The sequence below is a fragment of the Triticum aestivum genome, chromosome 1B, assembly GCF_018294505.1.
Source record: "Triticum aestivum cultivar Chinese Spring chromosome 1B, IWGSC CS RefSeq v2.1, whole genome shotgun sequence".
In the NCBI taxonomy this organism is placed as follows: Eukaryota; Viridiplantae; Streptophyta; class Magnoliopsida; order Poales; family Poaceae; genus Triticum; species Triticum aestivum.
This window is the reverse complement of record NC_057795.1, coordinates 661,132,009-661,195,849: the sequence shown is the minus strand read 5'-3', so window position 1 is coordinate 661,195,849 and position 63,841 is coordinate 661,132,009. Positions and strand designations below refer to the sequence as shown.

Sequence of the window (63,841 nt, the reverse complement as noted above, 5' to 3'; positions counted from 1 at the left end):
AAAACAATGCTTTAGAATATCACACAGATGAATCTAAAAACAAACTATTGAAACAAGTGCTTACCCATCGGTTTGTATTGCCTCCTGAATTTGCTCTACAACTGTCCATTTTGTAACATTGATATCAGGCCACTTATGACCTTTGATAAACTCCGGACTATGCTCTGCAAGTTTCAGCCATTTCTCGAGCCCTAATAACTTTTACATATATATGAGGAATGTTAAGGATGAAGTCAAACAAAATAAATGCTAAGATGAGAAAAGAAATATATAGTTACCGTAGTAGCAAGGTCATTGCGTTTGACATTCTCACCAAGTGAGTCCAATGCTTGGACCTCTCGTTTTTTGGCGTTGGCAACTGCTAGATACCAATGGTAGCCCGGCATGTTAATCGGAATGAATAACTGGTTTAACAAAGATACAATTCACAGTCACAATTAGATACAGTTATTAATAAATCATTAAACATATGAACTAAATAAAAACAATCCATAATTATATGCATGGATTACGAGACAAAAACTAACCATATCTTGTTGTAGATAACTATTAACATGACGCACGATGCGACGATATTTTGATGGGTCTATATCTCTTTCACCGTTTTCTTTTATCTGGCCCGATACAAATGTGCTAATAATGTGTACCTTTTCACCCGCCCTGTCTTGTAGATGCTCGTGAGCAAGCATGCAATATATGTAAGCATTTATCTGTTGGAAATATGCCCTAGAGGCAATAATAAATTAGTTATTATTATATTTCCTTGTTCATGATAATCGTTTATTATCCATGCTATAATTGTATTGAAAGGAAACTCAGATACATGTGTGGGTACATAGACAACACCATGTCCCTAGTAAGCCTCTAGTTGACTAGCTCGTTGATCAATAGATGGTTACGGTTTCCTGACCATGGACATTGGATGTCGTTGATAACGGGATCACATCATTAGGAGAATGATGTGATGGACAAGACCCAATCCTAAGCCTAGCACAAAGATCGTAGTTCGTATGCTAAAGCTTTTCTAATGTCAAGTATCATTTCCTTAGACCATGAGATTGTGCAACTCCCGGATACCGTAGGAATGCTTTGGGTGTACCAAACGTCACAACGTAACTGGGTGGCTATAAAGGTGCATTACAGGTATCTCTGAAAGTGTTTGTTGGGTTGGCACGAATCGAGACTGGGATTTGTCACTCTGATTGACGGAGAGGTATCTCTGGGCCCACTCGGTAGGACATCATCATAATGTGCACAATGTGACCAAGGGGTTGATCACGGGATGATGTGTTACGGAATGAGTAAAGAGACTTGTCGGTAACGAGATTGAACAAGGTATCGGGATACCGACGATCGAATCTCGGGCAAGTACAATACCGTTAGACAAAGGGAATTGTATACGAGATCGATTGAGTCCTTGACATCGTGGTTCATCCGATGAGATCATCGTGGAACATGTGGGAGCCAACATGGGTATCCAGATCCCGCTGTTGGTTATTGACCGGAGAACGTCTCGGTCATGTCTGCATGGTTCCCGAACCCGTAGGGTCTACACACTTAAGGTTCGGTGACGCTAGGGTTATAGGGAATAGATATACGTGGTTACCGAATGTTGTTCGAAGTCCTGGATGAGATCCCAGACGTCACGAGGAGTTCCGGAATGGTCCGGAGGTAAAGATTGATATATTGGACGAAGGGTTTTGGAGTCCAGAAGTGTTCCGGAGGTACCGGGTGATGACCAGCATGACCGAAAGGTGTTTCGGGAGCCCCGGCAAGTGTTGAGGGGCTTCATGGGCCAAGGGAAGGGGGCAAACCAGCCCACTAAGGGGCTGTGCACCCCCCTCACCTATTCCCACGTGACCAGGGGTTTGGGGCGCCCCATCTAGGGTTCCCACCTCCTGGCTTGGGGACCAAGTCACCCAAGGGGGAGATCCCATCTGCCCTGGCCGCCGCCCCCCCTAGGGGAAACCCTAGGGCGCCTCCCCTCCCCTTTGCCCCTATATATAGTGGAGGTTTTGGGGCTGCCTAACACACGAGAACATCTCCCTCTTGGCGCAGCCCTACCTCTCTCCCTCCTCGTCTCTCGTAGTGCTTGGCGAAGCCCTGCTGGAGTACCGCGCTCCTCCACCACCACCACGCCGTCGTGCTACTGCTGGACGGAGTCTTCCCCAACCTCTCCCTCTCTCCTTGCTGGATCAAGGCATGGGAGACGTCACCGGGCTGCATGTGTGTTGAACGCGGAGGTGCCGTCCGTTCGGCACTAGAATCATCGGTGATTTGAATCACGACGAGTACGACTCCATCAACCCCGTTCACTTGAACGCTTCCGCTTAGCGATCTACAAGGGTATGTAGATGCACTCCCCTTTCCTCGTTGCTAGATTACTCCATAGATTGATCTTGGTGATGCGTACAAAATTTTGAATTTCTGCTACGTTCCCCAACAGTGGCATCATGAGCTAGGTCTATTGCGTAGATTCTTTGCACGAGTAGAACACAAAGTAGTTGTGGGCGTTGATTTTGTTCAATATGCTTACCGTTACTAGTGCAATCTTGTTTCGACGGTATTGTGGGATGAAGCGGCCCGGACCGACCTTACACGTACACTTACGTGAGACAGGTTCCACCGACTGACATGCACTTGGTGCATAAAGTGGCTAGCGGGTGCCAGTCTCTCCCACTTTAGTCGGAACGGATTCGATGAAAAGGGTCCTTATGAAGGGTAAATAGCAATTGGCATATCACGTTGTGGTTTTGCGTAGGTAAGAAACGTTCTTGCTAGAAACCCATAGCAGCCATGTAAAAACATGCAAACAACAATTAGAGGACGTCTAACTTGTTTTTGCAGGGTATGCTATGTGATGTGATATGGCCAAGAAGAATGTGATGAATGATATGTGATGTATGAGATTGATCATGTTCTTGTAATAGGAATCACGACTTGCATGTCGATGAGTATGACAACCGGCAGGAGCCATAGGAGTTGTCTTTATTTATTGTATGACCTGCGTGTCATTAAAACAACGCCATGTAATTACTTTACTTTATTGCTAACCGGTAGCCATAGTAGTAGAAGTAATAGTTGGCGAGACAACTTCATGGAGACACGATGATGGAGATCATGGTGTCATGCCGGTGACGATGATGATCATGGAGCCCCGAAGATGGAGATCAAAAGGAGCAAAATGATATTGGCCATATCATGTCACTATTTGATTGCATGTGATGTTTATCATGTTTATGCATCTTATTTGCTTAGAACGACGGTAGTAAATAAGATGATCCCTCATTAAAATTTCAAGAAAGTGTTCCCCCTAACTGTGCACCGTTGCGAAAGTTCGTCGTTTCGAAGCACCACGTGATGATCGGGTGTGATAGATTCTTACGTTCACATACAACGGGTGTAAGCCAGATTTACACACGCGAAACACTTAGGTTGACTTGACAAGCCTAGCATGTACAGACATGGCCTCGGAACACAAGAGACCGAAAGGTCGAGCATGAGTCGTATGGTAGATACGATCAACATGAAGATGTTCACCGATGATGACTAGTCCGTCTCACGTGATGATCGGACACGGCCTAGTTGACTCGGATCGTGTAATCACTTAGATGACTAGAGGGATGTCTATCTGAGTGGGAGTTCATAAGATGAACTTAATTATCCTGAACATAGTCAAAAACCCTTTGCAAATTATGTCATAGCTCGCGCTTTAGTTCTACTGTTTAGATATGTTCCTAGAGAAAATTTAGTTGAAAGTTGATAGTAGCGATTATGCGGACTAGGTCCGTAAACTGAGGATTGTCCTCATTGCTTCGCAGAAGGCTTATGTCCTTAATGCACCGCTCGGTGTGCTGGACCTCGAACATGGTCTATGGATGTTGCGAACATCTGACACACACGTTTTGATGACTACGTGATAGTTCGGTATTGTTAAACGGCTTAGAATTGAGGCACCAAAGACGTTTTTGAAACATCGCGGAACATATGAGATGTTCTGAGGGCTGAAATTGGGATTTCAGGCTCGTGCCCATGTCAAGAGGTATGAGACCTCCGACGAGTTCTCTAGCCTACAAACTAAGGGAGAAGATCTCAATCGTTGAGCTTGTACTCAGATTGTCTGGGTACAACAATCACTTGGATCGAGTGGGAGTTAATCTTCCAGATGAGATAGTGATGGTTCTCCAAAGACATTGCCACCAAGCTACTAGAGCTTCGTGATGAACTATAACATATCAGGGATAGATATCATCCTTGAAGTGTTCGCGATGTTTGACACCGCGAAAGTAGAAGTCAAGTAGGAGCATCAATTGTTGATGGTTGGTAAAACCACTAGTTTCAAGAAGGGCAAGGGCAACAAGGGATACTTCATGAAACGGCAAAACAGTTGCTGCTCTAATGAAGAAACCCAAGGTTGAACCCAAACCCGAGACTAAGTGCTTCTGTAATGAGAGGAACGGACACTGAAGCGGAACCACCCTAGATACTTGGTAGATGAGAAGGCTGGCAAGGTCGATAGAAGTATATTGGATATACATTATGTTAATGTGTACTTTACTAGTACTCCTAGTAGCACCAGGGTATTAGATACCGGTTCGGTTGCTAAGTGTTAGTAACTCGACATAAAAGCTACGGAATAAACGGAGACTAGCTAAAGGTGAGCCGACGATATGTGTTGGAAGTGTTTCCAAGGTTGATGTGATCAAGCATCGCACGCTCCTTCTACCATCAAGATTGGAGTAAAACCTAAAATTGTTATTTGGTGTTTGCGTTGAGCATAGACATGATTGGATTATGTCTATCGCAATACGGTTATTCATTTAAGGAGAATAATGGTTACTCTATTTATTTGAATAAATACCTTCAATGGTCTTGCACCTAAAAGAATGGTTTATTGAATCTCGATCGTAGTGATACACATTTTCATGCCAAAAGATATAAGATAGTAATGATAGTACCACTTACTTGTGGCACTGCCATGTAAGTCATATTGGTGTAAAACGCATGAAGAAGCTCCATGTTGATGGATCTTTGGACTCACTCGTTTTTGAAAAGTTTGAGACATGCGAACCACGTCTATTGGTGTATACGCATGAAGAAACTCCATGGGGATGGATCGTTTGGACTCACTTGATTTTGAATCACTTGAGATATGCAAATCATACCACATGGGCAAGATGACTGAAAAGCCTCGGTTTCAGTAAGATGGAACAAGATAGCAACTTGTTGGAAGTAACACATTTTGATGTGTGCAGTCCAATGAGTGCTGAGGCATGCAGTGAATATCGTTATGTTCTTACTTCACGGATGATTTAAGTAGATACTGAGTGTATTTACTTGATGAAACACAAGTCTGAATTATTGAATGGTTCAAGTAATTTCAGAGTGAAGTTAAAGATCATCGTGACAAGAGGATAAAATGTCTATGATATGATCATAGAGATGAGTATCTGAGTTACGAGCTTTGGCACGCTATTAAGACATTGTGGAAATTGTTTCACAATTAATACCGCCTGGAACACCATAGTGTGATGGTGTGTCCGAACATCATAGTTGCACCCTATTAGATATGGTGCGTACCATGATGTCTCTTATCGAATTACCATTATCGTTCATGGGTTAGGCATTAGAGACAACCACATTCACTTTAATAGGGCACCACGTAATTCCGTTGAGACGACCCTGTTTGAACTATGGTTTGGAGAAACCTAAGTTGTCGTTTCTTAAAAGTTTGGGGCTGCGACGCTTATGTGAAAAAGTTTCATCGTGATAAGCTCGAACCCAAAACGAATAAATACATCTTCATAGGACACCCAAAACAGTTGGGTATACCTCCTATCTCAGATCCGGAAGCAAAAGTAATTGTTTCTAGAAACGGGTCCTTTCTCGAGGAAAAGTTTCTCTCGAAAGAATTGAGTGGGAGGATGGTGGAGACTTGATGAGGTTATTGAACCATCACTTCAACTAGTGTGCAGCAGGGCACAGGAAGTTGTTCCTGTGGCGCCTACACCAATTGAAGTAGAAGCTTATGATAGTGATCGTGAAGTTTCGGATCAAGTCACTACCGTACCTCGTAGGGTGACAAGGATGCGTACTACTTCAGAGTGGTACAGTAATCATGTCTTGAAGGTCATGTTGCTAGACAACAATGAACCTACGAGCTATGGAGAAGCGATGGTGGGCCCGTATTCCGACAAATGGTTAGAAGCCATGAAATCCGAGATAGGATCCATGTATCAGAACAAATCATGGACTTTGGTGGACTTGCCCGATGATAGGCAAGCCATTGAGGTAAATGGATCTTTAAGAAAAAGACGGACGTGGACGGTAATGTTACCATCTATGAAGCTCAACTTGTGGCGAAGAGTTTTTCACAAGTTCAAGGAGTTGACTACGATGAGATTTTCTCACCCGTAGCGATGCTTAAGTCCGTCGGAATCATGTTAGCATTAGCTGCATTTATGAAATCTTGAAGATAGGATGTCAAAACATTGTTTCCTCGACGATATCCTTGAGGAAAGGTTGTATGTGATACAACCAGAAGGTTTTGTCAATCCTGAAAGACGCTAACAAGTATGCAAAGCTCCAGCAACCCTTCTAAGGACTGAAGTAAGCATCTCGGAGATGGAATATACGCTTTGATGAGATGATCAAAGATTTTGGGTTTATACAAAGTTTATGAGAAACTTGTATTTCCAAAGAAGTGAGTGGGAGCACTATAGAATTTCTGATGAGTATATGTTGTTGACATATTGTTGATCAGAAATGATGTAGAATTTCTGGAAAGCATATAGGGTTATTTGAAAAGTGTTTTTCAATAGAAAACCTGGAATAAGCTGCTTAAACATTGAGCATCAAGATCTATGAGGATAGATCGAAAACGCTAAATGATACTTTCAAATGAGCACATACCTTGACATGATCTTGAAGGTTTCAAGATGGATCAGTCAAAGAGGGAGTTCTTGCCTGAGTTGTAAGGTATGAAGTTAAGAGTTAAAGCTCGACCACGGCAGAAGAGAGAGAAAGGACGAAGGTCGTCCCCTGTGCCTTAGACATAGGCTCTACAGTATGCTATGCTGTGTACCGCACCTGATGTGTGCCTTGCTACATATCTGGCAAGAGGGTACAAAGGTGATCAAGGAGTGATCAAGGAGTGGATCACCAGATAGTGGTCAAAATTATCCTTAGAGGAATAAGGATATGTTTCTCGGTTATGGAGGTGATAAAGAGTTTGACGTAAAGAGTTGCGTCGATGCAAGCTTAACACCTATCCGGATAGCTCTGAGTAGAGATACCGGATACGTATAATGGAGAAACAATTTGGAATAGCTCCAAGTGGAACGTGGTAGCAGCATCTATGATATGACATAAAGTTTTGCGAAATACATAGGGATCTGAATATTGCAGACCCGTTGACTACAACCTCTCTCACAAGCATAAACATGATCAAACCCAGAACTCATTGAGTGTTAATCACATAGTGATGTGAACTAGATTATTGATTCTAGTAAACTCTTTGGATGTTGGTCACATGGCGATGTGACCTGTGAGTGTTAATCACATGGCGATGTGAACTAGATTATTGACTCTAGTGCAAGTGGGAGACCGTTGGAAATATGCCCTAGAGGCAATAATAAATTAGTTATTATTATATTTCCTTGTTCATGATAATCGTTTATTATCCATGCTATAATTGTATTGAAAGGAAACTCAGATACATGTGTGGGTACATAGACAACACCATGTCCCTAGTAAGCCTCTAGTTGACTAGCTCGTTGATCAATAGATGGTTACGGTTTCCTGACCATGGACATTGGATGTCGTTGATAACGGGATCACATCATTAGGAGAATGATGTGATGGACAAGAGCCAATCCTAAGCCTAGCACAAAGATCGTAGTTCGTATGCTAAAGCTTTTCTGATGTCAAGTATCATTTCCTTAGACCATGAGATTGTGCAACTCCCGGATACCGTAGGAATGCTTTGGGTGTACCAAACGTCACAACGTAACTGGGTGGCTATAAAGGTGCATTACAGGTATCTCTGAAAGTGTCTGTTGGGTTGGCACGAATCGAGACTGGGATTTGTCACTCCGGTTGACGGAGAGGTATCTCTAGGCCCACTCGGTAGGACATCATCATAATGTGCACAGTGTGACCAAGGGGTTGATCACGGGATGATGTGTTACGGAACAAGTAAAGAGACTTGCCGGTAACGAGATTGAACAAGGTATCGGGATACCGACGATCGAATCTCGGGCAAGTACAATACCGTTAGACAAAGGGAATTGTATACGGGATCGATTGAGTCCTTGACATCGTGGTTCATCCGATGAGATCATCGTGGAACATGTGGGAGCCAACATGGGTATCCAGATCCCGCTGTTGGTTATTGACCGGAGAGCGTCTCGGTCATGTCTGCATGGTTCCCGAACCCGCAGGGTCTACACACTTAAGGTTCGGTGACGCTAGGGTTATAGGGAATAGATATACATGGTTACCGAATGTTGTTCGGAGTCCCGGATGAGATCCCGGACGTCACGAGGAGTTCTGGAATGGTCCGGAGGTAAAGATTGATATATTGGATGAAGGGTTTTGGAGTCCGGAAGTGTTCCGGAGGTACCGGGTGATGACCAGCATGACCGAAAGGTGTTTCGGGAGCCCCGGCAAGTGTTGGGGGGCTTCATGGGCCAAGGGAAGGGGGCAAACCAGCCCACTAAGGGGCTGTGCGCCCTCCTCACCTATTCCCACGTGACCAGGGGGTTTGGGGCGCCCCATCTAGGGTTCCCACCTCCTGGCTTGGGGGCCAAGTCACCCAAGGGGGAGATCCCATCTGCCCTGGCCGCCGCCCCTCCTAGGGGAAACCCTAGGGCACTTCCCCTCCCCTTTGCCCCTATATATAGTGGAGGTTTTGGGGCTGCCTAACACACGAGAACATCTCCCTCTTGGCGCAGCCCTACCTCTCTCCCTCCTCGTCTCTCGTAGTGCTTGGCGAAGTCCTGCTGGAGTACCGCGCTCCTCCACCACCACCACGCCATCGTGCTGCTGCTGGACCGAGTCTTCCCCAACCTCTCCCTCTCTCCTTGCTGGATCAAGGCATGGGAGACGTCACCGGGCTGCATGTGTGTTGAACGCGAAGGTGCCGTCCATTCGGCACTAGAATCATCAGTGATTTGAATCACGACGAGTACGACTCCATCAACCCCGTTCACTTGAACGCTTCCGCTTAGCGATCTAGCTACAAGGGTATGTAGATGCACCCCCCTTTCCTCGTTGCTAGATTACTCCATAGATTGATCTTGGTGATGCGTAGAAAATTTTGAATTTCTGCTACGTTCCCCAACATTATCACCTGCAAACAATATTTAGATTATATTTATAAATTATGGTATTATTGTTGGGGAACGTTGCAGAAAATTAAAATTTTTTCCTACGATTTCACCAAGATCCATCTATGAGTTCATCTAGCAACGAGTCATGGGAGAGTGATTGCATCTACATACCACTTGTAGATCGCGTGCGGAAGTGTTCAATGGAACGGGGATGATGGAGTCGTACTCGCCGTGATTCAGATCACCGATGACCTAGTGCTGAACGGACAGCACCTCCGCGTTCAACACACGTACGGAGCGGATGACGTCTCCTCCTGCTTGATCCAGCAAAGGGGGAGGAGAGGTTGATGATGATCCAGCAGCACGACGGCGTGGTGGTGGATGCAGCAGAACTCCGGCAGGGCTTCGCTAAGCAACTACGGGAGGAGGAGGAGGTGTAGCAGGGAGAGGGAGGTGCCCGGCCTTCAGGGTGCGGCCACCCCTCCCTCCCCTCCCTTTATATAGGTGCAAGAGAGAGGGGGGAGGGCGCAGCCTTGCCCCTTCCTCCAAGGAAGGGTGCGGCCAATGGGGGGGAGGAGTCCATCCTCCCCAAGGCACCTCGGAGGTGCCTTCCCCCTTTAGGACTACCACTTGGCTCCTCAGCATAATTGGATCCTAGAATCAATGAAACAAATTCACCATCAAACGCTGAAGTGGTTGGATTATAAATGGCACATTAAAACTCGTCGTAAAGATAATTACTGTAGTGTTCATCCAGGTCATGCTACGCAAAGAACCTAGCTGTTGGGCCATCTCTTGTAGAACTAAGAAACCCGAGTCTTTGCTGTGACAAACAGAATAAAAACTTGAGATTTCTACATACTGCATCTTATTCATCTGAAAAATTTATTAAATTACCGCCGAAAATTAAAAGTCATGTTGTCTTGTCGCCAATCCATGAGCTCGGTGTTCCATCCAATCACCCTAGCCTGCAACACTTCATTGAGTTCTTGCTTCAAAATAGTGATCTCCTTCATCATCTCTTTGTTGTGAGTGATATTTCCCACTTGTCGTACGTCTAGTGATGGATTATATACGATAACCCTTTTCCTCATCCGATTTACCACAAGTAGACCATACGAGGAGTCCGGGATAGACAACGGAAGTAGATACTACAGAAGGTCAACACAGGTTAAATGATATCAGGAAAGGAAAAATAAATTAGGAATAAAAAAGTCTTACAATTGTGGAGTTGAACACATCATATCTAGGAAAGGGCTGTAGAACAGCATTGTTGATCAGCGTCGAGGTGCGCTGCCCTTGCGGCATCCAGGAATACCTTAGAGCTCGTGATTGAGCATGAAACTGCAAGTCAAAATAATGTTTTCCTCCAACCATGTTGGTGCCCGCATGCCTCTCTAGTTCAACGCTCGCAAGCTTATGAACAACGAGATTGAAGCATTCGGGATGTAGGCTTGCTGAAGTATGAAATAGTGTGTCCTTCAGCTTTCCGAGGCTGATTTCGATCCGGTACGGTGTATCGCTTCTTATCCAGATTGAGCTGCACGTAAAAACACATAAAAATGGTTAGCACTATGAGTGGTACTTTAAAACATAAATTGTTCATATGGTAATATTTTCTAGATAATCTAACAGCTATGAGCGGAACATAATATTTTGATAACTATAGAGCATGAAAATTTTTGCAGCACCTTCTAGCAAAAGCTAAAATTCAATAAAAATTTCTCTATAAGAAAAAAAATAATTTGTTAGAAATTAAGAGGAAAATTTAGGTAACACCCATTATACCAAGTTTGCTGGCTGTTCAAAAACAATATTAAATTGTTGTACAATATAGTAAGGACATTAAGCTTTTCAACATTTGTACTGCAAATAATTTTAGCAGATTGTTATTCATTACACACGGTTGATGTGCAACAGAACTACTGCCAAATCATTTTCCATACTTTTTTTCTACTGATGCACTCAAAAAGTAAGATTTAATCTAAAGAAAAACAAATCAAGAATATAATACACCTATATTCAACAGAGTATGCTGTGTACGACCTAGTTCTAATGAGATTTATTTCGATAAAATAAACTTACAATACCATAACTTACTCTAGTGTTTGCTCATCATGAACGCCGTTCATAAAGCCGAATATATATTCGAGTGCATCTTCCACAAAATGCCTTGGTGGGGGCAGAAGATGCAGGGGCACGGGCAAATCCTCCTGGGGGTCGGCCACAGCATCGTGGAGCTGGAGGGCAGCCTCATTGGGGTCGGGGGCAGCGGCATCCAGGGGCCTGAGCACAGAAACGCCCTGGTAAGTGCGCGCTGCCACAACCTGAATCGCCGGCGCATTGTTTCCAATGATGGGCTCCATCGCTGATCGATACACGTGAGTGATCGTTCACCGAGGTGTCCTGGCAATTAGGATGTGGATGCAGCAAAAATATAAACATATATATTTTTAATTGTTGTGATGGCCGAAGGAAGAGCAAGGAGAGGGAGGACGGATGGCAGAGGAGAATAACACATATACGTAGGCCACGCGGGGAATAACTGGGTAGCAAATCATGGCTGAATATAGTTCTACCATATATACCATTGTTTTCTACCATATATACCATTGTATTCTACCATATATACCATTGTGGATCGTGCAGATCTATTTCCTTTTTCCATCAAATGCACACCTGTTAAAAAATTAGAAAATATGTAAAAAAATCATAAGTTAGTAAAAAGAATATAGTTCTACCATATATACCAGTATGAATTAAATAAAAATCTTTTCATTGCTTGCATGCCAAGTTTAGCTACAGCAAAGTTAAATTCACGGCAATTAGGATCTCCATGCAGCATATATATAAACGTACTATACTTGAAATACAACTTACATTCACTGCTATAAATCAGCATTTGGTGTGAGCCTAAGACAACAAACAACAACATAATATCGAAGAATTTTGAGAACTTTTGGCCTGCCTAGAAAGCTATAAATATTTGCAACAAAAAGGCACCAAAAAACTATGTTCTGCCACATAGAAATCCCCAAATTCCTTACAGTTTTCCTGCTCATCACTAATTCCTAGCGTGGCAGAGGTGAGAGCAGCGGGCGAGGGAGAGGAAGTGATAGCGGGTTTTGAGCTGGATGCGGGCATTGAGAGAAGTGACGATTTCCGCTTTGTACCTCTTAGAGGAAAATGACAGTAGGTGCAGAAACAGTTGGAGGAACAATGCTGCCTTCGAAGGATGTAAATATCATGTGCACACACATGCATTTGCCTAGTTTAGGAAAACCATGAAACCATGGCGACTCATCTCATCTAGCGTCAAGCCCTACTACAGAATGCCTCCGGTTCACCTGGGGCAACAAACTTGCTCCTGACCGCACGTTTTGAAAGCTGATTCTCATTTTGAAAGCTGATAATATCCTCATTTCGTTTAATCCGATAAGCAGCACGTTTCCTTGCATTGTACTGCTCCCTTGCATTTTCGGCGTATATTTTGCATTCATTATTTAATGATACAGTTTTATGATGTTCGGAAGCTGTGTCCTCTGCATTTAAAAATACAAATAATGGGAAGGTGGATATCATGCCTATGGATACCTTGAGTACTATCTCGTAGCTGCATCTTATGAATAGCATGATCGAGTGTTAGGTTGGCCGTAGCTGCAAATGTTTGACCATCATCATGGTACCCAGGCCTTACACATTCTGATCCATCTGTACAGTTTAGTAAGCATGAATACAAATTCAATATTTGTCTGGTATGCACGCAATCAATCATGTACCTGTCTCCGTCGTGTAATAAGGGCCAACATTTGCAGCTATGGTTACGATGCTTGGATTACCATCCTTCAGTTCTGTCTCGCTCGTAGGTGCTGCAAGACATTAAGCATGGTACAAGTCATGGTTACACTTGCACATCAGGCATCACATCACAGTATTTTTCGCACTTTATATACCGGGTACAGTCGCGCATATAGCTTCTACTTTTTCATCAACGGGTATCAAGTTTGCATTGTATTCTTCAGCATTTTTTACGGTCGTATGATCTGCAACACATTATGCAAAAAGCTCAATATTAGCATAAAAGCAAGTATTCCTAGTACAGTGAACACTACCTGTAGCTACAACGTCTTCTTGTTGATGTTCACGGGATTTGCTTCTTGCATTACCCATTCGCAAATGAAATGACCGCTATCTTTGATGTTTCTGTGGCTGTGGTGTTTTTGAGGCCTGGAAAAAACATAAAAGCTACAATGATTGGACGGATAGAATAGATGCAAGATGAAAGCAAGAGAGAAGGGGAACTTGAAGGCATGAATAAGAAGGTACATACAGTACATGTTTATGCTCATTGCATTCAAATATATAGTGTAATTGTTATTCAATGATCAACAGTGTTTTCATTCCTTGCAATGCCAATTGGTGCTGGTTTTATTTCTTATTGGTCCTTTCTTAATTTTCTTAATAATGCATCTTGGCCAGGCCAGCCCTCCACCTTTCTTGGTGCTCACACTGGTCACCTTTCGGTTACGCCAACAAGGTGATAGTACAATTTCTGATTCTGTAATCTAACCTCACAAACAAGTTAATCAAGATATATGCTAAAATTGATGTACCTCTCTAATTCAAATGAAATGATCCATGCTATAGATGTAAAGTGCTTTTCTTGATGATCCGCCACCGTAAATGCATCAACAAGGTGATAGTACAGTTTCTGATTCTGTACTCTAACCTCACAAACAAGTTAATCAAGATATATGTGATGATCATTGTTGTAACAGTTAATCAAATTAGTTTTCCTACGCAACAGCTAGGCAACAACTATAGTTGTGCAACAACTATTGTATGGTGCTTTCTCATTGAGACAATATGATGTTTTATGCACCTTCTCATCTGTAGGGTGACACGATAGATATTCTGTACAATTCGTGACCTGCAGTCTTGATCTATAGGGTGACACGATATATATTTTTCATGCCTGTGTGTATGTGATGGCTATGTGTATGCGATTGATGTAAATTTCTGATCTGTTTTGTACGTAGACATCTCTGTCTTTGTGTATGAAATACGGTGGCGATCTGTGATACCTGGAAGGCGTCTGGCGGCGGATCTTGTACGCCGCAGGCGCTGGCTCGTGAAAGGGATAGTCGGCGCCACGTCCTGGAACTGTCCAGTGTCAGGTCTTCTGATCTGTTTTGTATGTAGACATCTCTGTCTTTGTGTATGAAATACGGTGGCGGATCTGTGATACCTGGAAGGCGTCTGGCGGCGGATCTTGTACACCGCAGGCGCTGGCTCGTGAAAGGGATAGCCGGCGCCACGTCCTGGACCTGTCCAGCGTCAGGTCCTGAAGGGGATCCGCGCCGGAGCAATGGATATCGGCGGCCTTGATCCGCGCCGGATCCTCGAAGCGCTCAGCGGAGGGTCCTGCACAGGACCAGCGCCGGAGCGGTTTTGATCCGAGATGAGCGCGCAGGGATGGCGGAGAAGGACCGATGGGCGGCGGCGGGCGAAGGAGGGCACTGTCGTCGTCTGTTCCTCGGAAGAAGAACACGAGACCTGAATAGTTTTCGCACACTATTCCGGTTTTTTTTCGCTGGTTAATTTTCGCCGGTCCGTGGTCAGTGGTTTTTTTTCGTTCATCTCAGTTAATAAAGACGGGATGACGTGCGTGTGCGGGACTCTATCGCGGGGTTTTATCTGGTTTTCCGCGGCTGAGAGGAAGGTGGGAAGAAGTACCATAGAAGTACCAAAAAAGGTCGGGTGAGGTGGGACGAAAATAAAACCCGGAACGCGACCGCCGCCACCCACCCACCCACCCACCGGAGCCTATCCTCTCCTCTCCCTCTCTCCCTCCAGCGCGGATCCTCGTCGAACTCCATACCGTCGAGCTCGCCGTCGCGGATCCTCGTCGAACTCCGACCTGCCCTGGTGACGGCCGGCCCAAGTCCTCCGTCGACGGCATCCCCCTCTCCTCCCCATCTTTTCCAGTGACGTCCTCATGCCGATTCGCCTCCTCCCCGACGATCTCTCTTCGCCAGAGGCTCGGAGGCGCCGACATCCCTCCTCGCCTACCCAACGCCGGTCGGGGATGACCGTCGGCTGCCTCCTCCTCCTCCCCTCAGAGCAGCCGTACGTGGTGAGCTCTTTCTCTCCCCCATATCTGATCTGGACGCCGCTTTCAATTGTACAGCCATGTCATCAATCAATACGCACCATTTTTTGGTTCATTTTGTATGTGCGTGCGTGGTCGAGTTTTGATTATATAAACCTCGAGCATTTTTTGTATAATATATGCACCATTTCTTTGGTTCTACCAAACTGAAATCAAATCTTACCCTCCCTGTTCGTGAGTGATGAAACACTTTGGACCTTGTGATGATGTGCCGATTATACTCGCGCTGGGTGCCCTCTTTAGAAGACGATTCTGATGCTCAAACGCAGCACCGGCCAGATCGATAAGGAATTAACTTATCAAATTCGAAACACAACCATCAAGAATAGCAGATTCTGAACCTTTCCCAACTTCACGAGTTTAGAAAATGTGATGTACACTTTGGTTCATTTCACAGATAGAATTGCAGTTTGCTTATTCTAGAGCTATTATAAGGCTGCGGCGCCATTTGTGCATTGTCACACAACAGTCCAGTCCAGAGATGAATTTTCGATGAGTCGAAAACTTTGTAGTAGGTTCATTTTGTTTGTTCTCCACACTCTGATTGCCCTCGTTGGTCATAGTACTTGTTTATCTTGGCAGAAGAAGTATTGGCGAGTTTGTTGCACATTCTGTACAATTAAAGTCTGAATATGATGCAGGCGCATGATGAGGACTACGAGGCGGACAAGTATGAGGACCCAGACATGCGGGACTCCATGACAGGACATTGTCGAGTTCAGCACAACCGTGGTGATGCCCTGTAGGTCCCTGCTCCCTCTCACCAATGGTTCCCTGCAGCAGGTAGCTCCTGCCTCTCATTTTCAACTGTACAGGCATATGATCATTACGCACCACCTTTTGGTTCAATTTGTTTGTGCGTGGTCGAGTTTTGACTAAAACTGGAGCATTTTATTATTAATTCTATGAATATATGCACCGTTTTTTTTTTTGGTTGTACCAAACTGCAATCTTACCCTCCTCGTGGATGACGAAACACTTTGGCTCTTATGATGCTGTCCCTAATTATACTCGCGCAGGGTGCCCTCTTTAGAAGAGGATTGTGGTGCTCAAACGCAGCACCAACCAGATCGATCAACCTCTGGCCATGTAGGAGACCTGCTTGTGAGGAAAAGATCATTTGTTCGCAATAAGGATAAGATAATAAAAACTGATTGGAATGTTGTGGAGACGCCTTTTTATTTTGGGCTTGCAAAGCGAATAAAGGTCGATTCTCCGTAGTTGTAGTTGCAGCGATCGTTCTTGCCGTGTCTATATAACTATTTGTAGTGCTAATGAACTAGCAGTGGTAGATACATGGTGGCATAAAGCACACTTGCATGCTTCTGCTTATGTACACTGATTTAATCCATTGTTTATTTTAAATCTCCAATGCACTTTTCATATATGACCGCGGCCTCTACGAGGTCCGGACTGTGGTCAGGGATGTTGGTCCCAGTGTTGGGTGGCCTACCCTCACTAAAACCAACTACGTCGAGTGGGCCGGGATCATGAAGGTCAGGCTCCAGGTGTGGCGCATGTGGGAGGCAGTCCAGGACAGCAACGTCGACCACCTAGAGGATCGACGGGCGCTGGACGCCCTCATCGCCGCAGTCCCGTCCGAGATGCAGTTCTCGCTTTCCAACAAACGGACTGCCAAGGAGGCTTGGGACGCCATCGCCGCAGCACGCATCGGCAGCGACCGTGCTCGCAAGTCCACCCTGCAGGCACTTCGTAAGGAGTGGGAGAACCTGGGCTTCAAGCCAAGTGAGGACGTTGATGACTTTGCTCTCCGTCTCAACACTTTGCTGCAAAAGATGGTGAAGTTTGGCGATGCCACCTATACCAAGGAGAGAGCTGTCGAGAAGCTTTTTTGGTGCATTCCCGAGAAGTACAAGCAGATGGCTCGCTCGATCGAGTCGTTGCTGGACCTTTCCACGATGAAGATCGAGGAGGCGATAGGCCGTCTCAAGGTCGTCGACACCGACGAGCCACAGCCCCCCTCGGGGCCCATCACCACCGGTGGGAAGCTGCTCCTAACTCGGGAGCAGTGGGATCCCAGCCTTGGTGACAGGAAGAAGGGGGAGCCTTCCCCCTCGACGGGCGGCCGCAAGCGTGGCAAGCAGCGTAAGGCGCGAAGAGGCCCCCCGGGCAGGGCACAAGGACGTGCCGAAGGTGACGCCCGCGGAGGCGCCAAGGACGGCGCCGCTGGCAAGCCCAAGCCGGCACAAGACAGCAGTTGCCACAACTGTGGCCGGTTTGGCCATTGGGCCAATGAGTGTCGGCAACCACGACAAGGCCAGGCTCACGTCGCACAGGCGAAGGAGGAGGAGACGACTCTGTTCATGGCGCATGCAAGCATTGAGCTATCCTCGGCGACTCCAGTCGCAAAGGCTTTCATCCACCTCGATGAGCCAAAAGCACACGCTCTTCTCGGCGATGGCTCCGGGAAGGACAAGACTACGGGGTGGTGCCTCAACACCGGCGCCACCCACCACATGACCGGTCGAAGGGAATTCTTCGCCGAGCTCGACTCCGATGCACGAGGCTCCGTCAAGTTCGGGGATGCCTCCGTTGTGGAGGTAAAAGGCGTCGGCTCCGTCATCTTCACCACCAAGACGGGAGAGCACCGGCTGCTCACCGGTGTCTACTACATCCCCGCGCTAAGGAACTCCATCATCAGCTTGGGACAGCTGGATGAGAACGGCTCACGCGTGCTGATTGAGCATGGGGTCCTACGCATCTGGGATCGCCAGCGTCGCCTTCTCGCCAAGGTGCCCAGAGGTGAAAATCGACTCTACGTCCTTGATGTGCAGGTGGCACAACCGGTCTGTCTCGCTGTCCGTCGGGACGACGAGGCGTGGCAGTGGCATGAGCGCTTTGGCACCTTCATTTTGAGGCCCTGAAGCGTCTAAGTGCCAAGGAGATGGTGCGAGGCCTGCCATGCCTCGACCATGTGGAGCAGTTCTGCGATATCTGCGTGCTGACGAAGCAGAGACGACTCCCCTTTCCCCAACAGGCGAGTTTTCGGGCCAATGAGAAGCTGGAGCTCGTGCACGGAGACCTGTGCGGCCCGGTGACGCCAGCCACACCAGGAGGTCGACGCTACTTCCTGCTGCTCGTCGACGATCTCTCCCGCTACATGTGGGTGATGATCCTCGGCAGTAAGGGAGAAGCAGCGGACGCCATCAGGCGCACGTAGGTTGGTGTGGAGGCAGAGAGCGGCCGCAAATTGCGGGTGTTGCGCACTGACAACGGCGGCTGAATTCGCGTCGTACTGCGCCGATGAGGGCATCCAGCGCCACTACTCCACGCCGTACAGCCCACAGCAAAACGGCGTCGTCGAGCGGCGCAACCAGACGGTTGTGGGGATGGCTCGGGCTCTCCTCAAACAGAGAGGGATGCCAGCTGTTTTCTGGGGAGAGGCGGTGCTAACGGCCGTCTACATCCTCAACCGCTCGCCTACTAAGGCACTCAACGGCAGGACACCGTACGAGGCCTGGCATGGGCGGAAGCCGGCGGTCTCCCATCTGAGGGTCTTTGGCTGCCTTGCCTTCGCCAAGGAGCTCGGCCACATCGGCAAGCTCGACGACAGGAGCACTCCGGGAGTCTTCATCGGCTACGCGGAGGGCTCAAAGGCCCACCGCATCCTCGACCCAAAGACACAACTTGTGCGCACAGCGCGAGACGTCGTGTTCAACGAAGGGCGAGGGTGGCAATGGGACAAGGCGGTGGACGACGGCTCGACGCCGACGTATGACGACTTCATTGTCGAGTACGCCCACTTCAAGGAAGCTGGGGGAGCAAGCAGCTCCTCTTCGCCGGGCATGTCTACCCCGGCCCCCAAAACTACATCGACTCCAGCGCCTGCTACGCCGACGACACCACAACCGGCGATGCCGCATACTCCAGCCCTTGCGGTCACCACTCTGGGCTCGTCTTCATCAGCACCAGCTCACGCAGAGCACAACCCGATGAAGTTCGCTTCCCCGCTCACTCACGACGAGGAGCGTATCGACGCGTGGCATGACGGCGAACCGCTGCGGTACCGTACGATGGATAATCTGCTCGGCGACCAGCCGGTGCCGGGACGGGTGTCACGTGACCTGGAGGCGCAGCTACAGCTCGCGTGTGAAGACGGCGAACCACGGTCCTTTGCAGAGGCCGAGAGAGACGCGGCATGGCGCGCCGCGATGCAGTTGGAGATGGATGCGGTCGAGCAAAACCGCACCTGGGAGCGTCACCGCGCAATCACCCTTAAGTGGGTGTTCAAGCTGAAGAGGGATGGAGCCGGCGCCATCATCAAGCACAAGGCTTGCTTGGTGGCCCGAGGCTTCTTGCAGCAGGAAGGAGTCGACTTCGACGACGCTTTTGCTCCCGTGGCACGGATGGAGTCCGTGCGACTTCTTCTTGTGCTGGCTACCCAGGAGGGCTGGCGTGTCCACCACATGGATGTCAAGTCGGCATTCCTCAACGGCGACTTGAAGGAGGAAGTCTACGTGCATCAGCCACCGGGTTTTGCAATTCCCGGCCAGGAGGGCAAGGTACTCCGCCTGCGCAAGGCCCTCTATGGCCTACGGCAGGCACCTAGGGCGTGGAACGCCAAGCTGGACTCCACGCTAAAGAAGATGGGCTTCGAGCAAAGCCCGCATGAGGCTGCCGTCTACCGACGGGGCAGTGGAGGAAATGCCCTGCTGGTGGGCGTCTACGTTGACGACCTGGTGATCACCGGCACCAAAGATGCAGAGGTGGCGGCGTTCAAGGAAGACATGAAGGCCACGTTCCAGATGAGTGACTGGGGCTCCTCTCCTTCTATCTAGGGATTGAGGTGCACCAGGACCACTCCGGGATCGCGCTTTGACAGTCCGCATACGCCAAGCGCATCGTTGAGCTAGCTGGGCTCACCGACTGCCATCCAGCTCTCACTCCGATGGAGGAGAGGCTGAAACTGAGCCGCGACAGCACGACGGAAGAAGTGGATGCTACGCAGTACCGGCGCCTTGTGGGGAGCCTTCGCTACCTCACTCACACACGGCCGGACTTGGCATTCTCCGTCGGCTATGTCAGTCGGTTCATGGAGCGACCAACGTCGGAACACCAGCAGGCAGTGAAGAGGATCGTCCGCTACATAGCAGGGACCCTCGACCACGGCCTCCACTACCCTAGGTGCCCTGGGGCGGCACACTTCGTCGGGTACAACGACAGCAACCACGCCGGCGACATCGACACCAGCAAGAGCACGAGCGGGATCCTCCTCTTCCTCGGCAAGTGTCTCGTGAGCTGGCAATCAGTCAAGCAGCAGGTGGTGGCCCTGTCCAGCTGTGAGGCTGAGTACATAGCAGCCTCCACCGCCTGCACTCAGGCGCTCTGGCTTGCTCGACTGCTTGGTGATCTTCTCGTTCAAGACACCAGAATGGTGCAGCTCCTGGTGGACAGCAAGTCCGCCCTGGCCCTGGCAAAGAACCCCGTGTTCCACGAACGGAGCAAGCACATCCGACTGAGGTATCACTTCATCCGCAGCTGTGTGGAAGAAGGGAGCATCGAGGCGAGCTGCATCAACACCAAGGATCAGCTCGCAGACCTGCTCACCAAGCCCCTTGGGAGGGTCAAGTTCCTCGAACTTTGCTCCAGGATTGGGATGATTCAACTCTCCCACAAGACAACGTAGGACTTAGGGGGAGAATGATGGATAAGTCTGTGTACTAGGGTCATTGTGGGGCTGCAGCACATGGTCCTTGTGGCAGTTAGGAGGATAAAATCCTGGACCATCAAGGACTGGCTGTTAGGATAGAGGTCTGTTCTTGACCATCAAGGACTGGCTGTTAGCATCTTAGACTAGCATCTTAGACTGGCATCTTAGCAGCATCTTAGCATATGCGTTGGCTGGCTAGCAGCCTATAAATATGTATCCCCAACCCCTCAGGTTGGCATGGCATTGTGTGAGAAATAAACCAACGAAAATTGTCCCAACTCTCCTAGTGTCATCCACAACTATCAATGCTCAGGCTGAAAGGTCTAACAACCCTCACCCTTCTAAGGGAATCATAATACAAGTTTTATGTTTCTGTAACAAAATCTTATAAATAACAAATCTCTGACTTGTTTATCTGGTTACCATGTTCAGCTGCGTCGTAACCTCCATGTCCCGCTACTATGGCTGGATGGACTACCTACTCCTCGTGCACTACCTTAGCTTCCGACATTGCATGATGATGGTCTGGCTGCAACCATGGCAGTGGTGCCCCCCATCCTCCTCCCCTCACAGCGGCTGTACGTGGTGAGCTACCCCTCCCCTGATTTGGTTCAATTGTACAGGCATATGATCAATGCGCACCATGTTTTGGTTCAATTTATATGTGTGTGGTTGAGTTTTGACTAAAACTGGAGCATTTAAAAAAATATTCTGTGAACATATTCACCATTTTTTTGGTTCTACCAATCTGAAATGAAATCGTACCCTCTTCCGTGGACGATGAAACACTTCGGCTCTTGTGGTGATGTGCCTATTATAGTTGTGCTGGGTGCCCTCTTTAGAAGAGGATTCTGATGCTCAAACGCAGCACCAGCCAGTTTGATCAAGCCCTAGCCATGTACTGCCTCCATCCCAAAATGTAACATCATTTTTGACACCGGTGTAAAAAATGATCTTACATTTTAGGACGGAGGGAGTGTGAGGCTAGGTTGCGAGGAAAAGATCATTTGATCACAATAAGGCTAAGATAATAAGAACACATTGGAATGTTGTGGAGAGGCCTTTTGATTTTGGGCTTGCAAAGCGAATAAAGGCCTATTCTCTGCAGCTGTAGTTGCAGTGATCGTTCTTGCCATGTCTATATAACAATTTGTGGTACTAATGAACTAGCAGTGGTAGATAGATGATGGCATAAAGCACACTTCCATGCTCCTGCTTATGTACACTGATTTAATCCACCCATTATTTTAAATCTCCTATGCTCTTTTCATGTACGACCAACTGAATCTGACAAGTCTTTGTCCTTGTCAATGTAATTCATTCTAAAATGTATACAATTCTTCTTGAAACCTATGGCTGGTGAATCTTGTTTTGTAGCAAGATTAGTAATCTTTTCAGGTTTCCCCATGACGGGTACACATTGCAGTTACCATAATTTGGTTCAACTACAAAATGCGATGCTTCTGCTTAACAGCCTGCATGCTTCTGCTTTTTACAATAATTTGGTTCAGCCACCATTTTTTTTTACAAAATAGTTTCTCTAGAGCACGAAGCTTGTTCTTAATCAGGAGAGCATGATATGCTCATTTCACATAGTAGATGCCTGATCTTTCCAACGCCCATGCCAAGAAGTCCTCCCCACTAGTTGAGCTCAAATGAATGTTTAGTATAGCATCAACGTCGGGCCAGAGGAAACTCTGACGAACCACATCAGCCTTCCAATCCCTACCAATCTACCAAGTTTGAGACTTTTTCTGGAGGTTCTTTGCCTAAACAACTCATAGCCTTACACTGCTTTTTCGTTAACTTGAAAAAACCTCATGTTATAAGTTGGAATAGCATGAATGTCCCACTTCAGTAAAAGCACTCTCTCACCACACGCCAAATTCATCTCTTACCAGTTACCACCCTTGAATTCTGCTTCTAATTTTGTCGCCCAGGTGACGTGCCACTCGTAATCCTACCAGGACAATCAGGAGCCCCAGATGCCGAGGATCAACTTCAGATTCTCCCGTGTAAGTTATTTGGATACAGAGATGACAGAGAATCAGTTTTCCTTAAGCACGATTTCAGGTGTTATACCTCAAACCTTATTTGGATTATCTAACTAGTTTGTGATTATGTAAGTAAAACCGAGCTTCCTATAAATCCAAAAATCCAATTTTCAGAAAAACAACTATTTTTGTGTGTGTAAACGTGTTTTCTGTACACTGGATTGCAACGGGACTGCGGCAGGTCCTAGCAAGAAACCATATATATATTTACCTTAACAGAAAAACTAACCAAAAAATGATTTACCTAAAAATTCTCTAAAAGAATGCTCTAGAAAGACTCATGTCTAATTCTTGGTTCCCAAACAACCGTGAGGCTTCAGGACTAAAAACACCGAGCTCCTCTGTATCTGAAGAATCTCATTTAATCTGTTCACACTGCACTTTGAAATTGATAAAATTCGAACTGTCATTTGCAAATAATAGATGACTAACCCAAGGTGAGCATGCACTTGCCGAGATACATCTGTCCACATACGCACCTCCAAAGTTGTTTAACAAGGAAGTAGAGTCTTCAACATATATGAGAAGTAAATGCGGTGGCATGGGATCCCTCTTTTTTTCTGACTGGGACAGTAGGAGCTCTGCATTTTCATTTCAGTAGGGAAAACTGTACAAGACTGAAGCAAAACAGCTGAGGAAACAAGAGAAAAACTAAATCCAAATCTGTGCAAACAATTCAATTGCAATGGGGCTGCAACATGATTGCAATGTTCACTTGTGTAGAAAAAAAGTGTTCTCTGTAAACTGGATTGCAATGGGGCTGTGACAGGTCCAAACAAGAAACCATACATATTTACCTTACCTGAAAACTAACAAAAAATGATTTCCCTAACTATTATTTTTCTGAAAACATGTTATGCAAAAAATCATGTCTATTTCTCGGTATTCAAACAACTACGTAGGGTTGCGAGGCAGGACTAAAAACACCAAGCTCCAAAGTTGGAATGATAAAATTCAAATTGTCATTTACATAAGTTGGAATTGGTCAAACACGTCTATATCCGAAGAATCTTCTCATGCACTTTGGAATTAATAAAATTCAAATTGCCATTAGCAAATACTCCGTAATAGATGATTAACCAAGGTGTGTGTATACTTACCCAGATGCATGCATCTGTCCACATACGCGCCTCCCAAGTTGTTTAACAAGGAAGTAGATCCTTCAGGACATATGAGAAGTAAATATGCTGACATGGGATCTCCTTGTCATATCTCTCTCTCTGTTTCTTTTTACCAGAACAGCATGAGCTCTGCATTGTCATTTCAGTAGGGGAGAAATTGTACAAGACTGAAGCAAAACAGCCGAAGAAACAAGAGAAAAAGAAGTCAGAAACTAAATCTGAAACTGTGCAAACAGTTCGGCTATACACAGGTAGTAACACCCTCACTCCCATGCCTCCTTGAGGAGGCCAATAGCTTCTCTAGCCAAAGACAGGACCATTGCACTGGAGGTCACCGCGGCCTTATGCTTCAAGTGATGTAAACCGCCGCTGAGCATTCGTCTTGCACAACCAATCACTGATTGAAACGGCGGCAGTCAGGGCGCCTGAGCAGCAGCCAGAAAACAGCACTGGCCAGGAACCAAGTTTTCTTTGCACAAGGACAATCCAGAGAAAGGTGGGTGGCCGACGCGATTGTTTGGTCGCAGTTGGAGCAAACATCATGGTTGCAGCATCTCTGAATGTAGCGGGTTCAACAAGTTTGGCAGTAAACCAGCAGCACAAGCCACTGCATCTCCCACATGATCTCTCAACACAGCCCCACCAGCCTCCATTACATTCGTTTGGTTTGGACGAGCCATCGATGTTCATTTCAATCCAGCCAGCCGGCGGTGGTTAGATTGAGCAGAAGGATCTGGGAGCACCATGGTGTTTGCTCTAACTTTGACCAAACGATTAAGTCGGCCTATCCTCACGTCTCCATATCATGATCTTATGGCACTTGAACATATTGTCTGAATAATTTCTTCAGTGGCGTCAATGCGATGTGCGTGTGGTACCTGGTGCAATGGCTGCTGATATGCATTTTACTCTAGGTGAAAGCACACCATTACAACCAACCAACTACGCTTTCAGAGCGAGCTTGGTGATGAGCTCGTTCACAATGGAGAGATCGGTTGCAGCTATGTGCTGCCATTCACTTGTCACCATGACCTGTCCCAAGTCTGCAGCAGACTGAACTTTGAGGAACTCCAGGCAGGTCTCCTTCAGCGCGTGGCAATGGTGCTGAGCAGCTAGACCAAGGATAGAACGTCACCGAGCTCATGTCTATGTGCCCCCATAGCCTTTCCTCGCACATCGACTTAAGGCGCTGGAGATCGTACCTGTCCGCCGCTGCAAGCAAATGTTGCAGCCACATAACCTCATCGGCTCGACCTTCTCCTTCTTCTGCTTCCCCTTCCACCTCCATCTCGGGCATCAAATCGGTGTAGACGAAACTGAGCAAGGCCTTGAACACGTTTGGTTCCATGTCTTGTATCTGTATGGCAATCCCCTCCTTCATGGGGCCGAAGAGCTCTGCCATGAAGATTGCAGAATAGCTCCAAGCTCCAGATGACGATCACACCCGAATAGCCAACCCACAGGCCGGAGGCCCTGCATTAAGAATCTCTTTCCTGATATTTGGGGATGAGCGATCCAAATTTCCAATGGCACTGGCTTACTACGGCAACAAACTAAATGTCTAATTACTATTTGTTGACATCCCCTGCAACAAAGACAACATACATATGGCTAGTTCATAGATTAAGGGGATTCCATACAAGATTGTCATCACATATATTTGATCCTGAAAAGAACTTGAAAAAGACAGTCTTCCTTGGCACTGACCAAAAGTGCGAAGATGTATAGAACACATAGAAGTATTGATTGGAAAACAGAGGCAAAAAATGAGACTGTTTCCATACAATTCAATAGCTTTATATAAAACAACAACAACAACAAAGCCTTTAGTCCCAAACAAGTTGGGGTAGGCTAGAGGTGAAACCCATAAGATCTCGCAACCAACTCATGGCTCTGGCACATGGATAGCAAGCTTCCACGCACCCCTGCCCATAGCTAGCTCTTTGTCGATACTCCAATCCTTCAGGTCTCTCTTAACGGACTCCTCCCATGTCAAAATCGGTCGACCCCGCCCTCTCTTGACATTCTCCGCACGCTTTAGCCGTCCGCTATGCACTGGAGCTTCTGGAGGCCTGCGCTGAATATGCCCAAACCATCTCAAACGATGTTGGACAAGCTTCTCCTCAATTGGTGCTACCCCAACTCTATCTCGTATATCATCATTCTGTGGGCTAACTAGATGACAGCTCTGTCCAGCTGTATGCTTGGCAAAGCTATGAACATGACTCAGTTTCAGTCGGTAACGCACTCTGATGTAAAACTGTCAAATAAATCAAAATGATATTGCAACCAACTGACCTCTGTCTTAATAGCGCAGCTTCTTGTTCATAAAAGCTACTGAAAATTCAGGGATGATGTGTGTGGGACACGGCCAAAAAGGATTATAAATAGCTGGACACAAATTGCCAATCCTCGTTACCAAATAGATAACGGGAGACTTAAGCAAGCCTTCCATTAGTTAGATAATTCTTCCATTTAGATATCTCAGTCTCCAAAAACAAATATGAAATTCGTTACGTTATCGAAGATGAAGTCATAGAAGGAATGTGTGCTAGTAAATTTGATCAGCTTGGTTACCTGAAACTTACTTGAGAAATGCATGTTCCATTCCTTGTTAATGTTACAAAAGGTACAATGCCCAAATTTGGTTTCAACAAAAGATCAAAAGAGTGTTAGTAAAGTTTAACTGAACAGTTACACTTGACTAATATCTCGATGAAACTTAACACAATTGCCAAAATGATTATTTAATGGAAGGCAGAACTCTAAAACAAAACAAAAAATTCAAGAGGGTGTACCTTATTTGTTTTAAATTCTGCTTCGCTTTCAGCAAAGCGTGCCGGCCCTATCTCTAAAGCACCAAACTTCCACATTTTAGGAGATTAGCTTACCATGTTTAGTAGCTTGCTTCTCAGCTATACTCCCCAGCCTTTCATCAAGACATTATTTTCCAAGTCTAGCATTATAATTTGTCGAGTAAGAGACTTCATTTCAGTTCAGCAGACACTCATATCCCTTCCGACTGCATTATCAGATGTCATGCATAATATTTGCAGAATATAGCAGGAATTAGCTCCAGACAGACAGGAAGCACAAATCACTCAAAATAATCATTTTAGCTAACAGTGCATAACAGAATTAACTAACAGTGAGATCATCTAATAGATGGACTTTACTCTCAAAATATATGTGTGCATCTTCATCACAATTTGGGAAAGTAGCTATCCAAACCAAGATGTTGCAGTCTTAGAGAACTCATCTCATACCAGAGTTGGCTCCAGACGCACACGAAGCACAAATCACTCTGCTACTTCTGCTCTGTCAGCGAACTCCACCCCATCCCCGGTTTGGCGCCTGCCACATTGCTTGCAGCCACCACCTGACAAGCACACCAATCATGTAATCCACCTAGCCAGGTGTCCGAATAACATGTAATTCACCACATGGATCGGAATCTGTATAATAAAATCAACTTCAGGCAAGGCCCACCAGCCAGCACATGAGGACGAACACAAACTCCTTTTTCTTAAATTTTATATACTACTATACAAAAGAAGATGATTAGTTTGGGGTGAACTCCATCTAAATTTATCACTGAAAATTATCACATTCAACGATTGACCTCAGATTCTTCAGGGGAATGGCAGATCCATCACATGACTTCAAGTGGTAGGAAGTAGTGCGTGTTAACAGCTATGCCCTATTCATGGGATACCTTTCCATGGCCATCAGGGGCCTAGGTTTCCTGGCTATTACCTAGACCACTGTCGTTCTGCTGTTCTCCTTGGAGGTTTCGTCTCCATGCTGGCTAACAAGGACATTGGGTGTCTAACAATCATTACCCTCCTTCAGACAGCTGGGTCAGTCCTCCTAATCATCAAGTCATATATTTGTGATGCATAATTTCTTTCTTTTTGTGGCTCCATCTTTCTAAGATGCGTCTGGATATGAAGGTTTGTTTAGTAAATGCACTTGTTATCCCTTTGTAACGCTGTTTGTGTGATGTATATATAATGAACAGGATCTATGATGTCTTTCTGAATGAAATGCTGGACTATACAGAAACTGCTATCAAGTGTGACAAATGCTGTTATGGACAGCTGCCAAGACTAGCCAAGGAAACTCTTGTATATACTTCTTCAGCTCTTCCCACTAAAACTAAAGGAGCTTTCATAGCAGCCCTGGCAGGCATGATTGTCGACAACAGGAAAAACAGTTCCATGGTGACAATGGCATGTGAAAACCTCAAGGACCTATGTATCCAATGCACCGAGAATGCTGAATGTCTCAAGAAACTGCTGGAAGCCCTACAGTTGTGATGCTAAAGGTGTCATTAGACGTCAACTCAACTCAACTGTCCAGACTCCACTAGACTAGACTGAAAATATTTGATTATGTAAACTGCTGCCATTATTGCCAAACTGAAATGTATAACATCAACTCCTCTTGATATATGTTGCAGATCTTGAGGGAAATAAATGCAGATTTAGAAGGTCCTGATCCGCGAGATGTTCAAGAGTGATCTGTGTACAGGAAAGTGAGCTCTCGGCCACACTACTTGTCTCTCTGTGTGACCATACGCTATACGCTGATCAGTGCGTATCCACATCTGGCTCATCAGTTTGTGCCAAAACGAACGCATGAGGCACAAGGCATCGATCCTGTCAATACTTTTGCCTGCCTCGTCGAGGAACCTAAGCAGTTTCTGGACGAAAAGGAGCAGCAGAGATCTGGTGGCCATTCCACTTACACCCCCATAGTCGTTGTCACGAAGGGGAAAATTATGGGACTGTAGCAGAGGCAGGAGAATGGGAAGGGTCAACTGGCCACGACAGGTTAAGGCCGATGCATCAGTTGGAGGACAAGTATTCTGGAGGGGTATGCTGCTTCAGTTTCTGCGGCTTCAAAAACGAGATCAAGGCAGGCTGAGGCTGATCCAGCACAATAATTCACCTCTGTCATGCCTAGTATGTTTCTACTTATTCTAATTAAAACAGTGTATTTCAGTGTCTACTACTGCCAGGCCATGAACGACGTAAACTGGAGTATATTATGTGTGCGTTCCCAAAAAATGTGGTCACTGCTACTAGGATTTCCCGTTCAACTAACGATGTCATGGAGACACAGATGATCCGGCAGATTAGACAGACCATCCTCATGACATTGTTCCCGGCCCGACGGTTTGCTTGTCAACTAACAAAGTCAACTAAAATCTCCCGGGCCAGTTCTTGTTCCAAATACTAGTCGACAGCCATCCCCGATTCTTTTCATCAGTCCAGCCCAAAACATAGGTAATGGCCGGCCCGACGGTTTGCTTGCTTCCTAATTAAATTCAGGCTAATGCATGTGGGTTCTTAGATTTGGCACAGATTGATCTCAAACTAAAATCTCCTGGGCGAGTTCTTGTTCCAAATAATAGTCGACAGACCATCCCCGGTTCTTTTCATCAGTCCAATCCGAAACATAGGCAGTGGCCGGCCCGACGGTTTGCTTGCTTCCTAATTAAATTGTAGGGGTTGAAGCGGCATCCAAGAGTCTAAGGAGAACTATTTCACCTGGTGTTTAATTGTTGAAGTGTTTTTAGTGGAAATCGCCAGTGTGACACCTGCTACTAACAAATTGACTTACATTGCTTTCTTTGCTGGGCTTTTGCAAGCGGGCTCAAAGAGAGTGTGGTCACCTACTCTGGGCCGACTGGATTATATTGAACGGTTATCTATAGGATTTAGTGTTATCAGATCCTAAATTATGGGACAATTTAAAATTAAACTAGGAAAATGTGTGAATACATGAAAAATAAATAAAACTCTAGGCTTCAGAAACGGTATTACATGCATAAATTGATCTTCTATCTGATACATAAATTAGTAGAAAACAGATATTTGTGGTACAAAAAGTGATCACAAAACAATTTGTGGCTCGAGTCCATTGTCATAGAAAATAATAACAACATTAGAAAAAAATGGTTTAACAATTTATTCTAGTGACATAATGAACCAAAACAATGTGAACAATAAAGGAAAGTGCATTTCAAAATAACTAACATGAGCAAAAGAAAGTAAAAGTATATAAATTATACTTCTTTTTATACCTCACAGTTGTCATCTTGTGATAGCTTTTATAGTATTATTTTTTCCCATACTTTACCCATTAGTTACGATGTCGTGACAATTTTTTTGCTCTTTTTATAGTCCCAAAACTAACAAGCTAGATCTAATTGCTAAGACTAGGAGGATGTGACAACCGATGGATGTGAAAGATCATTGATGTCGACCAAGGGGGTGAGTCGAGGGGAGTGAATAGGCGACTAACATTTTTTCATTGATTTTAGGAATATTGTGGAGATATAAAGGTCGTGTAAAATGCAACTACATGAGATAAACCCTGCATGTAGTACACAAGCAAATACACGAACAAGATTAACAAGTTTGATGTTTCTATCAGAATTTGTGTTCCTCTGATGTTTGTTGGCATATATATCCATGGGCGTAAAGGCGCAGAGCATGTGGTACCTGACGCACTGGCTGATGGGAGTGGTGGTGTGTGTGGTGGGAGTGGCCACCGTCTACATCGACCTCCACACATACAGGGAGAGGACCCGCAGGAGAATCAGGTTCTAGACGGTGCTCCTCACCTCCAAGATCTCCAACATGGTGCTCATCTACCTCCTGCAGGACAGGTGGAACCACTCGTGCGGCAAGAGGCGGCCACCAACAAGCAATCAACATGTTCAACGACAATGGAGAAGCCGTCATACCCCACCAACGACCCAAGGGGGTGGCCGTCATGCCATAACAATAGTATGCCGACGGGAGGGAGCTTGGAGGAATGGCACCGACGATCTGTACAGTTCCCTCCGATTCGTTAATTCAAGCTGAAGATTGGACAGCTTTCAGGATCACATAGCTAGATAGACAGATACACGTTCACACTGTTGCATTTTCACCAGGCCTGGCCATTTTCAGGATCGCATTATCAATCAACATGGAGATTGCTGAAGCCAAGGTACGGAGTATGTACTCAGATTCACACTGCATGAAAGGAATGCATGACAATAGATCAACATTGATGTTTGCTTAACTGAATCTATAAACCATCCATGCCTTGCGCACATATGTTTGATCCTCTTATGCGTACCAGAAGCCCCATGAGGACACTGTTACGAACTAAACTTTGGAAGCAAGCTTGGCAATGAGCTGGTTCAGAACGGAGTGATCGGTTGCACCTATGTGCTCCCAGTCACTGGTCGCCATTACTTGTCCCAAGTCTGCAGCTGACTGAACCTTGAGGAACTCCAGGCACGCCTCCTTAAGTCCACAGCATTGGAGCTGCGCTGCCACAGCAAGGATGGCCGACACCGAGCTCAAATCTATGTGCTCCAACAACCTCTCTTCACACATCGACTTGAGCCTCTGGAGATCAAACCTATCCGCCGCGGCAAGCAAGTGGCGCAGCCACGTAACCTCATCAGCTCCACCTTCTTCTACTTCTGCTTCTCTTTCCGCCTCCATCTCTGGCATCAAGTCAGTGTAGATGAAACCAAGCAGTGCCTTGAAGATGTCCGGTTCCATGTCTTGTATTTGTATGGCGGCCGCCGTGGTCCCCTCCTTCATGGGGCCAAAGAGCTGTGCCATGAATACGGCGGAACGGGACGCGAGCACACACCGGTGGGCGGCGAACATCTCATGGCCGACCTCGAACGTCACATCGGCGCCCACCTCCGTCACTAAGAGATGGCTCAGATGCTCGCTTATGTTAGATGACGGCACCTTTACCAAGGGAGCAGCAGCAGCAGCTTCGGCGATGATGAAATCACACCGGATGGTGAAACAATCATCCTTGAGATGATCTGACTTCTCAAGGTCCTCTCCTTTTATGAAACAACTGCGGCCCCAAGTAGAGCCACTGCCAGAGAAGTCGCACGCTTTGATTGCACGGATGAATGCTTGATCTTGCTTGCTAACCTCATCAACCAAACTAAACTGGAGATGCACCTTCACGGGCCGTGCAACATCCTGGTCAAGCACAAGATAAACCGAGATGGAACCGACATCCTCCGGGGCATAACCATTGGGATGGAACCTCAGAACCCATTGATAGCCTCCAGCTTTGAATGTGCGACCCATGATTGTCCCTCCATTGGGCAGGTCTTTGATGCGGGAGTAACCTTCCACCACAAGCAGGTGATAGTAGCAGCTGCCTCTGCTGGCTGCGCTGGAGCCGGAGTAGATCATGTCCGATTCCGCCGACAGCCGCGGCAGCCTGCCGCCACTGCCAGCAATGACGGATACGCCGGCGAACGACATGGTTCCTGCGATCTTGTGGGCTAGCAGCACTTTGACGATGTGGGGCAGCAGGGGTCGCTGGGCGAGCGGCGAGCCGGCGACAGGGGAGGGTGGCGTTGAATGGGCGGGGGAAGAGGCGGCTTGGGGGAACGGCCGCACGAGGGAGGGTTTCGGCAGGCCAGTCAGCGCTGGGGAGAGCGGCGCAGGGTGGGGGTCGACGGCGAAGCGGCGCAAGGGGAGTGGTCGACGGCGAGGCGGCGCAAGGGGAGTGGTCGACGGCGAGGCGGCGCAAGGGGAGTGGTCGACGGCGAGGCGGCGCAAGGGGAGTGGTCGACGGCGAGGCGGCGCAGGGGAGAGCTGTGCAGGGCAGTGATCTGCGGCGAGGCGGCGCAGGGGAGAGCTGTGCAGGGCAGTGATCTGCGGCGAGGCGGCGCTGGGAAGTGCTCTGCGGCGAGGCGGCGCTGGGAAGTGATCGACGGCGACGCGGCGGCGAGACGTGGAAGGAGGCGAGGGATTTGGCGTTGGAGACGGCGGCGGTGCGAGAGTGGCGAGCAGAGCAGGAGAGAGCTAGGTTACAAACTGGCGGAGCGGCCCATGAATATTCTGCGCGGTGGGCTGAAAAAAGTCCTGCTGGCCCAATTGTTAGGGCTTTTACGCGAAATTCGGCCGCCGCGCATTTATTTTTGAAGAACGCTCACACTCAGCCGACTGATAAGAGCGTCTCCAGCCGTTCGGCCTCCCAGGCGCCGAAAAAGAACGGCCTGAGGGCGAGCCAGCGCTAGATCGGCACCTGAGGCTCGGTTTGCTTTCAGCCACGCGCCCACGGTCGCCGCGGATTCGGCGATGTTTTTTTGCAAACTCGGCGATTTTTGCACGAACTCGGTCATATTTCGTCCAAATTTATACAAAAACTTGGAAATATGCATGAACTACGCCTAATAACTTAAAAACGAACTAAAAAAGCCTAGCCGCTGCCGCCGCCGTCTACATGCCGAGGAGCCTGTAGAAGCGGGTGTAGTCGCCACCGTCGTCGTCGTCGTGCGCCCTGCTGCAGCCCTCGCGAGGGGCACCGACAACGCTTGACGGCCCGGCCTCGCCATCATCATCACAGTCGATGACGATAACGCCGCCCTCCTCGGCGCGGCCACGGGCCTGGGTCTCCAGGTACGCCCGACGCTAACGGCGCACCTGCTCGCGGACGTAGTCCTCCTTCGCCCATTTCTGGGCGGACTCGTCGTCAGGGGCCACCATGACGGCGTGCTCCGGCTTCACGAGGAGCATGTCCGGCTTGGGCTTCGGCCGGACCAGGCGGAGGGAGCGCCTCGTCGGTGCTGTCGCCGGCGAGGGCTTGTTGATGATGAGGGCGCCGCTGCGAATGCGACACCCGAGTGGTGTCCCCTCCGGCTCGGGCTTGATGGGGCGGAGGGCCGGCGAGTCGGAGCCCGACGATGAGGACGACCCTGGCTCCATTCGCCGCGGGATCCAGGAACTGCCGCGGCGGCGAGAGAAGGAGGGCCGCGTCGGGTACTCCAGCCGCGGCACATTGCCGGTCTTGATGTGGTCGAGGACGACGTCGAGTGTGCGGTCGAGGACGCCCCACCACTCGCGCCGTCCTTCAGAGTTGAGGCGGCCGCAGGGGATGATGCCGTTGACGGAGGCGATCTGCTCCTCGCGGCGGCGCTCGAAGTATAGCGTCCACAGTGTTTCGCTGTCGGGCGCGTACCTCGGCTCGTTCCGCTGCTCCTCCGTCAGCGAGGAGCGGATGCGGGCGATCTCTGCCCGCCGTGCCGCCCCTTCGGGCACCGGCGACACCGGGACACCGCCGGTGCTCAGTCTCCACGAGCCCGGCACGCGCATATCAGGGGGCGCCGGGTACTCGGCCTCGTACAGGAGGCGCGCCTCCGGCTCCTGGAGGTGTCGGTGGCCGAAGCCATTCACCGCGGCGCCGTCGCCAGGGTATATCTCCGCCATGGCTTCACTCGTCGGCGGGCATGGGTGGTAAGGGAGCTCGCCGGCGAGGAGAAGGCTGTTTCACGGGAGGGAGAGGGGGAGGTTGTGGCGCTCACCAGCGGGGAGGGGCGCTTTTTATAGTCGAAGCGGGGTGGCGAGGGGTGGCATGCGGGCGGACGCGTGGCGCATGCGGGCGGGGTGCGCGTCGGCAGCGCCTTCACTGCGCCGCCCGTGAGGCATCAATGGAGGCTGACCGACGCGGCAGCGTGGCAGCCTTCGCATTGATTTCCGCGGGAATCGAGGCGATGAGGTTGACGAAGCGGCCGTCTCGCTGACTCGGCGGGCCCGCGGCTATTCGCGCCAAAACGCTCGCCCCGGCGCCCCCAGGCGCCCCCCGGCGCGTCGGGTTCGGCCTGGTTCCGCCGGCGCTCATTTCGGCCCAAGCCGACAAAAAACGGGCTTCTGGGGACGCAACTGGGCCGTTTTTTCGGCGCCGACGCAAAAAAACGGCTGGAGAGGCCGTTCTGTGGGCGCGACTGGAAATGCTCTAGGTAGGTGCGCATCGGCCGACTGATAACATCGACATCCGTAGGCATCTCCAAGGCTTGAACATCACATGTCCTTGATGCAGAACAAATTAAATCACAGACTAATCCAGGTGGGCTCTCGGATTTTAATCACAAACATAAATCTCTCTATAGTCACTTTTCAATCCAAATACTATAGTCGATAGACCATCCCCAATTCTTTTGATCACTCTAAAGCGAAACATACGCGACGGGCGGGCAGATGGTTCGCTCATACGTTTTGCAAGAAGTGAAAACAAAACAATTTGCTGCTCAATTCCATTCTTATACTCTCTCCGTTCCTAAATATTTGTCTTTCTAGAGATTATTTCAACAAGCGACTATATACGGAGCAAAATAAGTGAATCTACACTCTAAAATATGTCTATATACATCCATATGTGATAGTCCATTTAAAATCTTTTAAAAAACAAATTTTTAAGAACAGAGGGAGTAGAACACGGTTTATTTTACGAACATAATGAACCAAAACAATGTGTCCGATAAAGAAAGGAAAATTCATCTAAAAAAATGAACATGAACAGAATAAAGGAAAATAAAAGTAGGTACATTTTACCTCTTTTTTATACATATCATATAGTTGCCATCTTATGGTAGCTTCTATAGTATTCTCTTTCTGTATTTTACCCTTTAGTGTGACAATTTTTTGCTCCTTTTATAGTCCACAAACTAACAGGCTTGATATACTCCCTCCGTCCGAAAAAACTTATCTCAAACTTGTCTCTCAAATGGATGTATCTAGCACTAACTTGGTGCTAGATACATCCATTTGAGAGACAAGCTTTTTCGGACGGAGGGAGTACTTGCTAGGATGTTGTGACAGCGAATGGATGGTGAAGGATCATTAATGTCGATAAGGGGTGAGGGGAGGGGAGGGAATAGGCGACTCACAATTTGAGGAGCACTACGCGTCGGCCAAGTGATGATCCAAAAAGATCAATCGCCTCGCCGTCCGTTTGATGGAGCCCGTAATAGCAGTCTGATGGACCGCCATATGATATGAGCGTCAGCTTATGCAACAAGGCTACTGTTGCGTTCATCCTGCTGCAACAGAAGCCTTGTGCAAAACATCATCGAACCGTTTATTCTTTCTGAAACAAGACCCCTTTGCAAAAACCATATGAAATAAGACCCTTGTTACAAAAAAAATCACCACCGAACCGTTTTTTGGTTTCTGAAACAAGACACATGTTGCAAAAAAGCTTCACCACTGAACCATTTTTTGTTTATGAAACAAGACCTCCATTGGAGAAATCTTCAGAAACAAGACCCATGTTGCAAAAAAAAAAAAAACTTCACCACCGAACCAATTTTTTTTGTTTATGAAACAAGACCTTCGTTGGAGAAATCTTCTAGAACAAGACCCTTGTTGTAGAAACCTTATGATAACATTTGCATGTGTGAGCTATATGTATACATATACTATTTGCTAGTGTACTTATATGTGTACCGCACGAACTTGTTAATCTTTTAGGAATGGCCGGCACCGGTGACCTATACAGTTTCCATAATCTTAGAATTATCCTCCAAGTAGTTGATTAATTCAGTTTCCGTAACCTGCACAGTTTCCAGCTGTTTGTTGTTATTTGGCTTTGAGATACTACCTCTGTTTTTAAAATGTATAAGACCTTTTATGCAGTTCAAATTGAAGTGTCAAAACGTCCTATACATTTAGAAACAGAGGGTGTACATTATAATGTTGATTTTCATACAAACTAATAGACCATTCAATATCATCACAGTTATTCATGCATGCTCTTAATTTTCTTTTGAGCTATGCTAAGCTACTCGCAGAACCTCTTCAGTTCAGACTTCAGATAGAAGCTTTGCTCTCTCCTCTTTAGATTTCAATAGTTCAAATGCCTTGCATTGCCAAAATTCACTGACTTCCTATAGTGGAGTAGCAGGACCCTCCAGTTATCAATAGCAAAGAGATCCCTTCCTTTGAGCTTCAAAAGAACACGTTTCTATTTAACACCATCAGTCCTGTCCTGTTTCTCAACTCAGTTTCAGACCTATGCGGTTTTAAACATGCAGCAGAAATTTCATCATTGCAACACTAAGTAAAACTTTGACCCATCAAAGGCTTTGCTTTTCAAATCCAAGTCCCAAAAATATGGCTGCTGGCGGTAAAACTTAGCTTCCTAAGCATTCCCTCTCTCCTCTGACATTGCAGACTTGAGGCATTCATACCGTCCTGCTCTCGCTGAACATGTAGACAACATATAGTTGAATGCTTATTGAAAGCTCTTTGGCCATTTCAAGTACTCCCTCTGTAAACTAATATAAGAGCGTTTAGATCACCACTTTAATATAAGAGTAGTTTAGAAATGTTGTACTGCATCCCGAGTATTCAGAAGCCTTTTTTGGACCGCTCCAGCTGCCCACACAAGCCGCAACACATGCTTAAAAGCGACAATTGGAGAGTCATGGGACATGTTTTCCTCGGAAACCCTAAGTATCTATTGCTTCATCCATTCCAACAGCTCTGAACTGAATGTTTTCTGTAGTTTCTGGATTGTCTTGCTCAGAAAATTGAGTTTTAAATTCATAGCTCTCTCACAGGAACTCATAAGTTTTACTATTTTCTTCATGCATCACTTCCAACTGAAGTTGCGGTTCAGAAAATTCTGATCTCAAAAGGTCATCCTTGTGGCTGCATTTATCGTCCAGTGCTTAGGCTCTTTCACAGGATGAACCATCTGTAGGAAAGGAAAACCTCTGGTTGGTCATCCAGCAGGATATCATTAATTATATTCCCTCCACAAGAATGATGCATGTTTTGCTGGTCATTCACATCTTCAGTTTATAGAAGGGTAATCTGCATCCTGTTTCACCTTGGTATTGACAATAGCTTGTTCATAGAGCAATCAATCTCATGTTACCTTTGATGTTCAGCTCTGTTCTCAATTCTGCATTCCCCTTTGGCAATCCAATGCGATTTCATGAGCTTCTGCTTCTCTTTGGCTTTGAAGTATCTATCGCCTCAACTAATGCCTTGAGTTCCGTCTGAGCATCAAGCATGGTGATTGTTCCTGGAGCTGTATAGCCTCGGTTTCTTTGTCCTCATGGTCACATTTCTTCGCTTCCTCCAATTCAACAGTCAACTCATCCACACACCTGCACAATGCCTAGTATGAACAATGAAAGACATAAGTCTCTACACAAGCATAAGTGAATCATAATTCCGGACACAGACAAAGTAGAATGTTATGAATACCATAATAAGCGTTGCTAGGAGCAAGCAAACCAAGATTACTTCCTTTTGAACCTTGCTAAATTCAAGGCATGAAATCTTACCGTCAATATGGAGATCAATGGAATTTCTATCGGTATAGATTCGAGGTAAAATGTACTCCCTCCATCTCATAATATAGTACGTTTTTCGACGATAGTGTAGTGTCAAAAAACATCTTACATTACGGGACGGAGGGAGTAACAATTAACATATAAATATGTTCCCTGCACATTAGCAGTGATCACAAACCAACCATGCACGGCCACTATTTTAACCACCTTGCTAGGAACAGTCAAAGATGTAACAACACTTCTTCCATGTGTGCGAAAATTAGCTCGCCATTTTTATGTTTTTGTGTACAACCACATGCATGCCTAAATCCTAGAGATATAGGAATTGCTTGCAGCCACATTACTTAGGAAGCCAATAAAATTAACTTTATTGTTTTAAGCAAGGCAGCAAGGAGAACCCAACATTAACCTAAAAGTAAATTGAAGATTTATTCATATTCATAGCTTCATTCATGGGCTGTAGGGCGTCCACATTCCTTTGGAACTTAGTAGATCACATATATAAAATGAAGGTCCTTCTTACTCATTCTTGAAATAAATTGGCACACAGCAAGAGAAATAATTACTGTATGTCATTGCCAAAGTAGCAAACATGAAGCATAGTCCAGCATACATGAGACCTTTTCATCGACGCGGCAATCAACAGTCTTGTAAACCATGCCTTTTCTTCATGAGGACCATCCTCCAGCTATGTCACTGAACTATCCAAATCAAAAAATTAAAAGCGGCACGACGTAAGAAATTCAGTGATGCACTATGAAACAACACATGCATGCATCTAGCTAGTTGTGTTTTTCATGGCTTCATTTAGTGCTGCATAGTTGTGTTCAGTTTGTTCATGGAGAGAATCTAAATAACACAATCGACACTGCTTTAGAATTCATAAGTTGTTGATCAGCAATTTTGTTCAGCGGGCTAAAAAATAGTAATCTCGATTAATAGCAAAATGAGTGACTAACAATTGCAAAATTCATATCAGTGTGCAAGTAGAAGCTACTCATATTCACATTTTTTTATTTGGTATATAAAGTCATCTGCCTGCAAATCTTTTCTTTGACCTTCCCAACCTTATTTCTATAATTTAAGGTTGCTCTTTATCAGCTTGTTTGCAAAGTTATGAACACAAGGCATGCAAAGATCGGTAACATGAACCGGAGCTTTACAATTTGTATAGAAAAGAAATATGACAACCAAAGAATGAGACATGATCAATGATATTATAAACACATGTGCATATATGCAGCTGGGCGACAGAGGCCTATCAGCAAGTGGTAGACACACGGATGATAGCCATGCTGATGATGGAATCATACCGAGTATGAACCCATGTTTACTGTTGTAAAAAAAATCATGATCATGATTTGCACAGTAAGTTTTCTTGTATAACATGTATGCAGTGATAGATCCACAATCACTAATATCAGGAGGCATAACATATGCAGTTTAGAGATGCATGACACCAACATGATTTTTGATTTTTTTCCTTGGAACTTACTCGAGCACCGGGGACGGAGATGGGCAGGCGAGCCACAAATCCGAACCCCACGAAAAACTGTCCAAACCTAAGCAACCGCAACACATGGAGTAAAATTCCAAACAAATGAGAATCACAATATATAACATGTCAGATAAGCCGTTACCTCCTTGGCCGCATGGCACAGGCTCGTGTGCACAGATACCACGCACGAATGTTGCTCTAGTGGGTGATGAGATCACCGGCTGCCACAATCCGCAATTGTCGGCCACCGCGTGTCCGTGCCTCCTTTTGCTCCCGTTGGTCACTAGCCATGAGCCCACGCATCCTTCTCAACAACTGAGTGTCATAGGGCCGTAGAAGATGCACGGAAACCAAGATAATGGAGGAGGAAGAAAAAGGCTTGACGCAGAGCCAAAGCCCTCCAATGGGAGAGACAGCCGCAAGCACTAGGAAGACACGGCGAGAAAGCCACCCAAAACAGCCACACCAGGACGGAGGAGTCCTGCCAGCAACACTCGCACTCACCGGTTCCTGCTCCAGTAATCTGCAGCAATTCATTAATTCAGTTGCAAATCGAACATTTTTCAGGTGTACATAGGTAGATAGATACTTCCTCCGTCCCAAAATAAGCATCGCTGATTTAGTACAAAGTTGTACCAAATCAGTGACACTTATTTTTGGATCGAGGGAGTACATAATATTGAATTAATACAATTCCCATAATCTTGAATTGCCCTCCCAAGTCATTCATTCAGGTGCAAATTGGACATCTTTCAGGAGTACATAGCTAGATAGATACACATACATATGGCGAGCGCCATCCATTAATATGGAGATTTTCTCTAGGCCAAGGTACTTTCACAGTCACACCGCAGGAATGCAGGACAATGAATTAATCTACGTTGACGTTCACTTACCTGAACATATAAGCCATCCGTGCGCCATGCACATGGCGTTTCTCTAGTATTCCCTCTGTCCAGAAATACTTGTCGGGCAATTTTATTCATTTCTGTGACAAGTAATTCTGGACACGGAGGGAGTATCATATGAATGGACTACACTTTGGAAGCAAGCCTGGCGATGAGCTCATTCACAACAGAGAGATCTCTGTTGCAGCAACGTGCTCCCACTCACTGGTCGCCATGACTCCTCGCAAGTCTACAGCGGACTGGACTTTGAGGAACTCCAGGCAGGCCTCCTTCAGTCCGCAGCAATAGTGTTGTGCAGCCACACCAATGATGGCCGCCACCGAGCTCACATCTATAAGCCCGCACGGCCTCTCTTCGTACATCAACTTGAGCCTTTGGAGATCATACCTGTCCGCCGCAGCAAGCAATTGTCGCAGCCCCGTAACCTCAGTTGTCGCTTCTCCTCCCACCTTCATCATCTCGGGCATTGAGTCGGTGTAGATGAAACGAAGCAAGGCATCGAACACGTTTGGTTCCATGTCTTGTATTTGTATGACACCGGTTGTAGTGCCTTCCATCATGGGGCCGAAGAGCTCCGCCATAAAGACAACAGAACGGGCCGCAAGCACACATCGGTGAGCCGCGAACTCCTCGTCACCGACCTTGAACATCACGTCGGCGCCAACTTTCGTGACGAAGAGATGGTTCAGATGCTCACAAATATTAGATGGCGGCAGCGGCACCTTAACGAATGGAGCATCAGCAGCTTTAGTGATTATAGAATCCTCAACGAATGGTGCACCAGCAGCTTCAACGATGGTAAAATCGCACCGGATGATGAGACAATCTTGTTTGAGATGCCCTGACTGCTCAAGATCCTTTCTTTGTATGAAATGATGTTCACCCAAGACACGGTTGCTGTTAGTGAAGTCACATGTTTTGACTGCAGGCTCTTGCTTGTCAACCCCACCCATGAAACTAAACTGGAGATTCACCTTCACTGGCTGTGCGACATGCTGGTCAAGGAAAAGATAAACGCACATGGAACTGCCATCCCCTACGCAGCCATGGGGAAATAGCATCAGAGCCCATTGGTATCCTCCGGCTCTGAAAGTGAAAGAGTGGCCCATGATTCTTCGTTTATTGGGAAGGTGTTTGACGCGGGAGTAGCCTTCGACCACAAGCCTGCCGCTGGCCGTGCCGGAGTAGACCATGGCCGACTCCGCGGACGGCTGCAGCAGCTTGCCATCAGCAACGACGGATACCCCGGCGAAGGACATGATTCCTGCGATATTAATAGTGGGCAAGGCGGCTAGCACTTGGGCAACATGCTGGGGACTGATCGACGGCGAGACGGCGAGACGGCGGGAGGTTGTGAGAGTGAGATGGGGAAGGAGACGAGCGATTTTGGGATTGGGGGCGGCGGCGCTGCCCACGAAGAAGATTCCGCACGTTGGGCTGAAAAATACCCACCTGGCCCATATTTTACCGTGATCTAGCCCTATTTGACGGCCACATTTACTTTTTCTTTTTTTTAATCTATATCTTCTCTATCTCTATCTCTACTACCTAAAAAAAACATAAGGTTCCCTCTCCCCTCTTACGTCGCCGCGCTTCGTCCAACTCTTCCCATCGCTCGCCCTTCGTCCGCCCCTAATAAAAGCCTACAAGGAAACACAATCAACGACTAAGAAAAAAATCAGGGGCGTAATCTCCAGATGGGGATGCAATCCCAGGAGTTTCGCTTCATACCATGTATGCTTCGTACAAATCAGGGAATCCCTCGGCGCTCCATCTCGCCCGGCTGCCATATCTCATGATGGTGCGTCACCCGGCGAAAAGCGCAGGCCGTGTGGCTCGTCCTTGGCCGTCGACGCCGCGCCCTGAGCCCCCGCCAACAGGACATGGGATGGGACCCCGGCCAGTTCCAGCGGAACCGCCAACTCATTCGCCTTGCGAGTCGCGGCAAGGTGCCTCTGGGCCGCCCATGGTGAGGGCGTGCTGCACATTGTTTGGAGAGCCCGTCAAGACGTAGACGAAGAGGGCAACGAAGAGGAAGGCAATCTGACCCGGTTCATCGACGAGCTGCTGGAAAAAGACGCGGGATTGAAGAGGCAGGGCAACGACGTGGCGGTACCTGTACCTGGTGTGCGAGGGGATCGGGCCAGGGCGAGCAAGCAGTTCCTTGGCTCTGTGGATCTGGTCCAGCACACTGGGAGTTGCCTTCTCCTCCTCTCCCAACGAAAAAGTCTTTTACATTCGCGTTCTATACGCAGCGCCTATCTCCACCGCCCATACTTGCCCAGGGTATTCATGTTAGGTAGTAGGTGCACTGTTGCTAGATTCTTTGCATGTGTACCATTTATCTCTCCAGCCGATGTAGTAATCCCCGTGATTATCTCTCCAGCCGCCGGTGCTAGAAATAATTCAACCACAACAAAATTAAAATATCCCGTTGTTTAATTGTTCTAAAAGAACATTTTTGAAATAGTTGCATAGAGAACCAAGGATTGTTAATTTGGTGTCTGAACTTTGCCATGAAAAACAGAAGAACTTTTGAAAAACTCTGGAATAGCTCATAACTTTTGAAAAAATAGGTAGAGAACTTTATTAACTCTTTTTGGAACTTTATAGTCAAATATCAAAGAACTTTAGGTTTTTATTGGTTTTTGAAAAAGTCCTTCTGATTTTATTGTAAAGTTCATACACATCCTTCATAAAGTTCTTTGAGAAATTTATACTTGTGATAAAATCCATACACCACCATCATAAAGATGGCACGCACGTGATTTTTTAGTGCTTTTATTTACAACACAATTAGTGGTGCCCGTGCGTTAATATGTAACAATTACCACAGTAGTTAGCGACCTTAGTTATGCATCCCTAAACACAAGCATGGGAGCATGGGAGGAAAACGAAACTACTAAAAAAAGAGCGCACGGGCAGGCATGCGTAGGACCTAGCCAGAAAAGAAGCATAGGCTGGTGCATGGCTGACACAACAGTGGACTGGATTATACTGTATGCGATGAGCGGCTTTGATTTGCGCTGTAGGCGGAACGCGATGGTAAAAAACCGCATCCCTCTCCCAAGCACAGCCACCATTGCACATCCCTTTCGAGTACACCTGAACACCTCCCATACTCCTCCGACTCTCTCTTGGAGCCGCCGCCACTTCTCCCCTCCAGTCCTCCACCCGACGTGCATTGGTTAGCTCATGTTCGCTCTCCTTACAACGGTGTGTGATGGATGTGATGGCCACAGATCTAACAGCGGCGTGGCCGTCTTCGTCGGGTGACGAATCGTCGCATCCACCGCCGTCTTCCCATTTTCGACACCGCCACCGCTGGCGACTCCTCCAACGGTGACGCGGCCGGCGAGAGACAAGGGGAGCGATGCTCTCTGCGGTGGCAGAGGGGGAGGACCCGCGCTGGAGGAGAAGCAACACGGACTGCGTCTTCTTACTCGTCTCCCGCGTCAGCTGCACCAAGGTGCCATGCCACGCGAAAACCTAGCGCAAATCCATTGATTCATTGGGTTTCTGTGTCACCTTGCCGGTGAATGAAAGTTCGATGTCACCATGGGCACCTTTCAATTTGATTAAATATTTTTTTGGTATAAGAAAGATTGAGCTAGCATCTTGATTTGACATGTCCAGTGGAATGTCTCTTTGCATGTAAGATTTCTTTTGTAGTTTTGGTACATATGGTGTGTGTGTTTTCCTCCAAATTCTTTTATATGTTATTTAGAAATAATAGGTCATCTAATTTAAATCCAAAGTGAGGAGAAATATTTTGCAAACAGTTTAGTATGGTTTTTTCTATGATGAGTGATGGTTGTTGATTGTTCAAGAAGTAGCTTACGACCAAGCATTTCGACACAACTTTTCAACTACGGTACGCCAAAAGTTGATTGTTGCTCTCTTCTGAAATTGGATTGGAGGTTATATGCTACAAATAGTACACAACATTTTTGCATTTCCCTTCTTTGAACTTTTAATGGAGGTTAAATTCTAGAAATACCACACTCCTAAAATAATAATTTTCATTGAAGCTTTATACCCCCTTAATGTGTCTATCATCTTACAAATCTGTGTGTGTTCTTGTGAAGTTCTAGATCAGCGAAATAGAAATGCTTGTGTTTATTTGTTAATTGAATTTTTGCCTTGACAGCGGCTGATAGCCTTATATAGTTTATGGTATTTTCTTTGGAATGCCAACAGACAAACAAAACTTACAAAGGGTTCAGCCTTACATTGTGGATGAGGTAGCAGAAGTGAAAAGAGAAAAGAAATACTACAACAAACATTTAGAGTGGTCAAAAATCACGCACCAGGTTGCGACAGATTATTACAAATTGTGAATGTATTTATTGTGCTAACTGCTCTTAGCGTATAATTTATTAGCATGCATGCTTTGGGAGTTAGCTAATTCAAGTCAGCATTACAGGTAGAGTTTGGAGTTTGCTTATTGTGTCCTACTCTTGGCAGAAGTCAAATGAGATAATATGTATGATGTTCATATTGACATGGTGTCTCAAGCACCCTGTCAATATGGGTTCCACAAAGATGGAGTCTCAAGCACCATGATGGAGACACCATGACATGGAACAGGGTGTCTCAAGCACCATGACATGGTGTCTCAAGCACCCTGCCTGCTACGAGCAAATTGAATTTGTATACCAAGTAACTTTTGTTAGGGATAAAATGCGACTATTTAAAATTATTCCATGGAACTCATTTGCTTTTTTGATCTTGAATTACAATTTACTTCATCAGAAATGAATTTGAAATGGGACGGAAGCGAGTTAATTTTGCACTAACTACACTAAGAACAGAGTTGAACTCTATAGCTTGCGTACCAAATGACACAGTTGGAACAAAGCAGACTCACGGAGTAATCTCAAACAATACAACTACAAAATTAGAACATAGAAGCTTTTCAAGAAAGCTCAGTACCAGTGTGCCTTGCAAAGAAAGATTGTACTAAGATCATCCAGGGAATGCTACGTAAAAGCAAGCTATAGGTTTTAGCATCATAAAAAGAAGATTGCATTGTGCCAACAACAAAGTATTTTGTGCAGTACAAATATGTTTAACGTGTACTCAGACCCAGACATGCATAAGTCACACTCGCCATTTTGACCAGGTACCGTACTACATGGTGTACTGGGTATCATACCCGCCTTGGGAGATTGTGAGCCGGATGCACCATTGATGGTGATAGCGAGCTTGGGTTGATGAGATGGAGATAATCGATGGAGTAAAAATAAGAAGAGGTGGAGATAATGGGCGGCGGAAGAAGAAGGGCCTGAGATAGTGGGTGGAGGAACAAGAACAGTGATTGAAAGGTTAAAAGGTGCCTGACAGTGCTGTCGTAGCGGAGTGCAGCAATTGTCCATCGACTTTAACAAACTTTCCTTCAAACATTGCTTCAGATAAGCGAACCGGGTAGCAGATGAGTTAGCAAAACATGGCTTTAGTATAAGAGTTCCTGGTTCTTGGGATGATGTAATCCCGGACTTTATTTCTCATCTCCTTTAAACGATATGAGCATTATTTGAGGAATAAAGTATATTTTAGATAATAAAAAATAAAGGTTAAAAGGTCTATCTTAGAGGTTAAAAAGAATATTTTAAAGGTCTATCTTTCAGATGGCTTTTATGCCCAATTGACAATGCTACTTAATGTTAGTGAAGATTTTAAAGATCTATCTTTTAGATGAATTTTATGCCCAAATGCAATGCAAGTGGGTAATTAACTAGCTTGGATTGGTGAGAGGCGGAGATAGTGTGTGTAGGAGGAGGAAGAAGAAGAGACCATATAGTGGATGAGAGAAGAAGAAAAATAGTGATTTATAAAGGTTAAAAAGAAGTCGGCAATGCTGCTTAATGTGTATGATGATTCAAAATGTACGTCTTGGATATGATTTATGTGAAACTATTGGAATATTCATGCTCCTATTGCAACGCACGGGCAATTAACTAGTAACGTTAAAAAAAAAGGTACGTGAGAAGTGAGAATTTGAGCCTCCGGCCTCCTGGTTTATTTCAACCCGCTTTGTCTACTTCGACATCTTTCACTTCTTGTTGTGAGTCACATGTAACGCTAAAAAAACCACAACGCCCTCCAAACTCTGGTTTTCTTTTTTCTGGATTTGTTTGGCCTGTTTCCCTTCGTTTTTTCTGTTTTATAGTTTTCCTTTTCTTCTTTTAGATTCTTAAAAGAATCAAAAACTTTTTTAAAATTTGTGAACATTTAAAACACATGAAGTTTTACAAATTTATGAATTTATTTTCTAATTTGTGAGCCTTTTTCAAAACATGTGAACTCTTTTCAAACTCCTGAGCTTTTTTTCAAACTCCTGGACTTTTTTCAAATGCATGAACATATTTGAGATCTACCTACTTTTCAACTTTTTGTACTTCTTTCAAATTGAGGAACATTTTCCAAATCCGTGATTTTTTTTATGAAAATCCACCAACTTATTTCAAATTTGTGAACTTTTTTTCAAAAATGATTATTTTTGTTCAAATCTGAAATTTTTATTTCAAATTTCTAATCTTTTTAAAATTCATGAGACTTTCCAAATTCATAAATAAAACAAATTCACGAAATTTCTTTGTTCATAAATAAAACAAATTCATGAACCTTTTTCCAAATTCATAAACTTTGTTCAAATTCACATTATTCTTTCCCTAATTGATGAACATTTTTTCATATCTGCACTTCTTAAAAATTGGTAAACGTTTTTCGAGTTCATGAAATTTTTTAATTAATAGGGAAAACCGAACCCCCTTTTTTTAACCAGCTGGTTTATTTCACAGGTGCTAGTACCAAAAAACTAGCAACCAAAGACACCTAGCAAAGCAACATCGACTCTTGCGATCGAAACGCAGCGGTGGGGTGAACTATGGGCCACGGCACGCGAGTAGCGTGCGCGAGCGCCTGTGCACCGAGAGCAACTAATCAATGGGTACTCCTTTGGGAACCCCCCCCCCCCAGGGTCACTTTGGGTGGACTGGATGGCGCACTCTCAACCGTCGCCACGTATCATGCTCTGAACACTCTCATCAAATTTTATTTTATTTTATTTTCTATAATCTTTTCGGCTTTTAGATGATTTTTTTGGTTTTTTTGGCTTTTCGGGTTTCCCGTCTATTCTTAGGTTTAGGAAAAAAAATTGAATAGAAAATGCAGGACAAAACGTGTTTTTTTCTTTCCGCGAGAGGCACGAATCTAGTTCTTGTGGAGGCACAGATTTGCTTCCACAGTCATGCCTCTCGGAAAGGAAAAAAAATATTTTCCTTTTTCTTTTCCTTCCGCAAGAGGCAAGGATTTACTTCTCGTGAAGGCACGGATTTGCTTTCACGAGAGGCACAGTCCTGCCTCTTGGAAAAGGAAAAAAACATGTTTTCTTTTTCGTTTCCTTCCGCGAGAGGCACGGGTTTAGTTCTTGTGGAGGCACGGATTGGCTTCCGCTATAGGCATAGTCATGCCTCTCCAAAAAGGAAAAAATGTGTTTTTCTTTTTTCCTTCCGCGAGAGGCACGAATTTAGTTCTCATGGAAGCATGGGAAAGGGGGAAAAACTTGTTTTTTTCTTCTTCAATGAGTGGCACGGATTTAGTTCTCATGGAGGCGCGGACTTGCTTCCGCGAGAGTCATGCCTCTTCGGAAAGGGAAAAAACGTGCTCCTAGTTCGGTTTTTTCATGAAAAAGGTATTTTTCTAGAGCTCCAAAAAGGCTGGATTCTTTTCCTCAAAGAAAGGGAGCCAGGAGCAAGGAGCGAGAAGATGGGCCAGAGGCAAATAAATCTGTATAGTGTAGGCTAGTGTAGGTTATTTTCTTTCCGCGAGAGTTTTTGGGAGTCCCCCCCCCCCCCCCCCGCCCCCGCGTCGTCTCCACCGAGGCGACTCGGGGGAAACCCTAACTCGCCGCCGCCGCACCCCTCCTTCCCCCCTTCCCTTCCCCTCCGCCGCCGCCAGAGGTGTGCGCTGGCGTGCGCTCGACACTGATGAAGGTGACGGCGGGGGATCTGGCGGCTCCACCGCGCGTGGAGGGCTCGGCATCCGGGGCGGCGGCCCCGGGTGGAGAGCGTCGGGTGGCCCGGGCAGCGGGCCACTCCGGCCGGAGCTGGTGAGGCGCCGCCCTCGGTCTCACGGGGGACGAGGAGGCGCCGGTCCACGGTCCCTGGTGTGCGGCCTCCCCTGCGCGGCGGCTGTCGCCAGATGCATCTCACCCTCTCCGCCCCCGATCTGCTCCTTCCATCGCCGGATCCGAGTCCTCCCGGGCGTCGGCGGCGCAGATCTCGTCGAGTGGGGTTGGTTCCGGGGGAAACCCCTGGCCGGCGTAGCCACATCACAGGCGACGCCCTGGGCGCCGTTCCCCTCCCTGGAGGCTGTGGTGAGGATCCTTCTCCCCCTCCTTCCGCTCCCTGCTAGGTGAAAGCCTAGGTCCCCTGATTCGGGCGGCGACGACACATTCGTGTCGTGTTCCTTCTTGGAGGCGCAGTCCGGGGATCGCAGGGGCGGCGAGAGAGTCGGGTTGTGGGCGTGATGGTGGCGGGTGGCAGCTTGGCTCGGCGCTTCAATGCCTCTTCTTCGATGGCTCATCGCTATTGCCCTTGTTGCTGCGACTGTGGCCGACAACTTTTGCCCTTCGGTGTGGCTTAACCGCGGACGACGACGGTGCTCGGAAGGGTGTGATCTGTGCTAGCAGGTCTGCTCCTAGTTCTTTCTTCACGCGCAGCTTGGACGTCTTCCCCTGGGTTCAAAGGTGAACCGAGCTGCCGCCTGCCGGCGCGGCATCCTTCGAGCCAGGATGAGAGGGCGGGGGCCCTTTGCAGTGACAGTTCCGAAGGAGTGTCAGTGCTGTCTTCGAGTTTGGCTACGATCACGAAGCTTGCGCGGTGGTGCACCCTCTCAAGTCCGTAGCCTGTCCGGTTGGTGTAGGCCGTCCTGCAGGGTGTTGGCGGCAGCATGGCGTTCTTGCTATCGCTGCTGCCTTTGAGTCTGTTTTGCTTTGCTCCCTGTATCAGCCGCTTGTTTCTCTTCTTGCTTTCCTTATAAGTTGGTGATCTTGTAATCCTGGCCGGTTGATTGCTTTGTTAATTCAAAGCCGGGCTCTCCTTGAGCCTTTGTTCTAGAAAAAAAAAGGTTATTTTGTCATCGTGTGGCGAAAGAGAGAAAATAGAAAGAGAGAAGAGAGAAAAGGCGAAGAGAAAAAAGAGACAAGAGAGAAAGAGTGAAGAGAGAAGAGAGAAAATAGAGAGGGAAGAGAGAAGAGAGAAAAGATTGTTTGAGTTAAATTCTTTTTATAATTTATCTAACATTCTAACAATTGTGAACGCAGCAATGGACCCAATGTGCCCCAGGTGTGGCGACAACCGTCACGGAAGGTGCGACAGGGTGGTTGAATTGGGGCTGGGATGCCCGAAGGCTGGCCCAAGCAACGGTTTCCTCGGGTCCAAATGTTCGCCAGAACGAATCATTCCAAGCTGTGTACGACTGACATAATTAAACACTAACAAATAATGCTCTATAAGAACAGAACAAGTTGGTTTTTTACTCAGGCCAGGGCCCCTTTAGAGCTTTGCATATGCTGCAGTTCCCAAGAGATCGAGGCTCTTGTTTCATAGATGAACTCATCATTATCAGGCAGACAATCAGCGAGCCTAATCCATTCCATTGTTTAAGGTTGCATGCTTTATGCAGCAAGGTGATGATGTTGAAGAGGGATCGGAACTGTGTTGTGTCATGCAGAGACTTCAGCTTTCACTTGGGATGTCGCATTACAAGGAGAGTCCGTTGTTGGCTGTCAGTCGATCGGGTTGGTTAGCAAAGACCGTAGCTGGCTGGACATTAAGTTTCTCCATATACACACAAGTCCACGTCAACAGAAGAAAAGAAAAAAGAGTGTCAAAGCTAATAAGATAACTAAGTAACTAACAAGCCAATATCACAATTAGAAGGAAGGAATGCAGAGTTAACAAGACAGCATTGTAGCCACCGCATTGGTCGCAATGATGGAGAGACATTCACAATGAACCCAACACGCCGTTTTAGGTCCAGCCCACATCTTCATCCTCAGAGTCGATGTAGCTAGATTGCTTTCGCCTTCCTCTCCCTAGTTTTTCTTCTCAGTGCGAGGAACTGGCTCAGGAGAGCTGCCCGGACGGAGGAGCCTCGATCGGAATCTTCAGCTCCTGTTGATCTCGCTCGCAACTCGCAGCAGGTCTCTTTCTGCTTGGCTCGTTCCTCCCTTTCTGCTGCCCATCTGTAGTCTGTGTTTCCATGGCTGCACTAGTGGTCACTCCTTCAGCTTCAGCTTTCACAAGATATGGAGATTTTTCATGCACGCAAAGCCAAAAAACACAACATTGTACGTGGGCATTATACCATTATGTTCTCGGTAGGAGTCCTGATCATATGCAGCCAGAGAATCTTTCGGTTCGAGCGCTTCCACCTCATCATTTCTCACAAGTGCATTTGCCTATGAAATTGTTAAATTAACCTTTAATGAAAGCAGAAAATAAACTATGGCACGCACAAATAATACTGCCTAGTCCTCCTCAACTTGTGTACTCTACAGTCTACACTACCTTCTGAGATTTTGCTGCATTCTTCCTATTAGGCTGTCTCTTCGGCGCTGCTTTAGCCACCTTGCATTCCTGCCAACGTCTTCTTTGCTCCTGTTCGGCTTCGAATTTTGCGTCAAGCACCTGTATCAAAATCACTGAGTGAGAAGAAGTGAAACACGAAATTAACATCGAGCACAACATTAATTAGAGAGAAAACAGCTTAATTACGTCGAGTTCCTTTTCAAGCGCATTAAGGTCTCTTAGCCAAAGATGTTTTGCATCTGATTCTCCCAGACTTTTATGTTCGTCATGTAATTTATACTCTCGCGTGATGAGCTCTTGTGGCTTCTCCTGAGTCAAGGTAGAAATTGCCATTGCGAGAAGGTACTCATAATCGCTCGTATCAACTCCTGCTGCAGCCTCAACATGACTCCCATCATTTTCTTCCGTAGCTCCTAAAGCAACTGACTCGGCCATAATGTTTTTCTTAGGGATAGGACTATAATGCTTCTTCTTAAGCTCTAGGATTGGCTCTGACATCTTCCTATTAGCGACTATGATGTCCCCGGAAATAACTGACCGGAAAAACCTCACTTTGTTATTAACCTTCAACAACTCTTCCCCAATATTTTCCAGCATTACTTTCTGCACATCATAAATCAGTAAATGTGGCAGTTTGTACTTGAGCATCACAGAGCAAAAGTTCAGCTCTGTACCTTTCTTCTGTAATAATATTCGAGCCTCAGTTCGAAGAACTCTTTCAGTACTGAAAAGGTAACATAATTTCAGAATCAAATCCACAAGAACAAAAGAGAATAGAAGGGGTTTGAAGTTGCAACACAAGTCCATATTGGTGTTCCGGCAAAGAAGGGGCACACGGTCGAACCCAATCCGGGAAGCTTCGATGGGTCTAGATCAGACCATGGCATGCCCACTCGCTGGGTCCTGGATGATCGAAACTGATCTGTGCACGTCGCCGAAAGCCCAGACATGTACGAGGGTCTAGTTGGGTCCAAAACTGCGGTAACAAAAATATATCCATTTTTTTGTCATAGTCATAGACTCATAGTCATGATCACAGTCATAGACTCATAGTCATGATCTTCATCAGTCCATTCTGTTGGAATTGATCTCACGGTTAACAAACCGAGAGAAAAACAAGGAAGACAAAGTCTCAAACCCTCATGGTTGTGCCTTGATCGGGAGCACCCAAGCCCAACAACTGGTTTCGGTACCTGGCCCATCAACGTCCCACATATATTAAGAGGGGGTAGTGTATCTCTTTGAGACACGCACAATACGAGAAAACACAAAAGAACCTCCTAACAACCGATCCACAAAAGGGGCGCTGAAGGGTTAGAAGGCCGACTACCACCGCCGGCCACCACATCAGTGCCGGCGGCTTCCTTGCCACCAGCGAGGCTCCTGGACCAGCTGCTACATCTCCATGAATGGATGGCACGAGGGTCATGCCAGGCACTCCCTGCTGCCATCTACGTCACCCTGGTGGTGCTGCCCTTCTTCCCCGGCCATGTCTTCACTACCGGAGACCCCAAGGTGAAGCCACTGGTAATCTTCTACTGGTCCCTGCCAATCACGGTTAGTCACTACTATTCCGCATTGGAGGTGTTCTAAACACGAGATTAGGATCATGTTTTAAGTCAATCCTAAGGAATTATTTCTAACACATTCACCTCTGTATGAAGATTGGGTTTTCCAAAGAAAAAAAAAACATCTAGATTGGTTCACGTTCTTGGCATCCACAACCAGTTTGATGCAAAGTTTCGCCATAAGCATCCTATTTTAGGTTTCCCATGTCTTTTCTTCGTATATAACACAACTAGATATGTACACGTTGTTGAATTTCCCTCTGGCTGGGACTGTGTGATCGGCTAACATGGACATGGTTGGTTTTGCTTGGAAGCTTAGCGGTATCCTATCACGTAACACCATTCTTTAAGGAACCTGTCGCAGGAAATCCTATTATATGCTCATTTCGTGGAATGGTAGTCAAAATGTATTCTATGCGCATAGAGGCAACAATCACGGGCCGACCCAAATAGGAACGTTTGTTAGAGAGAGTACTCTAGGTTCACTTCGGTTCGCTTGGGTTCTACCGGTTTTATTTTACTTATTATTATTTTCTTTTTACACTTGTTTCGCTGCTTTTTTTGAGAGAGAGAGAAATTTTCATTCATATCACGAATCAGTACAAAGTAGTTGACCCTTACAAGCATACTGAAACGCAGACACAAAGGAACATGAACACCTAGAGTACCCTAAGACGACCATAACACAAGAAGATCTCCGGAGCCCGGTGTCATCATCATTGAATCTTGAGAGAAGACCCCTGCAGCAGAAGGATCTGCAACTGGTTGCAAACAGGTCATCATCTTCGACCACGGTACAATCGCCGTCACGCTGCTTCCTTCTTTCTTGGCACCAGCGCTGAGAGGGCATGTACATCAATCCAACACACCTGCAACAGCCGTCGCCATCTTTGGCTTTGAGTACCGCGAAAAGTGTCCCTTCAGAAAGGAAGAGAACTCGAGGCATCCGACCGGTCCAGCACCGTGGCCGGGCCATCCGCCCGGGCAAAGCAGGATCTCCCACCAGCATCAGCGTAGAGGAAAAAGAAGAACAGATGCAGCAAATCATACCAACAAGGAAGAAGAAAGGTCTTCGTCTCGCTGCATCCATCGCCCATCTGAGGACCCAAACGGCCAGTGCCGATGGACCTCCAGCCACCATAGCCCGCAACCTCGACGAGATCCGGGGATCCCCAACCCCGCTGGCTCCTAGACGCAGGCAAAAGCCTCGCCTGGCCGCGAATGGAGCCCGGAGAAACTTATTTCGACGCGACACCAACCTCAACGGCCTCGGCAGCGTCCCTCAACCCTAACCCTACCACACAGCCACCTAGCGAACATACCCGAGGTTCCTCCTCCCTCCCGCCGTCGGAGCGGCCGACGAAGAGAGAGGGAACCGACGGCGTCACCGACGGCGCGCAAGGGAAACCTAGTCGCCTCCTTGATCGCCTCGTGCGATCCTATAATCGTGGGATTTCGTTGCAGGCATTTGTTTCGCTGCTAGGACGTGCATTTTTCTCAGGTTCATTCGTTTCTTCTTTCTTTATTTTTTGTTTTCCTTATTTCTTCTTTATTTTTTGCGAAATGTTTATACCCGACGAGTCGGCCAAAAACTGTGCCGGATGTGCGGGTCGTGCGATCATGCACAAATCAACCGCCCGCGACTGCTTCTGCACAAGTTTGACCAGTCGCCATGCAACCCCCCTCAACGCAGTTTTCTGGGCCCGCCACTAGCCTTATCTTTTTTTCTCTGACTAGGAAAATTGCCCGTGTGTTGCAACGGGGAACACGCTAGTAAGTGTCTCAACTTTATACTAAATTTAATACAAAGTTGTACTAAGGTTGAGACACTTATTTTGGGACGGATGGAGTATGTGTTTTTACGTCCTCGTCGTATCTGGATTGACGCCTTTTTTTACTATTGTGTACAATGACATGAAAGTGTACATACCATTGCCTAATATCATATCCGCCTTAAGAGTATTGTACATTATATTTTTCATCTATATATCTTCTATAAGAAGTAAGATCATGGTTCGAATAAAGTTGTTCACGCTATCATTGCTCGTCATATAATCTCAAAATAATATATGCATAATCGGACTCGCCAAGATAAAGACGAGATGTTCTGTTTTATGATGTTATGTTTTCTGCACATGCAATAGTAGTTTTCTAGGAAAATAATCTCAGTAAAACAACTGAAATAAAAACAAAGGATATTTTACCGGGATCTGATATGAACGTCAATAAAAATATATCAGACCACCATCAATTAACACACACACATATATGGAATTATGCTCGAATTTTACTCAACGTGGCAAAACAAAAATTCTGCAAATGAATGATAATTGACGAACTGTTATTAGGGTTGAAATGCGATTGCTATGTGATTTGAGTATTTCCTCCTAATTTTACTTTTCTGTCGATCATTTGGAAGAAAGACTGCTATATGTTTCTAGTGATTTGGTCAGAACTTGAATTCCATGTTATATATGCAGCACTACATGATTGCCTTAACACCCCCTTTTAAGAGTACATGTGCTAATCTAATAATCTAGATCAAAAATATGCTAATGTTGGAACCAAAATATGCAAAAGAACGTAAATTATAATATATACATTGAAGATAAGTACTAAAAACACAATTCCATAACGGTGCTAGCTGACTTGTATTATTCTTGTAGCATAATACTGTTACTGCTTGCTTGTTTGATTAACTAAAGGGCCAGTATTTTGATTTCACTTGAGAAAGTAAGTGAATCTTCTTCTGATGCATGATACCACCTTTTGTGTTCATCGTGCAATGTGTTTTTTTCCAGTTGTATATAAACTAAACTGAAGCTATCAATTAAATGTGAGATCGATTAAAATGGCTAACAAAATGATGCCAATTTATGCATTTGCAAACATCTAGCGTGTTGCAACTAATTTTCTCGGCTCTCTTTTTCCGGGCTGCAGGTTGACTCCCAAACAAAGCAAAGTATAAAAAAAACCATGTAAGAACCATGATACCACCTTTTGTGTTCATCATGCAATGTGTTTTTTTCCAGTTGTATATAAACTAAACTGAAGCTATCAATTAAATGTGAGATCGATCAAAATGGCTAACAAAATGATGCCAATTTTTGCATTTGCAAACATCTAGCGTGTTGCAACTAATTTTCTCGGCTCTCTTTTTCCGAGCTGCAGGTTGACTCTCAAACAAAGCAAAGTATAAAAAAAAACCATGTAAGAACCAGGGATCGAACCCAGAACTCCCACTTGCAACCATGAGGCACATGCCACTGTGCTACACAAACGCTTTTGACATACAAAGGACTTTCACCCGTAATAAACTAAAGCCAGCGGCGACTTGAGAAGGGAAAAATGGAATCGTTTTTTTTTCACTTACCGTGGCAAGGGGGTAATTATTAGCAACTACGGGGGTAATTCTTATGACGGACGACAGAAACCCAATTCTCTTTATTATTACTAGTACATATGCCCGTGCGTTGCAACGGGCAAAAAAATTTGATCAAACCTGCTTCATGTGCCACTACGCTTCAGTAATATTCAAATCCAACAAACGAACAAGGTTGCCCTGATCTGAGTCTTTTAGCGGGAGAAACATACAATATGATTCTCAGGGCATCTCCGTCGCCAACCCGCAGAACAGACACTACTTCCATCCATAAACCAGGGACCAGTCCGCAAACACTGATGCGGAAGACGACCATCCAAAGCTATCCACATATGTTCGGTTGCATTTCAGAAGAAATTTAACAAAAGTGAATAAATTTGATGGATATTTAAACAAACCAAACGATATTCATTTATAGTAAATCGGATTTTCATCTAGACCGGAGCAAACTAAATAAATTTGACATATTTGAACTAAATCATACTCTAAACCAAGTCTAAATGACTGTTGGCGCCCGTTCGCCCATTTTCAGCCGGCCATGAGCCCCAAGAACTAAACCTCCAGCTCCGCATCTATAGCCTCTGCCTCTACAACCTGCAAGGGGCTAATCGACCGACGATTTTGAGCCGCCAAGCTTGGCTTCAGTCCGAGCAAAAGGGCGGTGGCCTTCCTGGACCCGGGCGCCAGTGAACTTCCATGCTCTACTCTTCGTTGTTGTCGGAGGCGCCCTTGGACGTGCCGACTTAGTGGTTGTGGTGACGGGGCGCGGGCGGGGCGGAGTTGGCAACATCGTCCTCGTCCTCAGTCTTGTGTTGATCTGAACATGTGCTCTCTTCACGTAGAAGAACTAAATATGAATTTGTTTTAGGTCAACTAGCAAATATGCCCGTGCGTTGCAACGGAAGAAAAACATATCGCACTCCTCTAGCCAATAGACACCCACATCAATTATTCGAAACATGATACCGGTTTTGGATAGTTAATCTAAAGCTTAGATGTGGTTCTCAACTTTTTCCTAGTTCCTTTCTCCTTCATCCGGCTCTGCTGAGTTCTTAGCAGCTTATTGTCTTTGCTCCATTCAATTCTATCTTTTTAGGATTTTTGGTAGCAAGAAAAGTTTAGTGTACCATCAAGAATCGGCTATTCATAAGAAAATGTACAAGTCAAAATTCAATCGCTCTTTAAATTATCTGTGCCATACAAAAAATTATGATATGTGCATCGTTTCAGAGCTTTGTTGCATTTAAGGTCTGCTCGGTACGCTCCCAAGAACAATTCTGCAAAGCACAACGAGAACATGTCAGATATATTATCCCACGGAGGGCCGCGGACTTTCTCCGAGCAAGGTTCATCTTTAGTCTAGCATTACAACACCTAGTTGACTCTAGCTGTGCCTACAACTGCCATGACTAATAATCATAATTTGTTTCATCTCGAAACATATTTTCATACTGTACAAACCTTTCTTAGTATATGTACAACACAACCCTATGTTCAGTGAAGGTTTCTATTCCTTTCCTATGAACTTTTATTTCCGAGATCACAGCCACATGAATATGAGCATATGGCTTACTAAGTTGAAACTGTTGCCATTAGAGTATAAGGCGGTACAGTCAAATAATCACAGTGGACCAATATGAGGAGGGGACACCTAGCAGATAACCATTTATTGCAACGCCATGAAAAATCGCATATAAATCCAACGGATGAGCACCGAAAAAAATTATAATCGTTGCATCCAGCAGCTTCCAGTCTCTGTACATCAAGCAACAACGATTGATTAAAACAAATAGCAACAGGCGCTACTCCCCACCGAGCCGCACACTGTGTGCCCCCTTATCCACAACATCCCCATTCCTTCGCTGGCCAGTCCACTGCCGCTCGGCCGGCTCGTCGGCTAGGCCGCCGGTGAGCAGAGCACACACAGTTGCGCCTCGGCCTCTCCTCGTTCCCGTGCTCTCCATCTCCTGCCTGACCTCAGCTCCCTCCGTTTTTTTACTCTGTGCAGCGCCACCATCGGAGCTTCATGGCCGCCGGCACCTTCAACCGTTGCCACACACCGCCTGGGCTTGCCCACCTCCCGATCCAGCCGGCAAACGGACGGATCCGTCTTCCCCGTGTCCGTCCTAGGCCTCTCTGCCTTGCCGGAGTCGTCAAGGCGCCGGCCCTCGTCCACCAAGTCAACTGCATCGCACCCCTGCTTCGTCTCGGGAGGAGCAGCGAGCCAGCGCCCACCTCTGCATCGAGCACTGCTCAATCCGGCCGCGACGCCCAAGGCCCAGTCCGCCGCCGCCTTGCTCCGCCTCCGGCCTCGCTGGCCCTCGTCCACCAAGTCAACTGCATCGCAACCCTGCATCATCTCGGGAGGAGCAGCGAGCCAACGCCCACCTCTGCATCGAGCACTGCTCAATCCGGACTGGGACTGCGAGTGCAATTTCCGATAAACTGAAGGGCTTTTTTGCAAAATAACACGACGACGGACGACAGAAACGCTAGCCGCTTTATTATTAGGTAGAGATAACCAAGTATATGTGATCCTGTATGTTAGCGACAACTAAACATTTGATCTTTATTGAACCGATAGGATTGTATATTCGATCTCTGTTTAACTCGACTGGTGCCGCTTCAATGCTGGAGTGCCAGTGAGAGGTCGCATCACTCTAAGTTGGCATGAATGTGGCACTGGTTCTCTGGAGCGGCGTTGACGGCTTCGAGCGGGAAGAGATGCATGCGAGGGAGGGTTTTTTGGGTGGGTCAGGGCAGTCAGAATTGAGCGTGGCAGCGGTCTGGATGCACGCAAAGCCCCTCCAGTTTGTTTCCAGATTGCGGGAAAATTACGTCCGAACCGATCGACGGATCGATACAGACACGCGCTCGATGGCAAAACACGCCCGGTCTGAACTGCATAGTCCGGACATTGCGGACGTTTTGAGCAATGGCGTTGAAGATGCCCTCAAATACTCCTCGATAGTATAATTCATGTAAAGTGTTTTATAAAGTTATCAAAAGATCTGAATTCTAATGATTTTGATTATTTAGTTTTATATTGAATGTTGTTTTATTGAAACATTATCACTCTAAGTTGGCATGAATGTGGCACTGGTTCTCTGGAGCGGCGTTGACGGCTTCGAGCGGGAAGAGATGCATGCGAGGGAGGGTTTTTTGGGTGGGTCAGGGCAGTCAGAATTGAGCGTGGCAGCGGTCTGGATGCACGCAAAGCCCCTCCAGTTTGTTTCCAGATTGCGGGAAAATTACGTCCGAACCGATCGACGGATCGATACAGACACGCGCTCGATGGCAAAACACGCCCGGTCTGAACTGCATAGTCCGGACATTGCGGACGTTTTGAGCAATGGCGTTGAAGATGCCCTCAAATACTCCTCGATAGTATAATTCATGTAAAGTGTTTTATAAAGTTATCAAAAGATCTGAATTCTAATGATTTTGATTATTTAGTTTTATATTGAATGTTGTTTTATTGAAACATTATCACTCTAAGTTGGCATGAATGTGGCACTGGTTCTCTGGAGCGGCGTTGACGGCTTCGAGCGGGAAGAGATGCATGCGAGGGAGGGTTTTTTGGGTGGGTCAGGGCAGTCAGAATTGAGCGTGGCAGCGGTCTGGATGCACGCAAAGCCCCTCCAGTTTGTTTCCAGATTGCGGGAAAATTACGTCCGAACCGATCGACGGATCGATACAGACACGCGCTCGATGGCAAAACACGCCCGGTCTGAACTGCATAGTCCGGACATTGCGGACGTTTTGAGCAATGGCGTTGAAGATGCCCTCAAATACTCCTCGATAGTATAATTCATGTAAAGTGTTTTATAAAGTTATCAAAAGATCTGAATTCTAATGATTTTGATTATTTAGTTTTATATTGAATGTTGTTTTATTGAAACATTATCACTCTAAGTTGGCATGAATGTGGCACTGGTTCTCTGGAGCGGCGTTGACGGCTTCGAGCGGGAAGAGATGCATGCGAGGGAGGGTTTTTTGGGTGGGTCAGGGCAGTCAGAATTGAGCGTGGCAGCGGTCTGGATGCACGCAAAGCCCCTCCAGTTTGTTTCCAGATTGCGGGAAAATTACGTCCGAACCGATCGACGGATCGATACAGACACGCGCTCGATGGCAAAACACGCCCGGTCTGAACTGCATAGTCCGGACATTGCGGACGTTTTGAGCAATGGCGTTGAAGATGCCCTCAAATACTCCTCGATAGTATAATTCATGTAAAGTGTTTTATAAAGTTATCAAAAGATCTGAATTCTAATGATTTTGATTATTTAGTTTTATATTGAATGTTGTTTTATTGAAACATTATCACTCTAAGTTGGCATGAATGTGGCACTGGTTCTCTGGAGCGGCGTTGACGGCTTCGAGCGGGAAGAGATGCATGCGAGGGAGGGTTTTTTGGGTGGGTCAGGGCAGTCAGAATTGAGCGTGGCAGCGGTCTGGATGCACGCAAAGCCCCTCCAGTTTGTTTCCAGATTGCGGGAAAATTACGTCCGAACCGATCGACGGATCGATACAGACACGCGCTCGATGGCAAAACACGCCCGGTCTGAACTGCATAGTCCGGACATTGCGGACGTTTTGAGCAATGGCGTTGAAGATGCCCTCAAATACTCCTCGATAGTATAATTCATGTAAAGTGTTTTATAAAGTTATCAAAAGATCTGAATTCTAATGATTTTGATTATTTAGTTTTATATTGAATGTTGTTTTATTGAAACATTATCACTCTAAGTTGGCATGAATGTGGCACTGGTTCTCTGGAGCGGCGTTGACGGCTTCGAGCGGGAAGAGATGCATGCGAGGGAGGGTTTTTTGGGTGGGTCAGGGCAGTCAGAATTGAGCGTGGCAGCGGTCTGGATGCACGCAAAGCCCCTCCAGTTTGTTTCCAGATTGCGGGAAAATTACGTCCGAACCGATCGACGGATCGATACAGACACGCGCTCGATGGCAAAACACGCCCGGTCTGAACTGCATAGTCCGGACATTGCGGACGTTTTGAGCAATGGCGTTGAAGATGCCCTCAAATACTCCTCGATAGTATAATTCATGTAAAGTGTTTTATAAAGTTATCAAAAGATCTGAATTCTAATGATTTTGATTATTTAGTTTTATATTGAATGTTGTTTTATTGAAACATTATCACTCTAAGTTGGCATGAATGTGGCACTGGTTCTCTGGAGCGGCGTTGACGGCTTCGAGCGGGAAGAGATGCATGCGAGGGAGGGTTTTTTGGGTGGGTCAGGGCAGTCAGAATTGAGCGTGGCAGCGGTCTGGATGCACGCAAAGCCCCTCCAGTTTGTTTCCAGATTGCGGGAAAATTACGTCCGAACCGATCGACGGATCGATACAGACACGCGCTCGATGGCAAAACACGCCCGGTCTGAACTGCATAGTCCGGACATTGCGGACGTTTTGAGCAATGGCGTTGAAGATGCCCTCAAATACTCCTCGATAGTATAATTCATGTAAAGTGTTTTATAAAGTTATCAAAAGATCTGAATTCTAATGATTTTGATTATTTAGTTTTATATTGAATGTTGTTTTATTGAAACATTATCACTCTAAGTTGGCATGAATGTGGCACTGGTTCTCTGGAGCGGCGTTGACGGCTTCGAGCGGGAAGAGATGCATGCGAGGGAGGGTTTTTTGGGTGGGTCAGGGCAGTCAGAATTGAGCGTGGCAGCGGTCTGGATGCACGCAAAGCCCCTCCAGTTTGTTTCCAGATTGCGGGAAAATTACGTCCGAACCGATCGACGGATCGATACAGACACGCGCTCGATGGCAAAACACGCCCGGTCTGAACTGCATAGTCCGGACATTGCGGACGTTTTGAGCAATGGCGTTGAAGATGCCCTCAAATACTCCTCGATAGTATAATTCATGTAAAGTGTTTTATAAAGTTATCAAAAGATCTGAATTCTAATGATTTTGATTATTTAGTTTTATATTGAATGTTGTTTTATTGAAACATTATCACTCTAAGTTGGCATGAATGTGGCACTGGTTCTCTGGAGCGGCGTTGACGGCTTCGAGCGGGAAGAGATGCATGCGAGGGAGGGTTTTTTGGGTGGGTCAGGGCAGTCAGAATTGAGCGTGGCAGCGGTCTGGATGCACGCAAAGCCCCTCCAGTTTGTTTCCAGATTGCGGGAAAATTACGTCCGAACCGATCGACGGATCGATACAGACACGCGCTCGATGGCAAAACACGCCCGGTCTGAACTGCATAGTCCGGACATTGCGGACGTTTTGAGCAATGGCGTTGAAGATGCCCTCAAATACTCCTCGATAGTATAATTCATGTAAAGTGTTTTATAAAGTTATCAAAAGATCTGAATTCTAATGATTTTGATTATTTAGTTTTATATTGAATGTTGTTTTATTGAAACATTATCACTCTAAGTTGGCATGAATGTGGCACTGGTTCTCTGGAGCGGCGTTGACGGCTTCGAGCGGGAAGAGATGCATGCGAGGGAGGGTTTTTTGGGTGGGTCAGGGCAGTCAGAATTGAGCGTGGCAGCGGTCTGGATGCACGCAAAGCCCCTCCAGTTTGTTTCCAGATTGCGGGAAAATTACGTCCGAACCGATCGACGGATCGATACAGACACGCGCTCGATGGCAAAACACGCCCGGTCTGAACTGCATAGTCCGGACATTGCGGACGTTTTGAGCAATGGCGTTGAAGATGCCCTCAAATACTCCTCGATAGTATAATTCATGTAAAGTGTTTTATAAAGTTATCAAAAGATCTGAATTCTAATGATTTTGATTATTTAGTTTTATATTGAATGTTGTTTTATTGAAACATTATCACTCTAAGTTGGCATGAATGTGGCACTGGTTCTCTGGAGCGGCGTTGACGGCTTCGAGCGGGAAGAGATGCATGCGAGGGAGGGTTTTTTGGGTGGGTCAGGGCAGTCAGAATTGAGCGTGGCAGCGGTCTGGATGCACGCAAAGCCCCTCCAGTTTGTTTCCAGATTGCGGGAAAATTACGTCCGAACCGATCGACGGATCGATACAGACACGCGCTCGATGGCAAAACACGCCCGGTCTGAACTGCATAGTCCGGACATTGCGGACGTTTTGAGCAATGGCGTTGAAGATGCCCTCAAATACTCCTCGATAGTATAATTCATGTAAAGTGTTTTATAAAGTTATCAAAAGATCTGAATTCTAATGATTTTGATTATTTAGTTTTATATTGAATGTTGTTTTATTGAAACATTATCACTCTAAGTTGGCATGAATGTGGCACTGGTTCTCTGGAGCGGCGTTGACGGCTTCGAGCGGGAAGAGATGCATGCGAGGGAGGGTTTTTTGGGTGGGTCAGGGCAGTCAGAATTGAGCGTGGCAGCGGTCTGGATGCACGCAAAGCCCCTCCAGTTTGTTTC

The 63,841-nt window shown here is 46.4% G+C and overlaps 2 protein-coding genes and 3 long non-coding RNA genes across 7 annotated transcripts; 3 read left to right on the top strand and 2 right to left on the bottom strand.

Moving 5' to 3' along the window:
* The first annotated feature begins 15,143 nt into the window (after positions 1-15,143).
* LOC123146158 (uncharacterized) lies at positions 15,144-17,315 on the top strand. The gene is made up of 3 exons (XR_006472631.1): positions 15,144-15,468; positions 16,146-16,287; positions 16,524-17,315. It is a non-coding gene; the product is annotated as an uncharacterized lncRNA (long non-coding RNA).
* A 4,463-nt stretch (positions 17,316-21,778) lies between these two features.
* LOC123146149 (uncharacterized) lies at positions 21,779-29,508 on the top strand. 2 transcript variants are annotated; one of them, XR_006472629.1, is made up of 3 exons: positions 21,779-23,190; positions 27,987-28,677; positions 28,813-29,508. It is a non-coding gene; the product is annotated as an uncharacterized lncRNA (long non-coding RNA). The 2 variants fall into 2 exon arrangements; XR_006472627.1 differs by lacking the exon at positions 21,779-23,190 and having other exon boundaries at positions 23,200-28,677.
* Positions 29,509-31,399: 1,891 nt separating this feature from the next.
* Positions 31,400-33,220, bottom strand: LOC123146141 (BTB/POZ and MATH domain-containing protein 3-like). The gene has a single exon (XM_044565730.1). The coding sequence runs from the start codon at positions 32,654-32,656 to the stop codon at positions 31,517-31,519; it is 1,140 nt and encodes a 379-aa protein (XP_044421665.1). The 5' UTR covers positions 32,657-33,220; the 3' UTR covers positions 31,400-31,516.
* Positions 33,221-41,048: 7,828 nt separating this feature from the next.
* Positions 41,049-42,334, bottom strand: LOC123099114 (BTB/POZ and MATH domain-containing protein 3-like). Its single transcript, XM_044521259.1, has 2 exons — positions 41,669-42,334; positions 41,049-41,632 (listed from the first exon to the last, which is right to left on the bottom strand). The coding sequence occupies exons 1-2, from the start codon at positions 42,144-42,146 to the stop codon at positions 41,049-41,051; spliced, it is 1,062 nt and encodes a 353-aa protein (XP_044377194.1). The 5' UTR covers positions 42,147-42,334.
* Positions 42,335-58,124: 15,790 nt separating this feature from the next.
* Positions 58,125-59,026, top strand: LOC123099104 (uncharacterized). Of its 2 annotated transcripts, none has more exons than XR_006448087.1 (2): positions 58,125-58,343; positions 58,444-59,026. It is a non-coding gene; the product is annotated as an uncharacterized lncRNA (long non-coding RNA). The 2 variants fall into 2 exon arrangements; XR_006448086.1 differs by having other exon boundaries at positions 58,125-58,361.
* Positions 59,027-63,841: the final 4,815 nt, after the last annotated feature.

Bases quoted from the DNA above. Each gene is read 5' to 3' on its own strand.
- LOC123146141 (XM_044565730.1), bottom strand. From the start codon at position 32,656: ATGTCGTTCGCCGGCGTATCCGTCATTGCTGGCAGTGGCGGCAGGCTG.
- LOC123099114 (XM_044521259.1), bottom strand. From the start codon at position 42,146: ATGTCCTTCGCCGGGGTATCCGTCGTTGCTGATGGCAAGCTGCTGCAG. The intron at 41,633-41,668 runs GTGCACCATTCG...TAATCACTAAAG, and splicing joins TACCATCGTTGAAGCTGCTG to CTGCTGATGCTCCATTCGTT.